This window comes from Lolium rigidum, chromosome 3, assembly GCF_022539505.1.
Source record: "Lolium rigidum isolate FL_2022 chromosome 3, APGP_CSIRO_Lrig_0.1, whole genome shotgun sequence".
Lineage (NCBI taxonomy): Eukaryota > Viridiplantae > Streptophyta > Magnoliopsida > Poales > Poaceae > Lolium > Lolium rigidum.
The window spans coordinates 95,821,320-95,891,798 of record NC_061510.1 but is presented as its reverse complement, the minus strand read 5'-3'; the positions used below and the strand labels follow the sequence as shown (position 1 = coordinate 95,891,798).

Genomic DNA, 70,479 nt, shown 5'->3' with positions numbered 1-70,479 from the left:
ACGGCGCCAATTGACAAGGGATATCAGCTCCTTGTAAATTCCTATTGGTCTGTTTTGGAAGGTATATGGGCGACGCCGTGCAGTCTAGACTTGTACAATTTGTTCTTTTTCTAGAGTTTTCGGTTGTGCTAGTGTTTATTTGGTTGTTTTTTCGTGTAGTTTCTCTTGGTCTGGTTGTTGTAGACTTAGCGGCACCAAGGGTCTTGCTCGGTGACAAGGGATTAACTTGTCAATGCCTACAGATTGTAGACTAGGGTTTAGTTAGATGTAGAGGGCAAGTAGATCTCGAAGGTTTCAGCCGAAAAGTACTCGACGAATACGAAAACTAGGGTTTGTAAACAATGATTCGATGATCTCTGCGTCCCTCGACTCCCCCTTATATAGGAGGCGGAGCCGAGGGATTCGTGCTTTGCACAAGTTATAAAGTCCGGGAAAGTTTCTAACTCATCCCGTAAGATTACAAATAATACTTCCTATTACAACTCTAACTTTCCTTAATACTATCTTTGGGCTTCCGAGTCTTCTTATTCTTCGGTAATGGGCCTTCAATAAACCCCGGGTACTATCTTCGGCAGGCCCATTTGGGATGCCTATGTCACTCGGTTACACGTCTTCGCGAGTGCATGGATGTAAATTATGTTGGTTTCTTTTGGTTTGTTTGGTTGTCGATGTATCTGCGTCTGAGACGCGTATTGTCTTAGATGTGTAGTGAAGATATGCAATTGCGACGACGTCGGTGGTTTGTGTGGTTTCTGTTGGACTTCTTTTTGTCGTCCTGTTTTGTCTAGTTTCGAAAGTGAGAAGCTGCACACATCGTACATGAACTAGTTTTAGGGTTCTCAAGTGCTTTTTCAGTAGGTGGTTTGGTACTTCTGCGTGCTATTGTTTAGTACATGTGTGTCCAGCCATTTCTGGCCGGTACTTGCTGTCCTTTGTGTCTGATACTTGTTCGTGTTTGTCTTTGGTACCTGCATGGCATTTTGTTCTGTACTTGTGTAGCTTAGTCTCCCATACTTGTGCTCTTATATCTCTGGTACTTGTGCACCGACTTGTATTGCAGTTGTGCATTGGTAAATTCCTATTGGTATGTTTTGGAAGGTATATTGGTGGCGCCGTGCATTCTGGGCTTCTTCTTTCGGTTGCGCTAGTGTTTATGTGGTTGCTTTTTCCTGTAGTTTCTCTTTGTCTGTTTGCTGCATACTTAGCGGCGCCCAAAGGCGTCGCTCGGTTGCACGTCTACTCAGGGCATGCATGTAAATTATGTTGGTTTCTCTTGGTTTATTTCTGTCGATGTAACGGCGCCAGAGGCGTGGGTCGTTTAGACGTGTAGTGATGATATGCAATTGCGATAACGTCGGTGGTTTGTGTGGTTTCTCTTGTACTATTTTTTTGTCGTCCTATTTTGTCTAGTTTCGAAAGTGAGAAGCTGCATACATCTTACCTGAACTAGTTTTAGGGTTCTCTAGTGCTTGTTCAGTAGGTGGTTTGGTACTTCTTCGTGCTATAGTTTAGTACCTGTGTGTCCAGTCATTTTCTGGCCAGTACTTGTTGTCCTTTTTGTCTGGTACTTGTTCGTGTTTGTCTTTGGTACTCGCGTCGCAATTTTTCCTGTAGTTGTGCTCCTATATCTCTGGTACTTGTGCACCTACTGGTCTTTTAGTTGCGTACCCATATAATTGTGTAATTTGTGTTAACATGTGGAAAAATATGTCAGATCCAGGTTTCACTCTCGTGCGGATATTCCTGACCATCTTCGTGAAGCAGTTGATCGTCACATCTCAGATATGTTTCCTGGTGAAATGCATAACAATGTAAGCTTTTTGTTATGTTTTTTCATTTTTAATTATTGTGTTATTGTAAATTCATTCTTAATTGTGTTTTTTGTTTACAGTTACGTTCTAAGATCAAAGGAATTTGGAAGACTTTCTTCACTTCCTCAATGATAAGAATGGGGCATGGTCTTGTTGACCATATGCGTGATATGGTTTCTCTTTTGTCAATTAGGTTGAAAAACCAGCCACGTACTTGCAAGGGAAAGGAGCCTGAAACTGAAAATGTTGTTGGAGGTAGTTCTATGGCACAGAAGGATGATGTCAATGCAGACACCGATTCTGATGATTGTCTTGAGCGTTCGGAGCTAATTGTGGAAGAGGATGTCCCGGTAAATCCTGTGTTTAAAATGTTGTTTGCTGATATACTTCAGGCTCCTAGGACTTACATTGAAGGGTAACCGTTGGAATTCATTTTTCTATTTATTTTTCATCTATTTTTTGTAGATAGATGGTTATTCTTGTTGTTTTTAATAATTGCAATAACGAGAAAATACTTGAAGTTGGTGGAAAGTCTGTTAGCTGGCATAGTTTCTACGTTGCTATGAAAGATGGTGGGTTTATGGATCCTTCTGTTATGGATGTTTTTCTGAAGTGCACGGAAAATGGTGTTGATTTCTTATATATTCCAAGTTCTTTAGCGGTACGTCATGTGTATATGTTTTATTTTTATTTTTTTAATTAAATTTTTTTTAGCATTTAGTTTTTTAAACATTTTCTTGTTGTTTTTTTCAGCATATTCTTGATGTGGATGAGGCCGACCCTAATGTTCTTGCTACATGTTTTGATGACCATGATCTGTGGTTCTATAATTTGAATAGGGAAGAGGTATGTTTGTCATGTTTTGTTTGACGCTTATATTTTTTCTATTACAACTATCGTGGATGCTATCATATTTCTCATGGGATTGTTTATTTCAAACATGTCTACATTACTTGTTGCGATTACATCCATTGGTGGGTTATTTTTGTCGACTTCGATTTCAGAAAATTTAGAGTGTCTAGCTCCCTGGAGTTGAGTGAAGCTCAGATGGCTTCTACTGAAAGAATTGTATGGTTTTCATTTTTTTAGCTTATTAAATAATTATTTACACATGACAACAATAACTTTTATTTTTTATTTATTTCAGTGCAAATCATTCAAGAAACTTTACAGTCATCTTCATGGTGTCGAGGGAATAAATATTTAATCGTTCAAGATAAAAGTTTGCGGCACCCCTTCTTGTTCAAAGTGATCATCTTTTCTTACTGTGAATTATGATTTTATTTAATTTACTGTGTTTGGATTTAGTTGTTTCTTTCTTTTTGACCATAAGGAAAGAGCGAGGCGTGACTGCGGTATCTATGCAATGAGGTTTCTTTGGGTATTCACGGCTGGTTTTTACCCAAAAGTATTCAAGGTAGGTAATATGGTGTGTACATAGTTTTATCCAAGAGTATCCAAGACAGGTTAGAGTATTTAAGGCAGGTTTTTAGTACTTGTTCACTATAGAATAGTACTTGTCAATGGTGTTATTTAGTACTTGTACATCTTGTTGTTTGGCCGTTGTGTACTTTTTCGTTCGGATCTTGTGCATTCTAAATTTCGGTGCACTTTGTTGAAGATAATTAACCATCGTGTTGTTTCAGGTATTTCATGCTGACGTCGAAAGTTTTCAACAGTTCTTCACTGGATACATGCTCACGCATGATTCTGCTGGTCATTTGGCAAGTTTCGTACGCGAATACATTGAAGAATTCGAAAGTAAGTACTCTTTTATAATGTTTATCCTTTTTCTCTAGTGAAGTCAATGAAGTGAACTTGATCGTACAAAAAAATGAAATGAAGTACATAAGAACATTACATATTCATTTCATTATCTGTATCATATTTTCTAAATATTCATGTGGCCTCCTCCTTGTGTGATTCCTACTTTTATTGTTTTCCTTCGATCTCCTTTGTTCATCTCCGACGTCTGCAAATAAATAGTGTTCAAGTTTATGTTTAGCTTGTCAGAAAAGCAGATTATTTGCATCAGTAGGTTTTCAACACTGACAAAGTAAATTCATGGGCACACTTACCTTGTGCATATGTCTTGTGTTCCAAATAATAGATGTTCCAGGTTACATCTTATTCTTCCGTTGTGGTAGTACATACCGTAGGTGTTTCCTGGTTGTCTTGTTCTTTATGTTGTGTTACTATCATTATTTGTGTGTCTGTTTCTTGATTGATCCTGTGATGTATTGCTTGTATATCTTTGTTGTGATGCTGCTGCCTCTGTTCATCACTGCCTATGTTGTGTTCATCACTGACAAAGTAAATTCATGGGCACACTTACCTTGTGCATATGTCTTGTGTTCCAAATAATAGATGTTCCAGGTTACATCTTATTCTTCCGTTGTGGTAGTACATACTGTAGGTGTTTCCTGGTTGTCTTGTTCTTTATGTTGTGTTACTATCATTATTTGTGTGTCTGTTTATTGATTGATCATGTGATGTATTGCTTGTATATCTTTGTTGTGATGTTGCTGCCTCTGTTGCCGCTGCTGCAATTTCTCCTTTCAGTGTTTCACATCCTGTTTTGTTGTGTCCTGTTTCTTTGTAGTGGCCGCATTTTATTTGTCTAGTTTTCTGTCTTTTTTCTTAACCTGGCATCATTATGTCCCCTCTTTTTGTTTCTCTTCTGTCAGATATTGGTGGGTCACGTAATGTTTCGTTGCTACCTATTTCTCCATCGTGTAGTTTTTTAGCTCATTCTCTTCTCTTATTACTGCCAGCACTTTTGTTTCCATATCATGCATACACTGAATCATGACATTATATGCTTTGTCATTTGGGCACGCTTTGTTGCAAAGTTCTGCCATATGGCTCATCACACTAGCAAACTTTAGTGCTTCGTCTCTGCAAGAAGCATCTACGATATTTCCTAATGTTGTGCGTTCCATGTCTATGTCTTTTCTCCATCTTTGAATCACAAAACTCTCTGGCAAATCACTGATCTCCATGTGAATCATTGCTTTTATTACATGACAACAATGTATACCATCCCTCTGCATCTTCTTGCAGGAACACATGAAGTTCTTTTTTCATCGTCAAATGTGACGTCAAATAACCCCCTTTTGAATTTCATGTGGTCGTAGAATTTCACTATTTTTTGTGTCGCGGGTGGCGACCAGGTTCAAGTGATCCATCTACCTTGAATGCCGATCTCTGGAACTTTTGGAATATGTCATGTGTGAATTGTTCAAGAGCTTGCTTCTCAAACAGATGTATTGTTACTGTTTTTGTTGTTTTCAGTGATGATGTGAGCTTCTTCTTGTCCAGGGCAGATAACACTGCAAGAAATATGGTGACTTGCGACCCTCCATATTGGTCACTGAAAGGTCATTGTGCGCCATCTATGATCACGTCATCACCAATAACTGTTAGTCGCCAGTTGAGCGTCACTGACGGCGCACAACGACCTTTTTATTTAAATGTTCATAGAGACTATGATCATAATTTATGGTCATAGATTCTATGACCAAAATATTGGTCACCGGCTATTTGGCCTATCCACGTCAGATCCTACGTAGCAAATATGTGACTAAATCAAATGGTCGTGAATGAAATCAGCCCAATCCAGCCTGCCATCTACATGGGCCAAGCCCATAAAACAAGCCTTTTCTTTTCCTCATCTCAGCCTTTTACAAGACGTTTCCTTTGGGCCATTGACGTTTTACTATTTTAAGCCTTGGCCTGTGTACAGTCCACTTCTTTTAGCGCCTTTGCCATTTTTATTCTTTTTCGTTTTGGGCACCGCTTTTCTACAATCATTTCTTATTTGAGCCTCGACCATTTTTAATAGATCAGTATCACTCTTCAGGTTCTTATTTCTCACAGTTTACCAACGACAAAATTTTCAAGCAGAATAAGAGCACATACAAAATTCTTGAAACAATAATTCTTGAAAAGACAAAATTACCATAGTAGACTTTTACAGTGTTCATAGAACCAGATTTGCTTACTAAAGTATAACTGACACTATTATAAGTAGCTACTCTTTACTTTGTGGGGCTTCAGACTTCATCTTTCTTCGACCTGGAGCTGACATGGAACTCCTATAAGAGCATCTCCAGTCGCGTCCCTCAAAAAACGTCCGGCACAAATGATTTGGGGGACGTTTAGGACCGCGCCGGACAAAAAGAGACTAAAAATTTGTACAAAAAAGAGACCCTTTCCAGTCGCGTCCCTCAAACAGCGTCCGGATGCATGCATTTTAATAGAAGGGACCACCCCATGTGGGAAAAGTAGGTGAGAGAAAGTGTGGGAAAAGAGAATGACATGTGGGGAGTAGGGACTGCATGCATGCGTCCGGACGCTATTTTTGTGTCCGGCGTCCCCGGTAGAGACTCTGTGCATAGAGTCTCTACCGGGGACGCCGGACATAAAATGAGGCTCTAATTAGCTTTGGGGGACGCGAGTGGTACGCGTTTTTCTTCATTTCTTGTCCGCTGTCATTTGGGGGACGCGACTGGAGATGCTCTAAAAGAGAGAAAATGCCACACTTATAGAGCTTGATGAACATAATATTTACTAACATGCGTATGATTAATTTAGCAAGGCAAAGATGGCAAGAATTACGGACACTTAATCCAGATACAAGATACAGACACTTGCATGTAGTAAAAGCGAAACCAACCTGAGGCAACTTCAAAGTAATTTAGCCAGTAGGTAAAGTGGCCCCATGTCTAGTGCACAAGTCTGATGATAGAGTGCAGCGAAGTAAATCCATATCTGCACAAGCAAATAAGGGCCTGCGCCGCTAACTCTCAAGCTTTTTTTCCTAGGAAGAAAGTAAAACCTACCAAATCATGTGGTCAATTAACACGGAAACAGGAGGACAATCATGGCAGAACAAGATAGAAAAATTAGTGATGAAAAGTGCTACCCATTTGTATCATCAGCAACCATTATTAAAAACATTGAGTATTACTGTTACAATAATTTTCAGAAGAAAATAGGACCTTTGTATATTCAGTTTGTATAAATGATTCTACCAGAAGATAATAGGATTGAAACACAAGTCAGGGAACAGGCAAACAGTGCAGGAATAGGGAACAATCAAATAGCAACTCGACCAAAGAAACTTGCGGAGAACTACATTACCCAGTGAGATATTTCATTGCACATCAACTCTTCTGCAAAGGGATAAAGATACCCCTCGTACTTAGCAACAGAAACAACGACAGTCAGATAAGAGTTCGTCTGGGAAGCCAAAGCGAAGTAGTCTGTTGTATTCACAATATCAATGTTGTGCAGATATGTGGACCTCTTCGCACATCAGTGTAAGACTGCAAAGCAATATGCCACGATGTTAACTGGGATACTAGTGCAGCTCGATTATAATCATACAAGGGTGCCAATACGGTATCTCAAATATTTTATCAGAATATGGGTGAGACCATGTGGGGAACGCAACAGGCTGGCCACATTGCAATTGATGCCAGAAAAATGAACATCATATGTACACGAAGGTGGTATTGGGGATTATTCTGTTATGTACCTTTACTATAACAGGAATTACACGAGGTAAGCTAGAAGGCAGCAGCAACCTTCTCCGAGCAAGTTCAGCCAAAGCCAAGAAGCCTCCATGCCAGGAACCATCGCCCTTCAGTATCGCTGCTGTCCATTTCTTCATCACTGTCTTACTTGATAGCAAAGACATAAAAGTAACCAGGTGATGTGTACTTCTACAGAAGCACAAACGGCCAGCAAATCACGAAGATGCATATTTATGCTCAGTTCTTTTGGCGGCTTCTCCGAGAAGCTGCCCTCCCCCCAGCTTCCTGGGGAAGCCGCCCCCAAAATTTTTAAAGGCTTCCGAAATGGTCTAGGATAGACTAGTCCGGAAGCCTCCCTAAATTTTTGGTGCGGCTTCTCCAGGAAGCTGGGGGGAGGGCAGCTTCTCGGAGAAGCCTCCAAAAGAACTGAGCCTAGTCACTCCAACGAATAAGCTGAAAGTGCACTTGGCAAGCATACATGAGCGTGTGTACACCAATTCATGCACCTTTTTCGATAAAGGATGCTTTATTACTTTTGGGAAAGCAATTACATCCAGCCTCTGCATAACCAGGATGCACACAGCCGTTCAAAATGTCTGGATTCAAAAATATATAAAACTAGGCGGAATACATATCGGAACGATGAATCATATAACGCCTAGGGTGTGGGTGGTGCTTCAATCCGTAGACTATGCTGCCACCCATGTAGGGAAAAAGTATCCCTCGCCGTAGCCTCCAACCGTGTACAGACCTCCGTAAATAGGTCTCGGTTCTCCATCCGTCGAAGAGGTAACCACAAACGGAGAATACCTGTACATCTGTAGATGACCTGCAACAAAGAACAATTTTTATCGTTAAAAATCTTGTCATTTCTACTTAGCCGAGTGCCCCGATAATCGCTAGCGCCCCCACCCTAAGAAGCAGCTTAAACCGTGAATCGATACCGTGAAGCCAGTTGCCAAAGACATTGGCTACACTAGTCGGGGGATACAGGGGTAGATGCGACTTGGATGACTGACCAAATAGATCTCGCAAAATGGCACTTGGAAAAAAAGGTGTTTAATAGTTTCATCATGGTGACAAAAAACACACCTAGAACTTCCATGCCAATTCCGCTTGACAAGATTATCTTTGGTAAGAATAACTCCATGACGAAGATACCATCCAAAATTTTTAATTTTTAATGGTATTTTCATCTTCCATATTTTCTTATTAGTATCAACCGGTATATCGGAATGAAGAATCGCATTGTATAAAGATTTGATCGAGAAAGTGCCATCTACATGAAGATTCCATCTAAATTCATCCGGTTCGGGTGATAGGTGAATATCTCCCAGCCGTTGAATTAAAGCATTCCATGCCAATAGCCTTTGTCCAAGTAAAACCCGTCCGAACGTCACATTCGGAGGTGAGGTAGCCATTACCGTGGCAATGGTATCACCTTTGCGACGAACAATACTATACAAGGCGGGATACTTGTTCACTTAAGGAAGCATTGTCTAACCAAACATCTTCCCGAACCGTATCTGTTCTCCATTCTTAATAGAGAAAGTACCATGGCGAAAGAATACATTTTTTGTCGCCATGAGACCAGCCCAGAAGTGAGAGTCCCCAGGTTTCCAAACCACTTGGGATAGCGCCTTCGAGCCAATATACTTTCTACGAAGAATAGTTTGCCAAATCCCATCCTCAGTAAGAAGCTTAAAAAGCCATTTACCCAGCAGAGCTGAGTTCTTGACCTCCAGGTCATGAACTCCCGATCCGCCTTGATCTTTGGGACTACAAACTACACTCCATTTAACCGGTCGATATTTCTTTTTCTCGTTGTCCCCTTGCCGGAAGAATCTGGATCGATAATAATCGAGTTTATGCAGAATTCCTTTTGGCAACAGGAAGAATGATAACATATACGAGTACCATATTTGTCGATACTCGAATTAATGAGAACCAATCTTCCTCCGAGGGACAACAATTTACCCTTCCAACTACTAAGCCGTTTTTGTAATCTTTCTTCCACAATTTTCCATTCAGCAATTGTAAGTCTCCGATAATGAATCGGAATACCCAAATAGCGAATAGGAAATTGGCCTTGCCCACAACCAAACAACTCTGTATATAGAGTCATATCATTTTGGGCATCTCCGAAACAGAACAATTCACTTTTATGGAAATTGATTTTCAATCCCGACAACTGCTCAAAAGCCGCCAAAATTAATTTCAGATTGCGAGCTTTTTCGAGATCATGATCCATAAAAAGAATTGTATCGTCGGCATATTGAAGGATAGATAAACCCCCATCAACCAAATGTGGGATCACACCTTCAATCTGACCATCAGACTTGGCCCGCTCTATGAGTATCGCCAACATATCCGCTACAATGTTAAACAACATCGGTGATAACGGATCCCCTTGTCGCAACCCTTTTCGTGTTTGGAAATAGTGGCCGGTGTCATCATTAACCCGGATTGCCACACTACCTCCATACACAAAATCATAAATTAGAGCGCGCCACTCCGGAGAAAAACCTTTCATCCTAAGTGTCCGTCGCTGAGAAAAGACCACTTGACCTTATCATACGCCTTTTCGAAATCTAATTTTAAAATGACCCCATTTAATTTCTTAGAATGCATCTCATGTACCGTCTCGTGCAACACTGCCACTCCATCAAGGATATTCCTTCCTTGCATAAAAGCGGTCTGTGATGGTTGAACAACATGATCGGCAACCGTATTAAGTCTAATGGTGGCCACTTTCGTGAAAATCTTGAAACTGACGTTTAATAGGCAAATAGGTCTATATTGTTGAATCCTTTCTGCCTCATTAACCTTCGGTAACAAAATTACTTCACCAAAATTTAGACGAAATAATTCTAGTTGTCCTGTGTGGAGATCACTGAACAAATCTAGAAGATCCGATTTAATAGTATCCCAAAAAGTTTGATAAAACTCCGCCCGAAAACCATCTGGACCCGGTGCTTTATTGCATTCCATTTGGAAAATTGCCTTCTGAACCTCATCCTCAGAATAAGGTGCGGTTAGTAGGCCATTTTCTTCCATAGAAACTTGGGGTATATCATCCGTTAAGTCCTCGTTAAGAGAAAAAGAGCTTTCCTCCGGAGGACCGAACAGGTCTTTATAATAATTAGTAATGTATGATTTGAGCTGCTCGTGGCCTTCAATCACCCCTTCCTCTTGGATAAGAGAATGAATACGCTTTTTCCGATGTCTGCCATTGGCTAATCCATGGAAATATCGCGTATTCGAATCACCCTCCAAAATGAATTGGGCTTTGGATCTCTGATACCATTTGAGTTCCTCTTCGCGAAGAAGACTCGCCATCTGTGCATTGGATTGATTCTTAAGATCAATCTCTTGCGTGGACAGCGGTCTCACTTCCGCTACGGCCTCAAGATCATCAATCAATTTTGATAAGCGAGCCTTTTCTTTTTTAAGAATACCAGCCATATGAGCAGCCCAACCAGAGAGATGTTTGCGCATAGCCCGCATATTATTATTCCATCTCAATATTGGCGAACTACCCCCGACTGGTCTTTCCCAAACCATCTTAACCATCTCATGAAATCCATCACGATGTAACCAGCCAAGTTCAAATTTGAACGGCCGCTTACAAACAGGTCGAGGATTCCCAGTAGTTAGAAGGATAGGAGCATGGTCAGACAGTTTTTCAATACGTTCTAGTGCACGGACGGACACCATAGGATATTTATGTTCCCATTCGGTATCCATCAACACGCGATCTAGTTTCTCGTATGTGGGTTCAGGCAAGCTGTTGGCCCAAGTAAGCCGTCGACCGGACATGAAAACCTCTCTTAAGTCTAAGCTATCAATGACAGCATTAAACAAGAAAGGCCAATGTCCATCGAAAATGCCTTTGCTTTTCTCATGAGGAAATCTCAGCAAATTGAAATCCCCTCCAATTAAAATCGGGTGCGGATTATCTTTTGCAAGATTTACCAACTCACGTAAAAAGTCAGCCTTAAAAGCGTCTTGGGCAGCACCATACACAGCGACCAGACTCCAAATGAAACCATCTGCTTTGTTCTGAATATCGAGTTTAATGTGATACTCGCCATCGGAACTAGCTAAAACGGTCATGGTGTCTATACGGACGCCAAGTAAAATACCCCCAGATCTGCCACGAGGCGGGCGAGAATACCACTGAAAGTTAATCCCGCCTGATAAACGGTCGAGGAAACTCTGTGAGAATTTTCGCCTACCCGTCTCAGATATAGCAATAAAATCTAAATCATAATCTCTACAACCATCGGCAATGTGAGAATGTTTAGCCAAGTCACCAAGACCTCTGCTATTCCGAAACATGCCATTCATCGAGAAACTATTTTAGATTTAGTATTTTTGCCATATCTACGAGACTTCTTACCAGCGGACGATCGAGAACCACGTGCAGAAGCATTTAGATCATAAACAGAACTAAGCTCTGAGTGTTCTAAATCGACCTCTGTAACACTCCCAACTATAGCCGAGAGAAGCTGACCATCTAGGATGTCATCATCATCATCATCGTCTACAATAGAAGTGGCGAGGCTCAGTGGATCCATTTGAAGCAACCGTTAAACGGTCAAGCTCCGTTTGTCTCAACACATTAGCCGATGCTAAAATCTCATCAGACCGACTACCCAACGAGACCCCTAATTTACATAAATTAGAAGAAATCCGAGTATCCGAAAAAGAGGTAAACGACTTGGCTGTTTGTTTAGTACCTGCCGTGTCGAGGTTCAACTCCGCCTTGCGCCGCATAGCTCTCTGCATCACGTCTTCATCCGTGACCCCCGCGCCATCCTCCGCCACCGCATACCTCCCACTCCTCCTCACCGTCGGCTGAACAACCGGTGGAGGAACCGTGGGCTGAGGCTGCGGTGCGGCAGCAGGCGGAGACGGGCTCAAACGTGGTGAAGCAGGCACCGAGCCCGACAGCGAAGATGTAGTAGACGGTACGGGGGTAGCCGGCGAAGAAGCCCCCGCACCGAGCCCGACCGCGACGCCGCTGCCCCCCGGACGAAGGGGCGTGGAAGATGGGCTGGGGCTCCTCCCCAACCCGGCCTGCACCACCGCCGGAGAGTGCAGCTGGGCCGGCGATGCCCCCGTCATGTCGTCGCTGCGTCCAGGGCGAGCGCATGGCAACTGCTGCATCGCCAGGCCCTGGGCCGGCTCCTGCTGCAACCGCCCCGCCGGTCCAAAGGCCAGCTGCTGCAAAGGCACGGAACCACCGGCCGGCTGCTGCTGCCCCTCTGAACCGACGTCACGCTCCTGCTGCTCCGTCGGAGTAGTCGCGGCCAGCTGCTGCCCCGGGGCCGCCGTGTCCACCGCCGAAGAAGGGGAAGTCCTCGGCTGTACCCTCTCCGTCTGAGCTGAGGTAGAAGACGGAGCGGGAACAACTGAGGGACTACCCACCGGTGTAGACGACGAAGCGGGACGAGTCCTCCCCTGCATAAAAGTCCGGACGCGAGACGGAGAAGACGCCCTGGTCGTAGACGGCGGAGTGGCCACCAAATGCGGCGACACCGTCATGGCTCGAGCCACAATCTCCCGCCCCCTGTCTGTCCTCGGCGAGTGGTTAAACGGGGTCAAAGCCACCTGAGTAACCGGTACCGAAGCTGTGTCAGATGAGGTCCTAGGTGCATGGCCATCGACCTCCATGTGTGAGGACCCTGGTGCCATATCCGCCGCAGGATCATCAAACCCCTCATCCTCAAAACCATGAGACGCATCATCATCATCGTCGCCCTTCCAGAAGAAAGGTCGAAACCGAGGATCCGGCTTATACTCCGGAGCCTCCCGACGAAACCGAAATCTATACCCGTTAAGCTGTAGACGAGCCAGTATGAGGCCATAACATCCGTACCAACACCGACGAACTGACCCGGTTAAAGAACAACCGCGTGCTCAATTCTTAGTTCTGCTCTTTAGCCAAAAGGGTAACGGAATAATTGCGCTGTCTATAGGTGGAGATGAGCTGACTCAAACGAATGGTCATGCCAATGACAAAAAGGACATCCACACTTAAGCTTATTACTCGATTACCAGGACCTCTAAGCATGGTGGCCTGTCTTTAGACTTATCTTTCTCCAAAACAGAAACATTCCTCATGGCCACCTGAATCCGAACTATCCCCTGACTCCGGAGGGTATACAAGTCCACATCAAGAGTACCTATATAGAGTATAGTCAAGATTTAATATGCCAGAAAACTTTCAAGTGTAAACTGAGCTGAATATACCTACATCTCTGAATAACTACCAGGAGTACTAGTCATGTACTCATGTGTACCAGATGCTCATTTCCAGAACTAGCAGGGTTCACTTTCACTACCATTTCAGAACTAGCAGGCTTCACTTTCACCAGTAGGAGTACAGAGCTGGTTACAAGTTCAGATGTGCACCTCAACAAAGCTTTTGTATATGGCAAGATACACCATATGTAAAGTGGGTTGTGGCACATGAGTACGATTTCTCTGAATCCTAAAAGCCTTTGTTTGTTTGATGGTGAATTTCGAATAAAAAGATCCATTTTAACTATTTGCACATGGATGGTCCGCGGTTCAGATTTGCAAGCAGGCAAGGCACGCATGCAACAATCAGACCAGCCCTATACTAACAATAGCAGAATCAAGTATTCCCCTTGGTTCAATTGTGCCAGTGGTCTTAGTCAACCCTGACTCGACTATGTATGCACTGGTACTAAACTTTAGGAAACAATAAACTCCTACATGATGTACATCTGCAGTTAATCAGAGAAACAAAAGTTCTAGAGCATTTGTAAATTGAGAACATACGTTTACTGTAGTTTCAGAGATTAAAAGTAGCAGCTTTCAGTTTCAAAACAAGACCTATTTTCTACTAGTGGATCGAACCCATGGTTCACAATTTCATATAGGAGAAATTCAAACTACTCCCTCAGTACAGAAATGAGTACAAAAATGTATGACGTTTTAGCTATCCTATAGGTTCACTCATTTTTATTTTTATTGAGTTTACTTCAAAAATATCTAAAACATCTTATAAGCGGAGGATGATCTGGACTTGGAAGTCGCGCACAATCGATGGTGTATGTTGGCGACCTGGAGGATTGCACCCTCTGGCTTCTTTCGCAACACGTAGCGCCTATTCTCCGTGGTCAAGTAGGTGCGATTGGACTGGTGGGGTTGGAGTGGCCATGACCCAATCGACGGCGACGAGGAGGGGAACCCAAAACATGGTGACCGCGTACTGCAGTGGCGCCGCCTTGCTGATACGAGAATAGGTAGGACATGAGGCAATAGGAGACCGCTAGGATGAAAAGTTATTTTTAATCCCGGGCATGCTCTCATCATATTAAAAAAATAAAAAAAATCATATTTATGTGTTTAAAAAAATGTACTAATAAAATTCTAAAAGGAGCTGATGATGTATCCCACTAACGTACAAAATCTCAGTTACAAATATTTTGTTTTCTGAGCTACACAAAAATAACACAAAAATAACAGTCTGATTTTTTTTTGGAGATTTAAATCACTATACTCTAATACTCAGATCCACATATTTGTTTTCTAGCTCAAAATACACATTATTTACAAGTTGAAAGTTTACACGTTTATGGGATACAATACTAGCTACATCATAATTTATTGTCAGATTTTTCCAAACTTGAAAATATGATTTTTAATTTTTTTTTCAAAAGAAATCACTGATGTCCTCCACATACACCAAATCTCTCTCCTAATAAATTTTTGTAACTTTCTTAGAGGTAACCGCCAAGATGAGCTCCACGATCGGCGGTTGGCGCCGCAGGAGCTTGAGGCCGGTTACCATTTGACCGCTTGGAACGGATCGTCGGTTGCCGTGGAAGGAGCTGACAGTGCGGATGGGGCTGGTAGTGGTGAGAAGAGAGGCGGCGCGATGGGAGCTGGGGAGGCGGAGCGAATCAGTCGGGGGTCAGTTAGGCGGAGAACGGATCAGTCATGGGTGGGCGATCTGGTCGTCCATTTGATCCTACCGGAACAGAGGCGGTGATCTTTCCTTCCCGAGCAGTTTTCAGTCGTGGAACATATCCCCGTCATTCTTCTTCCCCTCCCGCAAGTAAACACGAGAGGCCAATGGCCGCCAGGATCACGAGACTGCACCAACACCAGCGCCACCACCTCCTCGCCACTGCCGCGGAGATTGCTCACCTTCGCGGCAACCGTACAAGGTAGCACGGTAATGTGAGTACACAATTCTATACCCCCACAAGGTGTTCTACGGAATGCCGACGTCGATCTCGACGCCGTTGTGGTTCCTTCCTGATTTCTTCGGTGTATTCAGAAATTATTCTATATCGTGATGTCTGCTTAGGTCTCCTCAGCTGTCCCAATGGACGTCCAGTGTCAGGTTTTACTGAAGTAGCTGGCTATAGTACCGTTTAGCCGTAGTCTGTATTGCCAATCTAGTGCGTTGTTACTGTTTACGTGTCTACATACAGTCATGAGCAACATTCCTCTTCATTAGTTCATAGAAGCATCATCCGGTTTTCCTGTTCGTTGCATAAATTCAATGTGCCCAGTGAGGTTTTGTAAAAATGAGATTTGGTAGTGCAAGAGAAGAACATCATGAGAAGTAGCAGCATACTCCATAAGACTACATATTACTATTTCTCAAGATACTTTGGAAATTACGCTCGCTGCAGTACAGTATCATAACCAGCCTTATGTTTGCGTTGCCTGGCATAACTAGGTTTGCTCTTATTCATGGCACTTGCAATAGAATCATGCAAATTACAGGTTGGAGGTTAAGTCTTTTGTTTAGGAAATATGTTGTCAGCTTCAGCATAAACATTGATGATCCTGCCTGGTTTACTGAATTTCTTTTGTGCATCAGATTAGATGTTTTGTTGTTTGAACTTTGAACGCCTCAATTTCCTTTGTACAATACATGGTTGTACAATTGCTTTTTTGCTAAATATCCATCTGTGGTTTATTTATCACATATTATTCTGGAAGATGCCGTGTGGTATTTCCAGGAAATCGAGATTGCCTAATGCTGCGTTGTTGTTACCATCCTACAGGTACAAGTTCTGTGGGAAAGCTCTAGCAAGAGTTCAAAGCGATAGACAGCTTTGCGAGAGGTTACAATAAGAGTTGGGTGCCCCATTACTGGTTATGGTAATAAAACCAGAAACAGTGCAGGCCGCCAGGGCATTCCAAACAGGATTTGCACTGATGAAGACGGTGTTGAAAATGTGGAGGTATCATAAATTCATGTCTCTACTACTGTTAGTGCTGTAGTTCTGTTGTCTTACTTGCACATCATTATTAATTAGTGTAGCAAACTTAATAAAAAACATAATTAGCTTAATGTAGGGGGCTGCAATTGATAGTATTTCATTGATAGTAGTTACATATATAGACTGAATACATGTGGCAGTGATCGAGATCCTAGTTAAACAGGATAGATGCGTTGCATGGCCCTAGCTATACACATGGATAAGTACAGACTAAGTCTAGATAACGTATAGCAAGTCCCTTGGTGAATACATCTGCGAACTTTGAGCTCGTAGGAACATGAAGGAGACGGACCTCGCCAACCTGAACTTGGCCCAGGCAGAGTGAATGTCAACCTGCAGTATGCTTCATACAACGGTGTTGTACAAGGCTGGCCGACGGGTATACATTACAACAGAGATGTTGTCACAAGAGATAACAGTGGACATGTCAATCGGCATGCATAATATTTACAAGAAAACTGGTTGTGGAGTGCTTCTGCCCAAAAAACGAGAAGGCATAGAGGCATGGGTTAATAATGTTCGAATGACAACATTTGTAGTCATTTGAGGCGAGGTATAGGGACAAGAGAAACGAAGAATGGTTCCATAGGGTGCTAGAAACATGCGAGTGGGGAGATTGTGGAATTCTTTGTCGTTATCACATTGAATGGTGACAATGACACCATCAAAATGACTACGTACAAAGGCATTAAAGTTAGATAGTGTGACATACACGCTGATTTCAGACGAAGTGGAAACTCGACATAAAATGAGTGAGATCATCAACAACAATAAGATAATATTTCATACCCGAATTGCTAGAGTGTGGAGCAGTCCATAAATCACAATGGATTAATTGAAAGGCAGCAAAAGTATGACTAGTTGATTTTTTAAGGGTAAATGAATGTGTTTGCCAAGCTGGCAAGCTTAACACAATTGATCTAAATTATTACATGGAAAACTTTTATTTAAACTAGATGAAATGCCGGGGTGGCCTAAACGGCGATGCCACATGTCCTTGTGGGGTGATGTAACCGGAAGAGCATAGATTCGTCCTGAAGACACTGTGGGAAAGATGTGGTAGAGCTCACCTCTTCTGTCGCATCTAAGAAGAACTTCCTTGGTCTTGAGATCCTTGATGGAGACGCCGAAGGGATCGAATTCCATGTAAAGGAGATTCTCGGTTGTGAATCGACGTACAGGTAAAAGATCATGAATAATTTGAGGTGCAACAAGGATATTACGAAGATGCAATGGGCGAGAAAAGGAATGTAGTTTTAAGTTGCCGACATGAGTTATGGAAAAAGTACTGTGATTACCACCAAAAACCGGATGAAACGATTTAATAGGTCTATGATGGTTTAGAGTGATTGCGGTGGATATGAATCAGCGATCCATCCTCCCTAGTGTTGTAGGACCATGTCGTTAAGCGCATTGATCAATGCAAACTACTGAAAACAGTTGCCTTGCCTTAGTGCAGTGGTCGTCATGCTGAGCTAGCAGGCCGGAATAGGTGGTCTTGCCGGCGACCAAAAATGCGAGGAATCACGAACTGAGGTGTCGGCGGCGTCATCCTGTACATTGCAACGTTGGCGATAAAGCCTATTATTGGATGGGGTGAAGGCGGTGAAGGGCTGCATAGCGGTGGCGGCCGTGACCCGACGATGCATGGCACCATGCCAGGCCACGTCCGCATGGTGAAGGTAACCGGCCATGCCTGCCATATATCTGTCCATGGATGAGCCGACGTGTTGTTATTGTACCCACCGTGGTTGTTGTAGCGCTTGTGCTTTTGGTTCCCCTAGTTAGGAGAGGGGGAGACAGGCCACCTTGGGTGACCAGTAGGGCGGGCGGACGGTTGAAGGAGAGCAACGCCTAGGTGGGGCTCGATTTGTTGACATGGTCCATGCATCTCATCCATGGAGAGTTTGCCGATGGCGGCGGGGCAAGTGATTGCAGCGGCCTCGTTTTGGATCAGCGTGGAGGCTGTAGACAAGTTGGAGGAGAAGGGTGTGGGTTGACAGAGGGTAGCTCATGTTGCACATTGGTGACGTCCTTGAGGCGGCGTGGTAATTGCTGAGAGGCTAATCGAGCTGCTTCGTCAGGTGGAACTCGTCCGTCAGATTCATGGCCTGGGCCATGCTATTGCTGCGGAAGATCGCTTCCAGGGCCGCCGAGATGTCGCGGGCGGAGACGATCGGGGACGACAACATGCCACCGAGCTCGGGCGTGATCGTGGCATAGAGCCACGACTTGACGATGATGTCCATCGGGAACCGCTAGGGATCCTCTAGGTGCGCCACAACGCTCTCGGTGACATGGTCTAGCACATGGAAGATGACGAGAAGCATCTCGCGCTGGAGGTCGAGTGTTTCTTCGACGAGCCCCCTGCTCCCTTAGCCTAATCTAATTTAGTGGATCATCGAAGAAACACTCGACCTCCAGTGTGACTCCTATGGCCTATGGCATGTGCACATCGAGATTCAGCTCGTCACCTTCTGCTGGACCTATATGTCGTGTTGTGGTTTGCCGCGGGAGGACCCTTGGTGGTTTTCCATCGACATCATCGTCAAGTTGTGGCTCTATGCACGATAATGCCCGAGCACGATGGCACGGTGTTGTCCCCGACTGCCTCTGCCCGCGACATCTGGGCGACCGTGGAAGCGATATTCCGTAGAAACTCGATCAGCCTTTCGGCACCTATTGTGCCCGCCTCAAGGCCATCTCCGATGCGCTGCGTGGCGTTGGCTACGCATTGACCACACCCTTCTCTTCCAACCTGTCTATGGCCTCCAAGCCCACCATGAGACGACGGGTAAATCTGATCGAGAACGAGGCCGCTATACAATCACCTTCGCCGCCATCGTCAACAAACTCGCCATGGATGAGATGCAGGTGACCAAGTCCAACACGTTGAGCCCCACCTCGGCGCTGCTCTCCTTTAACCCAGCATGGCTCCCACGATAGCCAAGGCCCGTACAGCTCGCTAGGCTCCCCCTCTCCCAACCAGGGAACCAGAAGCGCAAGTGCTATAGCAAACACGGCTGGTACAATGGTCGGTCACGTTCACTAGTGGCGGCCTAGCATGGCGCCAGGTATCCTCGGGTCACGGCCACCACTCGCTCCCTTCGCCGACTTCACCCCCGTACAATACCACGTTCTACCGCCAACCCTGCAACATATGGGATGCTGTGATGCCCCATATTTTAAGTCGCCTACAACACTAGATATTTCGGCCAGCGAGCCCAGCATGACAGCCACTGCACAGACACACAGACACTGAGCCACACACTGAGCCAGTGCAACAGTTTTCATCATTCTGCACTAATCAATGCGTTCAACGACATGTCGCTACAGCACTAGGGAGGATGGATTACTGATTCAGGCGCTTCTGCTCACTTCAAGTCCACCAAAGGAACTTTCAATAATCTTAGACCTACTAATTCTTTTTGATCCGATTTTAGTAGTCCTTGGAGTACTATCCCCATAACTCATGTCGGCAACTCTAATCCGCATTCCTTTTCTCGTCCATTGCCTCTTTGAAATATCCTTGTTGCACCTCAAATTATTCACGATCTATTCGTACGGGTTGATTCACAAATGAGAATCTCCTTTTCATGGAATTCTACCCCTTCGGCGTCTCCATCGAGGATCTTAGGATCAAGGAAGTTCTTATCATATGCGACAGTAGAGACGACCTCTACCCCATCTTCCCCCATGACGTCTCCACCATAAAGCTACGCTCTTTCGGCTACATCACCCACCAAGGACCTCTGGCATCACCGTTTAGGCCACCCTAGCGTTTCATCTAGTTTCAATAAATGTTTTTTTCCATGTAATAATTTAGATAATTTGTTTCAAGCTTGTTAGCTTGGCAAACACTTTTGTTTACCCTTCAAAAATTCAACTAGTCATACTTTATGGACTGCTCCACTCTCTAGCAATTCGGATAAGAAATATTATCTTATTGTTTTTGATGATTTCACTCATTTTATGTGGAGTTTTTCACTGTCTCAAATGTGACGGTCATATCACACTATCTAACTTTCATTCCTTTGTACGTACTCATTTTGATGGTGTTATTGCCGCCATTCAATGTGACAATGTCAAAGAATTTGGCGATCTCCCCACTCGCATGTTTCTAGCACCCTGTAAAATCATACAGACTACAAATGATGTCATTCAAACATTATCAAACCAAAACCAGCCCTCTATGCCTTCTTGTTTTTGGGCTGAAGCACTCAACACAACCAATTTTCTACTAAATATCCATCCACCAAACTTCTCAATCTTCTCACACCACATGAAGCTCTCTATGACACTCCTCCGTCATATGATCGCTTATGTTGTTACTAGAAAATGTTTTTTTTACTGATTCCAAGATATATCTATCTCGTTACAAAGCTAGATTGGTTGTTTGTGGCTTCTCTCAGGAACATGGCATTGATTACAATGAAACCTGTAGGCCCATCGTTAATTCTAGCACCATTTATATCATCCTCTCTTTCCATTGGCCTATTCATTAACTCGATGTAAAAAACGCTTTGCTTCATGGTCATCTCTCCAAGATGGTTTATTTTAAACAACCCTCTGGTTTTGAAGCTCCATCTTATTCCTCTCCAGTCTTCTCCTAGAGAAATCCCTCAGGGACTCAAACAAGATCATTGTGCTTGGTGTTATAGATCCGCCACTTTTGCTACATCGATCGGTGTTGTGGTTCATTGGTAATAACAGTATACAGGGGTTACATGTATACACTGAATAAATGCGGTAGTGATCGTTAGAGATCCTAACTAAATGGGAGGATAGGGGCGGTCCATGGCCCTAGATATACACATGGATGAGTATAGACTAAGTCTAGATAACATGTAGTCTAGAAATTTGCACTCCGACAGTTTATTAGCGGCATATGGCAATTAACGAAGATCAAGATTGCAAACTATTACACGTGGAGATGAACTACAATGAGAGATGACATATTTTCTTAATTTACCTACATGAGTCTTAAGTCATTGCCAACATTAATACTAACAAGTAAGAAAGAATCAATTTGTGATGGAATGATCTGTTTATAATCTTCTAGAATTCAGATGATAAGTATTCGAAAGAGGATATTGGGGTAACATCTTATATGAACTCATAGAGTTTCAATAGTTGTATTACAAATTTACAAGCCTTAAAACTTGGTTAATGACCAATTGAATCAACATGCATTCAGCATTTCAGGTCAACTTTTATATCTGAGGGCCGCATGGAGCTGGAAAGGTATATTCTGAGATGTTTGTACATTACTTCATGTTCCTTCTTGTTTATTTACATCACCACAGCAGGGTCAAGTATTAGAATCTTACTTACCATCGTAGGATGTAATAGACACCAACTAGCGCTGACAAAATTGTTATATGGTCCATGGTACACCTGTTTAATTATGTCCTATCTCCTATGTGTGTACATCTCTCATATTACATACCCTTCCTTGGATTTCAGAAGTTCTGAATTCTCTCTTCCGCAAAAGCATGGGTAGGACAAAGATGAACTACCAGAGCTGCAGATTGTCTAGCATCCTGCATAGCATAAAAGAGTGCAAGTCCTTCATCTGTCAGGAGTTCCAGTCTCATTTCCTTCGGGTCCTACATTTCAAATTGGTTCAATTTCCTTTAGTCCTAAGGTTCCTTGGAATGTACCAAGAAAAATTCCAGTTTACTCTTTAATTGATCATGTAGCCCAACGAGTTATCCATTATCTCCTAGTGTTGCTTAGGCATATTCATTCAATAAAATATTAGTGCTTAGTGGAAATTTAATCTTGAACCACCGTAGAGTTTGCCAACATTAGGAAAGTTTGTACAAGTTTTCTAAGAGCAGCTACGAGGCCTGTATTGTGAAAGAATAACCTTGTTCTTGTACATGAAAAGTGGTTTTGGACAGTTAATTGTTAGAGCTGTTCAAAAAGAAAATTGCAGCGCCAAAAATATTGGTGAAAGCTTTGAATGTGTGGATGTTCTTGTCGATATTTTCCTTGCATATATTCATCTGTCATCATCTTATATCGTCTAGACGTGGCATGTGCTACCTACGTAAAATTATATGACTATGATTGGAGTAGTTGCAGAACTAAATTATTTTATGTTTCAAGCATGACCCTAGCTGTATGGATAGATTCTTCTTTGACTAATTTAGGACACAACATTTCATTTTCTTTCGGGATGGTGATGGTACTTGTAACTACTACTACTATTTAGTTTGGCATATTGTTTGCCTGCTGGGTTCCCCTTCCGGAGCTTCATGTTCCATCTAGTTAGCGGCTGCTAAGCCATATGAGCGGTGAGTAGTATGAGCCTGGAAGGTCGGCGAGGAGAGCTACACCGTACCGGCAGTATTTTAGCAAAAAGGGTTGTGAAACACGTGGATCACTGGGCATTATCCTAGAGCACCTCTAATGGGGAACATATGATTGATCACCTAAAAAAGTATTATGCTATATTTGTTTCTTTAAAATAACATCTTACTTTGGAGAGGCTTTTCAGGCAAAAGTATCAAATTTCCCATGATCATGCCTGTTACTCTGATCCAACCATCAGGCCACTCGTGGCTCTTACTACAAGGTCTAGGCACATCACAATTCGTACGTGCCATCAACCATCCACAATGAGATCAGGAATCCTAGTGCAGATCCCCTCATTTAGGACTTTCTGGTGCAGGGATGTCAAGACTTTAGAGGTTCAGTCACCTCATGATTCCATCATGTATAATGGACCAGAGCAATTCCCAAACTCCACACACCACACAAGCTGGTGACATGAACCGGGCGACGCATCCTTCCTTGCCTCGCCCTCTTGTCCTCATCCCCGGACCCTGACTGTATCATGGACGTCCCTATTACCTACTCCTACCAAACAGATACTGTCACCAGTCACCACCATGAGGCCTTTGGTTGCTTCAACCTTCAAAGCCTTTGCCGATGTTGCTTTCATCTGTTAGATCAGCGTCCCGGATTAGTAGGCTGCTAGATTCACCTGCCCCCAATAACGCATGAAGTGGATGTATCTTTCAGGTCTGAAACCTAACTATAGATGCATCGTGTTGTCGATTCCCGTCGCTCAAAAATATCTCATCACCGACTGGGAAAGGGGATACACTTTCACCATGCCTGGAGAAGCAATTGGACGAGTCAGCTTCAATTGGCAAGCAAAGGGTAGCAAAGAGAATATTCGTTTTAGTTAACTCTGGCAGATATGAGGTGTTTTCTTTTGTCTGCGATTCAAAAAGGAAAAAACGTTTTAAGGCATGTTGGTATCGCGGTGACTATGACAAGTTGACAATCATTGAGCAGCTATAAAGAATGTATTTCCATTTGGGCATTTCCTTCTAGTACGACCAACACAAGATTGGATTAGAACCGCGTCCTGGCCAGCAAAAGAAACAAGACAAACATCCAAAATATATTGGTTTTTCAATGTTCTATGTGTACTTTAGAGGTCTATTCAAGCATTGCCTTAACAAAATACACCAGCTCTTCTTAGGCCCCGCCTGAGTATATTGTATTTTGAATAGAGCCACCTTACCTAAGGTTGTTGAGTATGGAAACATCGTAAGCTGGCTGTTAATGCTAACAAGAAGTTTAGGCCTACCATACTGTCATGATTTGGGATAGATTAGCCTCCCAGGAATGGTCCAAAAGGGCGTCTTCTCGTAGCAGATATCGACTCGTGAAGGCTGCTCCCACCTACACTGATTGACGTCTACGTATAGCTGGTCCTAAATCGCCCGCCACTGCAGCGTGATGCGCAAAGCAGACTTGGCCAATTAATGGTTTAACTAGAGGAAGCTAGTCGTATATCTTGGCTCTGCTAGCCGACTCTTTCTGATGTTGAAACATTCTCCGTTGTACGGCCCTTGCAAGCAACATGTTTCACAATACATATTCAGTCTCTTTCAGAGACAGGGTCCAATGTTTTCTGGCTTGCTATAGGGTTTCAGATCTCTGTTCCTTCAATGTTAACTCACTGTTGTTGAAGCCTGGGTGAACGGATGATCTATAGGCTGAGAAGTATTCTAAAGCCTGCACATCAGCTGCCATGCCATTGCCAGCCTATATTTATCCATTTTCCTGGTGCATCATCACATGTTTGGCAAGAAGATAAGGAGAGAGCAACAAAGCTTTAGGAGGTTTATTAAACAAGTAAAAGCACTCTTGCACATGATGCATGCCCATGCCCGCCACAATATCCAATTGAGCAGTTGGTCACCTATGGTCTGATCTCCCTTTGAGTATATCAAATACTGTAGCTTCGGCGCTGCCATACAGGACCGGCTGGTTAGGTGTAGAAAATTACATGCAACAGTCGTTTCAACAGAGACATGCAGAGCACAAAGGTTAGACTGGGAGACCACAACTCTGCTTCATCTCGCAAAAGTATCATGGCCTACCTGGCTTTGTGAGTTGTGAGCACCTACCAAATAATTCCAGCAGAGACAAACAAGTCGTAAACAAAGGAGCGCCCAATTCCTGATCGATGGTGGATAAAAGATATGTATCCTGATGATGCCTTTCTTTTTTGTTTTAGATAACGATCATGATCGATGATGCATTGGAAGAATATTAAATGATAACATTCATATTTTCTCCATCTGCCTGTATAAAACCTCTTGGAATCTGAGGAACTAGAGCATCCAACATATAAACCTTTTATTAAGGTCAAGAGCCTTTTTTTCGTTTCATGATTGTTGATGCCTTGGAAGAATCCTAAATGACGCCACCATAATTTCTTCATCTGCCGGTGTAAACCTCTCGGAAAAGCTGGAGAAAGAGCATCCACATGAACCTTTAATAAGCTGAAGAACCAGAAGTTCTATACGTTAACGTGTGCGTCCAAGACGAGGTAGCTAGATGCTAAATTGATAATCATGCATGTTCAATGATGCATGCAAACTAGTCTCTTCTTCTCACCAAATCCCCCAACAAACACTCTGAGAAAATATAAGCTCCCAACAAACTTTAACTACCGCTAACAGCCAGGTACTACGTACACCCAAATGTTGTCTTCCTTGCTGGCCTACCAATGCATTACAAACAAAGTCAAACAATCCTTCCATCCTTCTTCCATCAGCCTGCCTACTCTCCTCTCAACCCAACCACCATGACAGCAAACCATCACCACCATATGACCAAAACACCCTTGTTAGTCTTCTCCAATTATGCGTTGCTACTGTTATCATGACCCTTAAGACCATTGAATAATCATAATGCTGCATACCGTTTCAAAGTTTCAGATGAGGGGCAAGCATGGCAAGTACCCCTCAAAGCCTCCAGTTAAACCTTCCCTATCCGATTCCAACTCCCTCGCTAGTCCCTGCCTCAAGAAGCAACAAGTCCAGCACACCAACATCCATCCAAGGAGAGGGTGAGGAGAGGAGGAGGAAGAGGGTGAGGAGTTGCCTCTGAAAGCAAGCCATCATTAAGGCGACAAATGCGGGAATGCATATTAGCTAACAGGACAAGAAGCCCAAGACGAAGAAGCAGCTAGCTAGCTGGGGATCGGCCGGGCACCACCGTCCCCCGAGAAGAACCAGCTAATTAAGCTAGCTAAGCTCAGAGCCGCGCGCCGCCGAAGGCGCCATGTCGTATGATCAGATGCTGTCGCCGCTTCTGGAGGGCCGGTCGTCGTCGGCGTGGACGTCCTCCTCCCAGCTGCTGGGCCTGGGCGGCGACGCGGTGACGAGGCAGATACTCAAGTGCACGCGGTGGCAGCTGGAGGAGACCACGGACTTCGTCACCTGCCCCTACCACTACTACTGCGACAGCTCCTACCCCGGCGACTACCACTCCGCCGTGGGCGCGCTGGTCGCCGCCTTCGCCGCCTACTGCTTCGCCGCCGCGCTGGCCTTCACGGTCCTGGACCTCGTCCGGAGCGGGGCCGCCGGCGTGAGAGGGATCAAGCGCAAGTACCTGGTCCCCTCGGGCCCGTTCCTGCTCCCGCTGGTGCTCCTGGCGCTGGCCAAGGGTCAGCGCGTGAACGCCGTGTTCCCGCTGGCGCAGCTGGGCCCGGCATTGCTGCTGCTGCTGCAGGCGTCGGCGCTGGCGTTCCGGAACGAGGCGGACGGCGACATCCGGTACGCGGTGCTGGAGGCCTCCACCGTGTCGGGGGTGCTGCACGCCAGCCTCTACCTGGACGCCGTCGTGCTGCCCTACTACACGGGGCTGGAGGCGCTCCGGTGGTCGCGGTTCTCGGGCGAGTGCGCGTCCTGCCTCTGCCGGATGGAGCCGCTGGTGGTGGGCGGCACGGCGATGCGGTACCGGGGGCTGTCCAAGACGGCGCTGGCCATCATCTTCGCGCTCTGCTCCCGGATGGTGTGCCGGATCTACGGCGAGGAGCGGCTCAGCGCGTGGACAAGGTCCGCGCTCGAGGGCGTCGGGTGGGTCTTCGTGGCCGCCGACGCCGTGTACCTCGTCGGGTGGGTGTCGGCAGAGGGCGGCGCCGTCGGGGTGGCGGCCTACGGCATGGTCGCCGGCCTCGTCTTCCTCTGCGTCTTCGGCAAGGTGTACAGATTCTTGGCGTGGGCCGAGTCGCGGCAGTCGCAGTGGAAATCCAGCCTCTGCTGCCACAGCAGCAATGTTTGATCCATCGGTATTTTTTCCAGACAAAAAAAAATTGTAGAAAAAAAAGAAGAGAAAGTGCAACAGTATTTCTTAGCTCACCTTTTGCTTGATTGATGTACAAATTTACAATGCAAAACAACGACGGGAATGCAAAAAATTTATTGCAAAGTTCCCCCCTGAAGCTAGCCACTCTGTTTTTTGTCGAAGAATCTTCAGAGAAAGAACATTCTCTATATTCTCAGCAGCTTTCTCTGACCCTGTTGATCACATTGCACATTCTGCCACCAGAATTTCCGTTCAGAAAGAATCTGTACTGCAATGTTTAGCTTGCAGTTTCAGTTTCGCATTACTGCATGAACGGTCGATCGTCGGCTGGAGTTAATGGCGTCAGCATTCGGTGGGACGGGGCTGGGTTTGTTGAGAAAAGCGGAGAGGACAAAGCAGCAACAACAATGTACTATGTTCGCTTGTGTCCATAGTGATCAAGCAGTGACCTAATCATCGTCTGCTTCTCCAAGCCGGTACTTGGAGGCTTCCCTGGATCTCTGACAGTTGTTGGATTCAGTTCTCTCCTTGTACGCTGTCCGGTTGTCGTCATCAGTAAATCCTTCCCCCAGTTTCAGTTCAACTGGTTGGAGCATTCACCTGGTGTCTCGCCTGGTTGGGTAATGAAGCCAAGAATTTCTTCGGCCGCGTGCGATCTGCGGAGTCGCCGAGGAAGGACTGTAACTTCCGTTTAAAGAATCTGCTCATGGCAGAAAAGGGTGACAGAATGAGTGAAAAATAACAGTATATGTACTTGTCACATAGTAACCAGAGTGTTTGACTTGGTTGCATTGGATAGATGTTTCTTTAAAAGAAAAAAAGTTATCTTCTCCTCATCATGCGAATTGCTGGAAAGAAAAAGTCAGGTGCATGCAGCCTTCCTCTTGGAGATCGATCGAGGATGATTTGGGTTTGGCAGGGGCGATCAGACATCCGGACCACCCAGCAAGCCGGAACGGGTCTCCGGTCAAGTTCGTTGCCCAAATCAACTACGAGCCATCCGTGCGTTGGACGCAATGTTGAGGATAGCACATCCCCGTCACTTTCCGGAGCCAAGTCCGTCCAATCGTGCAGGTCGCATCCTTGTCCTCCAGCCTCCCCCATGGCTCTTTTCAGCATGTGCAGATAAAGCATTCAACTGTTGAGCGTTGATGCTGCCTTGCCGTTGCGTGGGTTGTGTCTTGTAAAGTGCAAGGTTCATAATGCTCGCAATCAGGGGAGAAGAGCACTGGATTCAGTAGCACTGCAGCGGACCCAAATCTCTACGAACCATCTGCACCATAAGATCTGACAGATAATTGCTGAACCCCAGTGCCCCGTAGCTGGCTGGCTGGCTGGCTCAGTAAACTTGGATAGCTTAGGCGGGATTATATATACCTCGGCTGACTTACATGCTCCCTTGGAAGCTGATCGGATTGCGAACTGGTAAAGCTGACTTCGGTCGGCTGATCCATTGGAGCCAAGGATGTGCGGAGCTGAGACGAGCCTGTCATTGTCGTCTCGGACCTGCGTGCACGCCATAGTTTAGCTTATGAATCACGTCGTAGTACTGATTATCTGTCGCTGTTCATGCTGCATGCGTACACATAACCTTGTGCCTTGTCCCTACTGCACATCCAACAATCCAAGACTTATTTATATGATATAGTAATATCTTGGAGAAAGACTAAGCGCGTTTTGGCCGGCTCTTCACGCCGGTAGACGACCGACGATGGGCGGCCGTACCATTGAAGGGGGACGTATATACTGACCACATTTGCTATGTGGTTGGTCAATCAGAGTTCATGATATTTTGGACGGGGTACTAAGAAAACTTGGATTCTCAAGTTCGTTTTAATCTGAGGGTTGGATTCCGATTTCCGAATCTCGCAGGACGCTGCAGCAGTGCAGCCCACATCTTTCGCATCAGCTTAGATCGATCGGGTTTGAAGCGAGGACATTTCGTTGGATGCTCCGGAGCTAACGGTATGCGTGGCGGATCCGAGGGACAACCAACCAAGGTGCCAACTGCGACGTCGATGGAACTCCTGTAGCTCGTGAAGCTAAAGGTGGGTGGGCCACCTCTAACCGTGGGCCGTATTTCAGAGAGCGAAAGTATCCGGAACGATTTGTTTGCGCCGGCCCGTGTCCTTTTGCGGTTGCCAGCTGCCTCAATGGCGCACCGCATTTAGTCCATGGCCTCGCAAATTTAGATAATTTTATGTTCACATAGCAAACGTTAAATAATTCTAGTTAAATCATCATCATCATCTTCTCGGTCAATGGGGTCGCCATGAGTTTGGCCTGCTCGGTGAGAAGTGAGCCTGTTGTGGGCATGGGTGTTGATCTCTTCAAGGGCGAGCTTCTTGTCTTCACGGCCTAGTGTCTTTAACATCTCCATGACCGCTTGTGAGAAGGCATCGCGCTTGGCCTCCGTCTTATAATTTGTCCGTCCCCTCGGCCTCTTTGATATGACCAATTACACATTGCCATGTCCATAGCAACCCTGTACCATTAAAAATGTCATGCAAGTTAATGTCTCATTGCCCTGGCAAGAGAGCATAAATAATTACCCTAGACTATAATTACCAATCCCCATTGAAGCAAGTCTATTTATCCCATCTCATGTCAACTATTCAACATAAGGATGTAGACACAGAGGAAGATGCTATCCTCCTTCAGAAAAGTACAAGACTGTCATGGAAGAAGACCTCGAAGATTTGCTTGTGTTTTTTTAGACTTTAATTATTATTTTTGTAATCGTTGAAGACCGCTCGTGTATCTCTACCATATACTATTAGTTACTATGAATATATTTGGTGTTGATTGCCAAAGAAAACATGCCATACTCTTGACCAGGGTCAACAATTAGAAAAATAACAATAGGAAGTACATATGCTTAATTATAAATAAAAAATGATTTATACATATTAAAATAATAACATGTCTACGCCTTGAGTTAGCTCTGGTTGAGGAACGGGATTAGCCAAGCCACATTATATTTACATCAAGATAGTGTTAAGTCAGCTCTATCTTGAGAGTCTTCACCATCTCTATCCACGAAAGCCAACACGCGGTTGTCATTTTTATGTGGTGTCACCGAATTCTAATCTATTATGTAGTGTTATCGATGTGGCATTATAGTCACACTTCATAAAACAATTTTACTTAAAAATATATATACTCCCTATTGTAATAACCTAAACAGAACAATCACATCACAATAGCGTACACTGAATTATCTAAACATAATAATCTAAACAGTACATAATTGATTAACACAAAATTTTCTGACCAAAACATTCAGAATAAACTCAAACTAAATGTAACAATAACTAGTTGGATGAGTATGCATGCATAATTCATCATAAAAAATAAACCTATGAAAACACCTACTTCCTCCGATTTATAGTATTTGATGCTAATATAGATGTATCTAGATATATTTCAGTTATACATGAATCTATTTTAATATTAAATAATATAGATCGGATGGAGTAGAGTAAGCTTAGCTAAATCCTAGTTCATCGGCACCACGACCAGTCAAAAAGCAGCCTGCACTAGCTGCTTCACCGTTTCGGTTGGGCTGCAAGCAGGTTGGCCCGGCCCGTTCTGCAGGGGATGAATTGGTTTGTTTGGTCAGCCGTTCTCGTTCTGCAGGGCTGTGGCGAGCGTCAGGATCGTCGAAGGTCGAGGTCGGGCGGCGCTATTGCTGGACGAGGAGGTTGGGGTAGAGTGGCTGGTGCTGGTACTCGCGGAGGTGCTCAGGCCTGGTGGCCGGACCTGCAGCTGGAGGAGGAGGTCGGGATCGGGGCAGAGGCGGCCAGAGAGGAGGGAGGCGGCGTCGGGCCCGATTGGATCAGGAAACAAGGGAGGAATAGACGAGGGGTGGGCGGGACCACTAGTTCAGGACTTGAGCAGCGCTTCTCCGTCCCCTCTCCATACCTAGTGGTGCCCCTTCATCCATCACGCTGCGCGCAGGTCGGCTGCGATGGCGGAGGAGGCGGGAAGGAGGAAGCGCGCGGCGGTGGTCGTGCTGGGCGACATCGGCCGCAGCCCGAGGATGCAGTACCACTCCCTCTCCCTCGCCAACCAGGTAGTAACTCCTCTCGCGAAATCGTGGTCTTCTTTTTTGTTTTGATTCGGGCTCGATTAGTTGAGCGTAGTCGCGCTGGCATACGACGTGTGGATTCGATTGCGCGATGACGTTGCAGTGTGGCAGTTATCTATGCACATTTACCAGCAATTCTAGTTTATCAGCATAAGTTTTTGTGTTCTAAGTATCTTAGACTTAGTTGTTCGTTGTTCTTCTTGACAGGCTGGCATGGAAGTGGACATTGTTGCGAACGGAGGTATTCTGTTCTTCTCAATGTCATTGCACCGTTGATTTTTACCCCAAAATTTAATACAGTACGAAGCTATTTGTATTTCTTTCCTAAATAGCAGTACATCTTAAGGAACGAAATACGGGTCAAAACTGCATCAGATTGTGTTATTTTTTGAGGTTTAACCTTATATTCTGTTTAATGTCTATGAGCAGGAAGTGATCCCCATTTATCATTGAGAGAGAATCCATCGATTCATGTCCACGAGATGGTATTGATTGTTTAACCTATTCTATTTTCTCCATTTTCTCCCACTACAATTAACTTCGAAACCTGTATCTTCAGAAATCAGTGCAGTTATCAGGGATTTCTAAGATATCTGGTGCCCTGGCACTGCTTCTTAAAGCTGCCATCCAGTTTATCATGCTGATTTGGTTCCTTGGCTTTAAGATTCCCCGTCCTGATGTCTTTCTTGTTCAGGTAAGATTACATGCAGCTTTCTTATTGGCATTTGTGGTTCAGAATTACATGAATTATATGCCTAATCTCTACCACTATCAGCAACTTTGTTTGTTCTTTGAGATAATCTAGCAGTCTAGAATTCATAGTTCACCCTGCTAAGTAAACTAATAGTCATAGTTGGCTAGTTGGCTTATTGTGCAGCTTAAGTACTCAGTAGTAACTCAAGCTATGCAATGTATACAGCGGCCTATGGTTTCACATTTTGGCATTGCTGGATGTAGTACATTTACAAAGTTGTTTACACTGACCCTCACTTCCTTAGTTACAGATTATGTTCCAGTCTCATGTCTTTAAGTTTTTAACCACTCTACGCCCCTTTTGGTTGCTATATTTGTAATGCTGTAACAATGAGAGACCTTATTTGTGTCATTCGATCATCTTTTGTCCAACAGAATCCACCTTCAGTTCCAACATTGGCTGCTGTAAAACTGGTTAGCTGGCTAAGAGGTTCTAAATTTATTGTGGATTGGCATAACTTTGGATATACGTTGCTCGGATTGTCTCATGGCAGAAGTCATATAATAGTCAAAATCTATTTCTGGTAATCCCTCCAGCCCGTTTCATTTATCTGCTAGACTGGTAGTATATCCTATTGATCATGTGTTCATGTATTCTAGGATCGAGAAGCACTTTGGCCGGATGGCGGATGGTGCCTTTTGTGTTACAAAAGCAATGCAGCATGAGCTTGCTCAAAATTGGGGGATCAAGTAAACAGATTGAACTTCAACTTTTTTTTTTGGGTAAAAGACCGTTCTGCACATGCTGCAGTTTGTTCTAACATCACCACAATTTTCAGAGCAACAGTGCTTTATGATCATTCTCCTGCATTTTTCCATCCCACTTCCTTGACGGAGAAACATGAGGTGAGCATTTGCTGTCAGTTTTCCATCGCTGCTTGCAGTACTCCCTACCAGCATATGTGACCTTAAGACATGAAATAGTTGTTCTGCAGGTTGGGTAATTCCATTTGTAGTGCTATGGGCAGTGTGGATTGCATCTCTGTTGGTATGTTCTCCAGTCAACCAGATTATTTTTCATGGTATAAGCCTGTTCCAGTCTGATTTATTTTATGTGGTTTTCTGTTACAACAAAGAAAAAGAAGTGGAAGACAAAAACACTAGTGTAGTTACTAATAAGATTGACGGTGACATTTCCTTGAAGCCTAATAGACCAGCAGTTGTTGTGAGCAGCACAAGCTGGTATGTTCTCTTGGACTGATTACATGATTATTCAGCGGTTAGTCGAAATGCAGGTAAACTTAGAAATCTGTGGTACGTGCATTCCAGGACACCAGATGAAGATTTCAGCATTCTTCTAGAAGCAGCACTGATGTATGATAGACGTGTTGCTGCAACATTAGGTGAAGAGGATTCAATGGATGAGGGGCAACTTTGGATTGATATCAAGAATGGGAAGCAATTTGATTACCCAAGATTGCTTTTCATTATAACAGGTATCACGCATTCTGCTATATTAGCGTGAATTACTGGTTTTGAACTTGTTCTGATTTTCATAAATTTTGGCACTGAAGGTAAAGGGCCTGACAGAAAGAAATATGAGGAGCGAATAAAAAGGTTGAATCTGAGACGCGTGGCCTTCCGAACTATGTGGCTTGCATCAGAGGACTATCCTCTATTGCTAGGTAAACTGTTGAATTGCCCAAAGAGTTTTACAAAGTAGCATAGATGCTGATTCTCTGAAAAATTTCAGGATCGGCTGATCTAGGTGTATCATTGCATACATCCTCATCGGGGCTTGACCTACCTATGAAGGTTACTCACAACTCACAAGTATCAGATTACGTGAAGGATGTAGGAATTTATATTTTCTGGACTGTAACTTGAATGGTTGTTCTTAGGTGGTTGATATGTTTGGATGTGGATTACCAGTTTGTGCTGCTTCATTCTCTTGGTAATCCATGTTTCTTAGATGTTTGAATTGTTGGCATTAGCCTTTGGGTTGCTCTTTATTATCGGCCTCTCGCTTTCTTTTTATTTCTGCAGCATCGAGGAGCTTGTAAAAGTAAACATAAATGGACTTCTTTTCTCAACATCTTCGGAGCTAGCAGATGAACTTATGGTGAGGACCACTTTAAGTATTTATATCTTTTGTTTCATTTCATGTATGACTATTTGGGTCATTGTTGCAATGCGTTAGTACTCCCTCCGTCTATAAAAGAATGTCGGAGATTTGTCTAAATTAGGACGTATCTATTCACTAGATACATCCAAAATTAGACAAACTTTCGACATCCCTCTATAGACAGAGGTAGTATAGTACTTCTCGCTCTGTCGTTTTTTATCATTAGAAGTGACATTAACTACTGTGATTGACCATGCAGATGCTCTTTAAGGGTTTTCCGGAGGAATGTGACACCTTGATTCCCCTCAAGGAGGGTGCCTTGAGTACAGGGTCATCTTCCAAATGGTCAGCAGAATGGGAAGCTTGTGCGCTTCCTTTGGTAAACCAGGTGAGAGCTCAAACCTGGCTCACTAAAGATGGATTCCCTCCATCCGGGAATACAAGGCCACTTTGTTTTTCGAGGCACACTGTGACTAATAATTTAGTCAACTAAATATGACTTACATGTCATCCAAATATACATGATCAGATGCACATTTCAAAGAGCTTTCCGATGATATACTTTTGAATGACTTATAACTTATTGTTGATTGACTAAATTAGTAGTCAAAGTTTGACATGAAAAACGTAGTGGCCTTGTATCCATGAACGGAGGGAGTACATTGCATTCACCATATTAGCCTTACCTTCTTTCACATTCAATTTGCAGGTCATAGGCTAAAACACATAATAATATTTATCAGATGGGCAAAAGGATGGTTTTGTAGCCGACCTGAATATCTGCCAATTCTGTAGTCTATAGGTTTATCGTGCACTTGAGAAACCAGATATACACGAAGGTTGAGGAGAAAGCATGTTTATATTTCAGTTTGCTTACAGCAGCCGCTTGCTAGGATCAGCTGCTACCGGTGGCATTGCATGATTAGCAGAAGACACACACAAAAAAAGGCGTTGCTGTAACACTGCATTCAGGCAAACTGACAACAGTTTGCACACAGAATTGTACGTGTACTAAAGAAAAATGTATCAGGAGCTCGTAATCCCTTCCTCCATGCCACCATCTTGTGGTTCCGATCTCCAATACTATATTTGAGCTCCAGTGGTCGTTCTATTTTTCTTAAATTCAAAAAATTTGTTTACGATTTTTAGAAATTATATAAAAAATCTGGATGTACCCACTGGTTGTATCCTACGAACATGTAAAATCTAAGCTTAGAACAACTTTGAATTGTCTATATCTGGATTTTTTTAAAAAAAATAAAGGGATACCTGGAGCTTGGAAGCCAAAGATCATTTTTGGAGTATGTGCCATGAATAAATTAGCTCTATGTTGACTTACGAGTAGTAAAGATAAGTGCTGCTACAGGACCTACACACGGGCGGCCCTAGCTAACGCTCCACCGCCAGGTTCTTATTGCACGATCGGTTTCCGACAGCCAATTAGGGAAAAACCGTGTTTCCCTTTCGTGGTAAGAAACGTGCGGGAAGTTGCGCGTTATGGACCACTGAGGTTACGTGCCGTAATATATTTGCTTTCTATCGCACGTGCGATACAATTCCCTTTCCTGGGCGATACAATTTCAGAGTCGTACGTTATTTTGCTTCCGGTAGTACCGTGCAATTCCCTTTATTTCCTTTTTGCGCTAGTGAAATTTTAGGGTTAAAAAAGGGAGGGGAACAGCATAATCCACTTGCAAATGAAATGAACTACGACTTGCAACATGTATGAAAATAACAATTCCCTTCTTCCGCAATTCCCTCTCTTGGTAACTTCAGAACGTAGGTGTTGGTTAAACGTTGAGATACATGTTGATGAAAAGTTAATGGGTGGGTTGATAAAACAATGAGTTACCTGTTGATGAAGAATGAATGGGAGGGTTGATAAATAGGTTCCCTTCTTCCCCTAAGAAAACAAAGGACCAACTTTTCTATAAGAAAAAGAAGGACGTAACAAAAAGAAATGGGTTGGTAAAACATTGGGTTACCCCTTTGATAAAAAGTGAACGGGAGGGTTGATAAATAGGTTCCCTTCTTCCCTTAGTAAAACAAAGAACCAAAATTTCTATAAAAAAATAAGGACGTAACAAGAAAAAGGATTGGTAAAACACAATGAGTTACCTGTTGATAAAAATTGAAAAGGAGGGTTGATAAATATGTTCCCTTTTCCTGTACGAAAGGACCAACTTTTATATTAAAAAAAGAACGTAACAAAAAAAATGGGTTGGTAAAACAATGCGTTACACATTGATAAAAGCGAATGAGAGGGTTGATAAATAGGTTCCCTTCTTCCCTTAAGAAAACAAAGGACCAACTTTTTTATGAGAAAAAGAAGGAAGTAACAAAGAGAAAATGGGTTGGTAAAAACATTGGGTTACCCGTTGATAAAAAGTGAATGGGAGGGTTGATAAGTAGGTTCCCTTGTTCCCTTAGGAAAAGAAAGGACTAAAATTTCTATAATAAAAAAATGAGGTAAAATGGGTTGGCAAAACATTGAGTTGCCTGTTGATGAAGATTGAATGGGAGGGTTGATAAATAGGATACCTTCTTCTCTTAAGGAAAGAAAGGACCAACTTTACTATAAGAAAAGGAGGACGTAACAAAGAGAAAATGGATTGATAAAACATTGGGTTACTTGTTGATGAAGAGTAAATCAGAGGGTTGATAAATATGTTACCTTCTTCCCTTAAGGAAACAAAGGACCAACTTTTCTATAAGAAAGAGAAGGATGTAACAAAGAGAAAATGGGTTGGTAAAACATTGGATTATCTGTTGATGAAGAGTGAATGGGAGGGTTGATAAGTAGGTTCCCTTGTTCCCTTAAGGAAACAAAGGACCAAAAAATTCATATAATAAAAAAAAGATGGATCTAAGAAGGAAAATGAGTTGATAAAACATTGAGTTACCTGTTGATGAATAACGAATGGGTGGATTGATATTTATTGTTTCTCATGTTCCCTTAAAAAAACAAAAGGCCCAAATTTCATATAAATAAAAATAAGGAGGTAACAAAGAAAAAAAGGTTGGTAAAACATTAAGTTACCTGTTGATGAATAGTGAATGGGTGGGTTGATATTTATTGTTTTTCTTGTTCCCTTAAAAAAAGACCCAAATTTCATATAATAAAAAGGAAGGAGGTAACAAAGAAAAAGGGTTGGTAAAACATTGCGTTAGTAGTTGATGAAAAGTGAACGGGAGGGTTGATCGATAGGATCTCTTGTTCCCTTAAGAAAACAAAGCACCAAAATTTTATATAAAATAAAAAAGAAAAGTATGTAACAAGAAAAGGTGTTGGTAAAACATTGGGTTACCTGTTGATAAAAAGTGAATAGGAGGGTTGATAAGTAGGTTTCCTTGTTCCCTTAGAAAAACATAGGACTACAATTTCTATAATAAAAACAAATGAGGTAATAGGAAAAAGGGGTTGGCAAAACATTGAGTTAGCTGTTGATGAAGAGTGAATGGGAAGGTTGATATTTATTGTTTCCCTTGTTCCCTTGAAAAAAAAGAAAGACCCAAATCATATAATAAAAAGGAAGGAGGTAACAAACAAAAAGGGTTGGTAAAACATTGAGTTACTAGTTGATGAAAAGTGAACGGGAGGGTTGATCGATAGGATCTCTTGTTCTCTTAAGAAAACAAAGCACCAAAAATTTATATAAAATAAAAAAGAAAGTATGTAACAAGAAAAGGTGTTGATAAAACATTGGGTTACCTCTTGATAAAAAGTGAATGGGGGGTTGATAAGTAGGTTTCGTTGTTCCCTTAGAAAAACATAGGACTAAAATTTCTATAACTTAAGAAAACAAAGCACCAAAAATTTATATAAAATAAAAAAGAAAGTATGTAACAAGAAAAGGTGTTGGTAAAACAGTGGGTTACCTGTTGATAAAAAGTGAATGGGGGGTTGATAAGTAGGTTTCCTTGTTCCCTTAGAAAAACATATGACTAAAATTTCTATAATAAAAAAAATGAGGTAATAGGAAAAATGGGTTGGCAAAACATTGAGTTACATGTTGATGAAGAGTGAACGGGAGAGTTGATAAATAATTTCCCTTCTTCCCTTAAGGAAACAAAGGACCAACTTTTCTATATGAAAAAAAGGACGTAACAAAGAGAAAATGGGTTGGTAAAAATATTGGGTTACCTGTGGATGAAGAATGAATGGGAGGGTTGATAAGTAGTTTCTCTTGTTCCGTTAAGAAAACAAAGGACCAGATTTCATATAATAAAAAAAGATGGAGCTAAGAAAGAAAATGGGTTGATAAAACATTGAGTTACCTGTTGATGAATAATGAATGTGTGGGTTGATATTTATTGTTTCCCTTGTTCCCTTAAAAAAAGGCTCAAATTTCATATAATAAAAAGGAAGGAGGTGACAAAGAAAAAGGGTTGGTAAAATATTGAGTTACCTGTTGATGAATAGTGAATGGGTGGGTTGATATTTATTGTTTTCCATTGTTCCCTTAAAAAAAGAAAGGCCCAAATTTCATATAATAAAAAGGAAGGAGTGACAAAGAAAAAAGTTTGGTTAAACATTGAGTTACTAGTTGATGAAAATTGAACGGGAGGGTTGATCAATAGGTCCCCTTGTTCCCTTAAGAAAACAAAGCACCAAAAATTTATATAAAAAATGTATGTAACAAGAAAAGTGGTTGGTAAAACATTGAGTTTCCTTTTGATGAAGAGTGAATGGGTGGGTTGATAAGTAGGTTCCCTTGTTACCTTAAAAAACAAAGGACTAAAATTTCTATAATAAAAAAGAATGAGGTAATAAGAAAAAGGGGTTGGCAAAAACATTGAGTTATCTGTTGATGAAGACTGAATGGGAGGGTTGATAAATAGGTTCCCTTCTTCCCTTAATAAAACAAAAGACCACCTTTTCTATAAGAAAAGAAGGACGTAACAAAGAGAAATGAGTTGGTAAAACATTGGTTACCTGTTGATGAAGAGTGAATGAGAGGGTTGATAAGTATGTTCCCTTGTTACCTTAAGAAAACAAAGGACCAAAATTCATATAATAAAAAAAGATGGAGGTACGAAGAAAAATGGGTTGATAAAACATTGAGTTACCTGTTGATCAATAGTGAATGGGTGGATTGATATTTATTGTTTTCCTTGTTCCCTTAAAAAAACAAAAGGCCCAAATTTCATATAATTAAAAAAGAAGGAGGTAACAAATAAAAAAGGGTTGGTAAAACATTGAGTTACCTGTTGATGAATAGTGAATGGGTGGGTTGATATTTATTGTTTCCCTTGTTCCCTTAAAAAAAGAAAGGCCCAAATTTCATATAATAAAAAGGAAGGAGGTGACAACGAAAAAGGGTTGGTAAAACATTGAGTTACCTGTTGATGAATAGTGAATGGGTGGATATATATTTATTGTTTCCCTTTTTCCCTTAAAAAAAGAAAGGCCCAAATTTCATATAATAAAAAGAAGGAGGTGACAAAGAAAAAGGGTTGGTAAAACATTGAGTTACTAGCTGATGAAAATTGAACGGGAGAGTTGATCAATAGGTCCCCTTGTTCCCTTGAGAAAACAAAACACCAAAAATTCATATAAAATAAAAAGAAAGTATGTAACAAGAAAAGTGGTTGGTAAAACATTGAGTTCCCTGTTGATGAAGAGTGAATGGGTGGGTTGATAAGTAGGTTCCCTTAGAAAACAAAGGACTAAAATTTGTATAATAAAAAAGAATGAGGTAATAAGAAAAAGGGGTTGGCTAAACATTGAGTTATCTGTTGATGAAGAGTGAATGGAAGGGTTGATAAATAGGTTCCCTTCTTCCCTTAAGAAAACAAAGGACTACTGATACGTCTCAAACGTATCTATAATTTCTTATGTTCCATGCTACTTTTATGATGATACTCACATGTTTTATACACATTATATGTCATATTTATGCATTTTCCGGCACTAACCTATTGACGAGATGCCGAAGAGCCGATTCTTGTTTTCTCGCCGTTTTTGGTTTCGGAAATCCTAGTAAGGAAATATTCTCGGAATTGGACGAAATCAACGCCCGGGGGCCTATTTTTCCACGAAGCTTCCGGAAGACCGGAGGACTTACGAAGTGGGGCCACGAGGCGATGCCACACTAGGGCGGCGCGGCTCGGGCCTTGGCCGCGCCGGCCTGTTGTGTGGGGCCCTCGTGTGGCCCCCCGACCTGCCCTTCCGCCTACTTAAAGCCTCCGTCGCGAAACCCCCGCACCGAGAGCCACGATACGGAAAACCTTCCGCAGACGCCGCCGCCGCCAATCCCATCTCGGGGGATTCGGAGATCACCTCCGGCACCTCGCCGGAGAGGGAATCATCTCCCGGAGGTCTCTTTATCGCCATGATCGCCTCCGGATCGATGTGTGAGTAGTTCACCCCCGGACTATGGGTCCATAGCGATAGCTAGATGGTTGTCTTCTCCTCATTGTGGTATCATGTTAGATCTTGTGAGCTGCCTATCATGATCAAGATCATCTATTTGTAATCCTACATGTTGTGTTTGTTGGGATCCGATGAATATTGAATACTATGTCAAGTTGATTATCAATCTATCATATATGTTATTTATGTTCTTGCATGCTCTCCGTTGCTAGTAGAGGCTCGGCCAAGTTGATACTTGTGACTCCAAGAGGGAGTATTTATGCTCGATAGTGGGTTCATGCCTCCATTAAATCCGGGACAAGTGACGAGTTCTAAGGTTGTGGATGTGCTCGTTGCCACTAGGGATAAAACATCGATGCTTTGTCTAAGGATATTTGTGTTGATTACATTACGCACCATACTTAATGCAATTGTCTCGTTGTTTGCAACTTAATACTGGAGGGGGTTCGGATGATAACCTCGAAGGTGGACTTTTTAGGCATAGATGCATGCTCGGATAGCGGTCTATGTACTTTGTCGTAATGCCCCGATTAAATCTCATAGTACTCATCATGATATATGTATGTGCATTGTTATGCCTTCTTTATTTAATTGCCCAACTCGTAATTTGTTCACCCAACATCTCGCTTATCTTATGGGAGAGACACCGCTAGTGATCCGTGGACCCCGGTCCTATTCTTTACATCTGAAATACAATCTACCGCAATTGTTCTTTACTTGTTCTTTGCAAACAACCATCATCATCCACACTATACATCTAATCCTTTGTTTACAAGCAAGCCGGTGAGATTGACAACCTCACCGTTACGTTGGGGCAAAGTTCCGTGATTGTGTTGTGCGGGTTCCATGTTGGCGCCTGGAATCCCCGGTGTTGCGCCGCACTACACTCCTCCACCATCAACCTTCAACGTGCTTCTTGGCTCCTCCTGGTTCGATAAACCTTGGTTTCTTTCTGAGGGAAAACTTGCTACTGTACGCATCACACCTTCCTCTTGGGGTTCCCAACGGACGTGTCGACTTCACGCATCAACTACCTTTTCTATAAGAAAAGAAGGACGTAACAAAGAGAAATGGGTTGGTAAAACATTGGTTACCTGTTGATGAAGAGTGAAAGGGAGGGTTGATAAGTATGTTCCCTTGTTACCTTAAGAAAACAAAGGACCAAAATTCATATAATAAAAAAAGATGGAGGTACGAAGGAAAATGGGTTGATAAAACATTGAGTTACCTGTTGATCAATAGTGAATGAGTGGGTTGATATTTATTGTTTTCCTTGTTCCCTTAAAAAAACAAAAGGCCCAAATTTTATATAATTAAAAAAGAAGGTGGTAACAAAGAAAAAAGGGTTGGTAAAATATTGAGTTACCTGTTGATGAATAGTGAATGGGTGGGTTGATATTTATTGTTTCCCTTGTTCCCTTAAAAAAAGGCCCAAATTTCATATAATAAAAAGGAAGGAGGTGACAAAGAAAAATGGTTGGTAAAAGATTGAGTTACATGTTGATGAATAGCTAATGGGTGGGTTGATATTTATTGTTTCCCTTGTTCCCTTAAAAAAAGTCCCAAATTTCATATAATAAAAAGGAAGGAGGTCACAAAGAAAAAGGGTTGGTAAAACATTGAGTTACTAGTTGATGAAAATTGAACGGGAGGGTTGATCAATAGGTCCCCTTGTTCCCTTAAGAAAAACAAAGCACCAAAAATTTATATAAAATAAAAAGAAAGTATGTAACAAGAAAAGTGGTTGGTAAAACATTGAGTTTCCTGTTGATGAAGAGTGAATGGATGGGTTGATAAGTAGGTTCCCTTGTTACCTTAAAAAACAAAGGACTAAAATTTGTATAATAAAAAAGAATGAGGTAATAAGAAAAAGGGGTTGGCAAAACATTAAGTTATCTGTTGATGAAGAGTGAATGGAAGGGTTGATAAATAGGTTCCCTTCTTCATCCTGAGTCATCTCTGACAGCATTGTGAACACACTAGTAATCTCTGGCGTGCTGCTATGGCCCGGAAATAACAAAGGACCTAGACGAGCCTCTATGCCAGAATCCATTGCATACACGATAGGAATATCCCCCCGCGGAAGACCGAGTGTGCGGTAAATGGAATCGGCATTAAGAGGGATTCTACCACGCCCAAGTATGACAAACTCTAGAGAATGACTATCATACAAAGGAGCAAGCCAACTTATCAAAGGATTGTGAAGAACATGGCACTTGATGTCAAGCATTGAACCAAGATCCATATCCTCAATCGATTTCTTCTGATCAGAACTTAGATGTCCATATAACCTGACAACAGGAAAAGGAGAGGCCCGATTCCTAGCACGCTCACTAGCATTCGACATTTTGCGAACACCTAGCTGATCACCACCATGTTTCTTAGTGCCCGCCATGGAAACAACAACACTGCAAAATACAACAAGTGCCATGATAATGAGAAAAATTCTTTGTGACATCAATGATAACAAGTCGAAAATCAAAAATAACAAGGGCTTGGTTACTATATCAAGCCTAACCAAAATCCCCACTGTAAAGGTAGAAATCAGCACCAGCAACAAACAAAAAAACATATGCAGGAGTACAAATATGTTCATCATTCCCTTAGCCTAGAAAATGAGGTGGGTAACTTCAGAACGTATGTGTTGGTTAAACGTTGAGATACTTGTTGATGAAAAATGAATGAGTGAGTTGATAAAACAACCCCCATAACAGAGATTTGTGAACCATAGAAACAAGTCCCATAATCTCTGCTATCTGCTGCTACAAAACCCTAGAAATTGTGCACGAACTGCAGTGCAACGGGCCAAATCATAACTACGATGAACATGGAACAGAGATAACACAATTTACAGCCGCCCCATAACAGAGATTTGTGAACCGAGCGACGGAGCAGGAACCTAGGCGGAGAAATCCGCCCAAACAAACCCTCGCCGGACAAACAAAATCCCATCAGCATAATCCACGGTGGAACAATCCCTCGCCGGACAAACAAACTGGCATGCGACACCCAGATCTGCCAACTAGATCCAGTTCGAATACTAACCTTACATCGCCGAAATCGACTGGCCCTTGCTAGTGAACCGAGAGCAGGAGAAATCTAGGTCGCGTGCTCTAGCCACGGAGAATCGGACCCTCGCTGTCGCCATCGCCCTCTCCGTCGGGGCTGAATGGGAGGAGAACAGGGGAGAGAGGAGAACGGGCGGAAGGAAGGGAACACGAAATCGATTCGAATTATTTCCAAAAAGATGGGCCGAAAAGGAAAGCTCGAATAGTTACCAAAAACAGAAAGACACGTGCCGAGCGACGAAAGGGAATTGACTCGCGCTACCGCGCTGACCAAAACTGATCGCTCGAGCCATCGATTGCCAAAGAGGGGATTCGCCTACACACTGTCAAATGAATTTGAACTCAAAACGTTGACCAATGGGGGAATGATCCCTCCCTTGTCTATACGTTGTTAGGTAGGATGAGACTCTCCCAGCAGATGGACGCTAGGATGATAACCCGGTTTAAAGTTCACCCCTCCCTGTGAAATTACCGCGAAATGGGGATTCGAACCCGGATGGCCTGGCTGAGCACTCGCTTGCCTTGCCACTGAGCTAGAACTCAGTTCTCAATGAACTTGACCTCTGAATCTGTTCTGAGTTGGACCCCACATGGCGATAAGTGGTGGCTCAGCTCGCGGTCGTGTTGCGCTGGAGCAATGCCCATCGTACTGACGGACAGGATGCAATAGATCGGCTCCTGTGTATAGTACCATTTTATATCAGCGTGAGATTAATTGTGTGCAGAGCTATAGCCAGCTTTGAATTTTTCTGTTCCAGCCCCACCATTTGTTACGACCGTGACGGTCTCCGTTGATACCTTTCGTGGGCCGAAGCCTATCGAAATACAGAAATCCTTTCCGATGGGCTAGCGCAGGTCTGAACTCACTCCGATACCGCCTCCGATTAGACAACGAGTCAGTCCCCGGTAACCACACGAGCTCGCTTCCTTCGTTCCCCTTTCTTGTTCTTCTGTCTCTGCGCCCGCCCCTGCAGATTCCACACGCTTTTCCCCAAACAAATCGCCGCCGCCATGGAGGAGAAGAAGCTGTCCTTCTCCATCGCCCCCAAGCCCAGGCCGCCCAAGCCGCCCAGCTCCGCCACCAAAGGCAACTCCGCATCCGCATCCGCGACCGCCGCCCCCGCCCAGCAGTTCGTCACCGAGTTCGATCCGTCCCAAACCCTAGCCGCCGGCGCCGCGCCCGCCGTCATCGCGCCGCTCGCCAACTCCGGCCACTTCCTCAACCACCGCTCCCGCAAGCCCTCCTCCCTCCCGACCCCCGAGGAGGAGGCCGCGCTCGCCGCCTCCACCGCCGGCGGGCCCACCTTCGTGCTCGACACCTCCACCAACCCCGACAACCCCTCCTCCCACATAGGCTACGGCCTCACCCTACGCAGCGGCGACGCCGATGCCGAGTCGGGCAAGCCTTCCGCCGCGGAACCGGAGAAGAAGCCGCCCTCTCCGGCCCGAGACGGCTCCAGCGGCGACCTTATGCTGCGGCGGTACAAGGAAGACATGGCCAGCCTCCCCGACCACCGCGGTATAGACGAGTTTGAGGAGGTCCCTGTGGAGGGATTTGGTGCCGCCCTCCTTGCTGGCTATGGCTGGTCGCAAGGTAAAGGCGTCGGTAGGAATAACAAGGGGGATTGCAAAGTTGTTGAGTATCAGCGCCGGGCTGGTACGCTGGGGTTAGGCTATGACCCCTCTGAGGCTGATCCCAAGAAGACCCGTTCCGGCGAATGGGTTATCGGTGGGAAGAAGGGTGCGGAGAATGGAAATGGGAAGAAGGCTGCCGATAATGGGAGTGCGAAGAAGAGAGATAGGGACAGGGAAGATAGAGCTGGGGAGAGGGATTCGAGCACTCGGCAGAAGAGATCTGGTGACCATAGGACAGAGAGGGAGGTTAAGGAGAAAGATAGAAATGCTCGGGATAGCCGAGAAGGCGAGCGGAGTCGTGATGTTACTAACAAAGTGCGGTGGTTACAGAGCAATATCAGGGTTAGAGTGGTTACCAAGAGGCTCAGCAAAAGGTTGTACTTGCAGAAGGGCAGAATTGTCGATGTGGTGGGGCCTACAACATGTGACATACGGATGGATGAGGGGTCAGAGCTGGTGCAGGGGGTGGAGCAGGATATGCTCGAAACAGTCCTGCCGCGGACGAGCGGGCGAGTGCTCGTGCTCTCTGGGAAGCACAAGGGGGTGTATGGGCATCTGGTAGAGAAGAATGCAGAGGCAGAGACTGGCCTGGTGGAGGATGCTGATACAAAAGGCATGGTTCGTGTGAACTATGATCAGATTGCAGAGTATGTTGGGGACCCGGAATTGCTTGGACATTGATCATTTCTTCTTCTTGAGGAGTGGCCATCTTGTATACCAGGAGCTCTTCTACTGTGCTAGGTAACATCTGCTCCTTGTTAGTAATAAACTATCAGTTGCTGTTTGGATGTAAAATGTTGAACACAATGTCAGTCGCTGTATTACTATTGTTTGTTGCTTGGATGTATAAACCGTCAGCAGACTGGCAGCTTTGCTCTAGTAATCTGTTTGTGTAAGTCTGCTGCGTAGTGCTCAAATCTTCGTGTCAACTGATGATTTTAGATGATGAGCTTTCTATTTAAGAGGGGATTTCTGAATGCATGCCCAAAATAAATAAACACCATGAACATTCTGGCATCTTGAAGAGGGGTTGATCCATTGTTATACGGAACCCTTTCTTAAATTCTACTGTACATGCTACTGTAGGCTGCAAAACTTGACTTATACCTCACATGGTTGATTTTGGAGAGAATAGCCACGATACCATTAGTCAAAACCGAACTTGTCAAAATAGCACTGGAAAAACCCAACTTGCTAAAATACCACTACAGTTTCAGTTTCTTGTGCCAAAATACCATTATGCACTAACAGAGACAAACACCCACGCAAAAAGACTTACATGCCCTTGCCTCTTCACACACAGGCAGCAACATTTCAGCACCAGATCATCAGTATTTTCCAGAAGTATTGGACAACAGCAGTTAAATAACATTCAACAAAAAATTAGCACCAGATGACAGCATTCCAGAAGCATTTGAACAACATCAAATTCACATCATTCAGTAACATTTTCAGAAACAACCTGACAGCATTCCAGGAACACTATATTAACAATTTGACAATATTTTCAACAGTTTTCAACAGCAATATAAGAGGAACATCGAGTACGTAACATCACGCAATAGAAGAACATAGAGCATGATAATTTCATGTTCCAATGATCGCCAAAAGGATGACACTAGTAGTTCAATAGATAACTACACATCAAAAGTAGATCTCACAGTCGACTAAACTTGTTTGAGAGGGCTATTTGTAGTACTTTTGCTCCTTGTAAATGCACTAGGAGGTGAAGAAGCATTTTCCATGATTGCTGCCATTGATCTCGTCATTGGGCTTGATGTTGCAAGAGAAGGTTGAGAAACTTGCTTAGTTGGCGTGCATGGATGGGTAGTAGTGGCTGTTGCAGTTTTGTTTATCTTATGCCTACATGAAAACAACAGATTGGTATGCAAGAGATGTGCAAAATAACAATCTATGTATGTGAACCAAAATACCTTTTTGGAAGAGGAGTTGCATCTCGATCGGCATCACTGTCTTTTTCGGCTTCTTTGCATGTTTTCAAAAGATGGCCCGTTGCTCCACATCTTTTGCATACATGCTTCCTACCCGTTCCACCCTCGCTACTGTTCTTGTACCTTCTAGTTCTTGGACGTCCAGCACTCCTTAACAACTTGGGAGGAATCATTTCAAAGTCTGGTTGTGCCTTAGGCCATTGAGATTGGCCCCTAATTGGCATGAGAATTGGCTCATATGCAGCTTTGAACTTGGCTACCGAGAAGCAATCATCAACATATTGATCTACCTTCTCTCCTTTAGAGAATATGAAATGGAGAGCATGTGTGCAAGGCTTAGCACCTATCTGCAAATGTCTACAAGAGCATTCCTTTTTGCCCAAGTCAACTATGTGCCTCCATCCATTTCCAGATATCTCGGCTATGGTTGGTGTTGCCCTGACTTCACCATAGCGCAATCCCTTGCTTTTATGATTCAACTCTTTTACCACACTAGGTAGTATGGTACCTTGCAGCCCATCTGCAACCTTTCTCCTTTTTTCCTTTTTGCTCTCATTTGCATCACCATCTCCCTATATTTGTCTGCAAGCTCCACGATTGCGAGTTGTTTCTTATCTCTGATCCAATTATTGAATACTTCTGCCAAGTTATTACTGACATACTCAACTTTGGTTATTGATGAAAACTTACTTCTAGTCCACAAACGATTATGTTGCTTCTTTAAGTATGCTATTGCTTCTATCTCCGCCATGAGGGACTCATGTTTCTCAGTTTCGTATGTCCAGGCTGCAGGTCACATGTTATCAAGTATGTCACCTTTGAACTTCTTCTTGAAGTTGAGCATGAGATGCATCATGCATTCTCTATGCTCACAGCTTGGGTACACTGCAGTGATGGCATTCTCCAACCCTTTACATGCATCTGTATGTATTGCGAGACCTTCTAGATCACCAATACACAACTTAAGTTGTTGCATGAACCACACCCAATTTTCAGTGTTCTCCTTCTCAAAGATCCCAAATGCAACGGGAAACATCCAGCTATGTCCATCAACACCAATAGCTGCAGCCAGCTGTCCTATGTACTTGCCTGTAAGAAAGGTTGAATCAACCCCCAAATATGGTCTGCAACCTGCCAGAAAACCATCAATGCATGGCTTGAAGGCAACAAACTGCCGATTGAAGTAGTGCACAATGCCACCATTCTTCCGAACTTTCTTGATATCTATTTCACATACACTTCCTGGGTTGGCTGCCAATAATTCTGCCTTAAAGTTCCACAGCAACTAAAAATTCTCTTGATATGTACCATTTAGAGAAGCCAATGCGCAAGCCGACTTGGATTGAGCCGCCGGCGACGTTGGGATTCGGCGGTCGGGCACAGGAGTGGAGCGGATGGAGGGATTCAGATAGGAGAGGGCCACGGCCGGCGCTGAGGTTGGGCGGCCAGGCGCGCCGCCATGGTTGGTCGTGAGAAGGAGATAAAGCTTGGAGAATTTTGGTCTGCTCCGCTCACTTGGTCTGGTCCGGTCGTTTTGTCTAGATGGGGGCAATTTGGTGATTCTAAATAACCTGACAAGCACCACATAGATTGACTAATGTGAAGACTTTGACAACTCACGGTAGTGATATTTTGGCATCAAAAACCTAAACGGCAGTGGTATTTTGGCAAGTTAGATTTTTTCAGTGCTATTTTAGCAAGTTTGGTTTTGACTAATGGTATTGTGGCTATTCTCTCTTGATTTTGTTTTGGAGTTTTCCTGGTACCCACCGAAAGGGACAAATCTGTGCCCAAACCATTTGAAGAAAATCTCAATTAGAAATCTCAAAAGTGAAGATAATAGAAATGTTAACCGCAGGATAAATAGAAAACGCGAACTAGCGTCTTAGCAGGGCTCAAAGTAGGCTGGCAAGCGGGGCGGGATGTGGGACAGCTGTTTTCACTAGTCCTTCTTTAAATCTGTTTTAATCAGTACCTCCATTTGCTCTAATTTTTATTTTGCGGGACAGTTTGCAGGCGCCACCTGCAACCCTAGCTCAAAGCTTGCTGTCCGAATATCTCTGCTTTTGATCTTGAAGTACGGAGCTTTGATCCTCTATTTTTTTTTCATTTATGTTGTGTAGCATTGTAGCCCACTTGTTGGACATTGAATTTGTGGTGTTGGGTGGGGTGGGGTGGGGTGGGGCCGTGGGGGTAGGGGTGAGGGGTGTGGCTTCGATGCAAGCATGGATTGAGCTCTGGACGTTGGCCTCATGTAGGTGCCTTATATTGGTTGCTTAAGCGTTCGGTAACTAGCTTGCACAACTAGTTCATTCTTTAATTACCTTGGTCACCATGACACCACTCACCACTAATTTGTCTTGCTTACCACAATAGTTGCAAATTCTATTTGAGGCCCTACTGTGATGGTTTATGAACCAACACTTTGTGACAATCAAATAAATGTACACTTCAATGACTCTTTTGAGCTATAACTTTGTCTAGTCATAGCAAGACTCCAAGCTAACTAACAAAGTATCTTGTTCAATGTCGTGAACAATTAGTATGCTTTATACATATTAATGTTAATTATTATTCTATGTATATCGATGAACCGAATAAGACGACATTATATAGATAGTAGAAAAAATACATTTTAGGTTAGGGGTATTGTGGAAGCGATCGTAAGCAAGTTGCAAGCTCGATTCTCCATGTGAAGATAAAGAAATAATAGATATTTCTGATTGCTCAACGTTTTTATTGAGAATGATATTGAAGAATAAAACAATTATATTGGCTTTTAAATTTAGGTGCTATTTTGTAGCTGTATGACATAAGATTGCATGGATTGACTTGCCAGATCGCAATTTGTCTTCTCTTATTTTGGCATATGTTAACGCGCCAATGGTATCTTTCTAAAAAAACTAGGTAAATACTATAAAGGAGGTCAGCATCGATGGTTTGAAAGGGGTGGATGCAAGGAGGGTAATATTTAGTAATAGTGGGATATATAGTGATTTACACAACGCCGACATGGATACATGTATTGATATCCGGCCTATACGGATATGTGGATTGAACATTTAGAAAAATGACACAAGGCGTTACTTTAGTATATAATAAAATCATGTCTTAGTAGCAACACTAGATTTCCTTGGGATTACGTTGTTTTGCTGTTTTCCTAAGCATAGTGAAGCAGCTACAGTATATTGACTATTGGACACCACAGTCCATTCTCTTCTTTTTTATATCGCCGGTGCTCACCGAGAACAGTGGAAACGTACGATGAACTGAGCTGAACGCATAGTTGAGTACGTCCTAGGTGATCAGAGTTTTGAGCTTCTAGTTTCGAGGACCTGTCATGGTGGCGCAGCAGCTCGACCTCTCGTGGCCGGAATTGCAGGGAACGCGGACGGCGTCCCGTAGCGGTCTTGGTCGGAACTTCCCTGGATCAGATCGTGTGGCGAGCTGGGGCGGTGGCAGTGCGAGATGGAAAGAGGAGAGAAGGGGCGTCAATTTGGGACTATATAGGAGGAGAGCAGAGTGCTCTACATGACGTGATCAAAGGGACAATGAATACAAGGTAAAGAACGTGAGGTAATGACTCTGTTTCTGCTGCGAGCTGACTGCCCGTGCATGCGGGAAGAACAATGGCAGGGCGGCGCTTCGACGTGCTGGGACTCTGTCCTGTGAGTACGAGTCGAGTGAGTGCTCGGCTAGGCTCCAGGGCTGACTTGGTTCGGCTGGGCTGGATGTGGGCACTTGGAGCAACACAGAACTCCTGCTAGGAAAACAAAAAGAGAGGCCTTGGCTGCTAGCTTGTGGCAATGCATCGCTAGGAGAGATAAGAAACCGGAAGACATGAGAGAGTAGATCGATTGGTGCATGCTTCGGGAGAGGCAGGGCAGGGGGTCAATAGCAACATATGCCCTCAGTGGGCTCTTCGTGTACTGCGCTGTGTCACTTATCAGGGAGGCACCTAAAATGTATCTAAATTAAAATCATTTACTTTTATTGCTATATTCTCTGATACGTAATAGGGGAATGAGACGGGAGTTAGACTTAAATGCATTTTTTGCTTCCTTTAAAGTACAACTAAGGGCTGCTTTATTAGGAGTCCTAAGAAATATTAGAGAACTATCATAGTAAGATAGAAACATTTTAGGTACTACTAACAAAGGAAACTGTCCAGCTAAAAGATAGCTTGCCCAAACTAGTGTGTGAACAGTACCACATAAACAACTTTCATGTAATGTAAATTGCAATGGTCCTCCTGCGAACTATAGGTCCTCTTACATAGCATCATTACTTGTATTGTATGATAGTGAACTGTATTGATATCAGGCCAGCACGGATAAGTGGGTTCAGCATTTAAAGAAAATACCAATAAGGGGATTTTGACTGATGATTTGATAATCACAATGAGTGCATGTATATATGTTTTATCATTATTATATGATATTATCACTAGTGGACCCAACATCCCTGGAGACTGGGCACTTGCCTGGGCATCCAGCCAGACGTGTAGCTCATTTTCATGGCAATTAGAGCGAAAAATAGCATGCTTAGCTTTTGGTTTTATAGATTGCACAGACTTTGAAAACTTCTTGGGACCATCACTGGATATTATGAACATGGTATGGGCCAGGCCCCACACGATATTTGAGCACAGTTTTACACCCTTGCTCAATAGTTGATTTATCATTCTCCCACACGATATTTGAGCACAGTTTTACACCCTTGCTCAGTAGTTGATTTATCATTCTCTTAAACTCCCTCTTCGTTGTACCTTACAGCAATTTCTCTCGGCTTGTTGCATCATTTAGCTGATTTGTCAAACTTCTTTCTTCTGAACATTGTGATCAATGTCTTCTTTATAGGTTGAGGTTCCTATTTCCTATAATGCCTGCTGCTGCTCACAACAGGTGTGGATCTTTGAAACCTGTATTAGAGAGCACCTGGCAACAAGTTTTCAGGGGGCAGATTTATCAAGTGCTCTCCTTTTCTTTGTGATATATGATGTCCTGTTTCTGGTTTGCACATAGCACTGGAAATTTCAAACACTCCACCCACAGATTACATCCTAATTCCTATAACCTATTATATGTGAAGCGTCTTAATCATCTCCAGACTGATAGCTTTGTTTCTTTGTGGTGTCATTACTTGCGTATGTGATAATCTAATGGCATCTGCGGTTCATGCTCTTGCGCAGTATGGATATCTCATGATTGTCTAACAGAAGTTCAGGTTGAGATTATTTTCTTCCCTGAATGGCAATTGGCAAAGTGTTAATGAGGGATACTAATCCTGACATGTTCCATATCCATATTCAAGTGTCATGGGGTGCATTCACTTCATTTTCATGCTTCAGGTTGTAAACAACTGTGCGCTGAAAATTGTAAATTGTTGTGGCTGAGACCAAACAGGATAGGTAGATGAATATTGGGCTCCTATGTGTTTGAATTTACTGGAATTCCAAGAGATTCTTTTTTATGTGTTACCTGCTAATATGTTGCTTGCTATACAATTGCAGTTCGCTCTGGAATCTGCTGTCTCATTTGTGTCCAGTGCGCTGAGAGACTGAGACCTGCTACGAGTAATATTTTTCGAGTGTGCTGATCTCCAAAACCTAGATTCATTTGGTGGCAGATCTCTACCTTCTCGCTCCAGGAAAGTCCCTGAGCTGCAGCTGCGCAACGCGGAGGTGATGAAGGTTGGCCCAGAGAGAGTCTGAGATATAAGTGATGCAAGTGCACACGCGACGGATGTTGGCTAAGAGAGGGTCTGAGATATCAGTGATGCAAGTGCGCTGCCCAAAGCACAGGAGGAGCCGGCTCTGGGCACCTTTTTTTTAAGGGAGCCTTCTATGGGCACTGGCGAGGGGATGTTTGGTTGGACTTATTTTTAACTTTTGAACTCTAGGTAGTATAAACCACAAAAGACTAAACTTACTAGTCTTATTTTCGTTTAGGCCTCGTGATTGTAATGAAGTTGCTCATGCCCTTAATGCAATAGGTGATAGTGGTAATGATTTTAGCCAGAGTGTGGTTGCAAAATGTACTGAACTCGGTAAGATTGTTTGGACAGCGATTTTGCTGAGGAATAAGAATGTTTCATTTTTAATAAAATATAATCAAACGCCACCTCAGTCGAGTAGACAGTAGCACTTCTATTTCGAACAGCCCATCTTTGTCTCAGCAAGACGAGCCAACAATTCTTCACGCCAGCTCTACATATCTTTATAGCGAGTCGTAGGTTTTAGTCGCCCACAGTTTCTCTCAGCTTTGGCCGGCCCATTTGGCGCCCCCTTTTCCTTTCCTTATTTTTTTCTTTTCACGTGTTTTATGTTTCCTTTTTGTTTCTGTTTCTTTTTATCTCTAATTTTTATTTTTATTATTTATTTATTATTTGGTTTCTTTTTGCTGTTTCTCTCCGCTTATGTTTTTCTCTTCTCTTTTTCATGTTCTCCTTTTTTGTTTCTTTTTTCCTTTTTTCTTCTATTTCCTAGTTTCTATTTCCTTTTTCGTTTTTTCTATTGCTTGTTTCTTATTTGTTGATTTTTTAGTTATATACATTAACACTTTTTTTATAAACCGTGAACATATTTATGAACCCATGAATCTATACCTAATAATAAAGGAGCTAAGGTTTCTGCCAAAATTTTCGTCCAACAATTTTTAGGACCGTTTTGCCCTCCCACCAAATCTGTATTTACTAACTTCTGCCACCGGTAAGTGAAAACGGTTCGCCTGTGTCTATTCCTATATCCCTCGATGGCTGGGGTTCACGCTTGTCCGTCGGCCGTTCTCTTATGGGCCGTTAGCCCATTAGGCTGGCCAGGCCGAGTATACGGAGGTTTTCTTTATCTTTATTTGGAAATAGAGAGGATGCATTGATGTTTATCGTTGAGATAGTCCCACATCGCTTCCATCAAACAACACCCACCAGTTTATATGCACAAGTTTCTTGGTTAAACCGAGCGGAGTTGGAACAACAGAAAAGTTGAATATGCTGGATGGCTAACATGGAAGGAAATTACACGCTCGTGGCAAGAGGACGGAATCGATAAGATAAATTTGGGAACGGATTAAAGGAGGAATTGCAAGCTGGGTGGCACGAGGACGGAATCGATATGAATTCAGGGAAAGCTACATAAACCTACTTGGGTTCACTCCACTCCGGCCGCATGAGCTCGACCTTCCGCGTCGCCAAACGACCACGAGGCCGGCATTAGCCGTGGACGCCTCCTAGGAGGGCTGGCGTCGCCCCGGCTCCCTCCGGCGTGTCCAGCCGGAACAACGCGTTGCCGCCGGGGGGGCGTCGTCCTCATCGACGGCGACGACGACGAGTACTACTGTGAGTAGGGTGGCGCACCGGTGGCCACCGCGTCCCAAACCCTTGTGTAGGGTTTCCTCCTCTCTCTTTTTTTAGTTAAAGCCCATATAGGGCTTTTCTTTAGTGTAAAAATTGGCCAAAAAATGAACTTTAATTTAAATTCAATTTGTTTTTATTTATTTATTTTTGTTATATTTCACATTTGGGATGCGTCCGCGCGTTGGGGGTAGTGCTCGACCCAAACGACCGACAGCTAGGTCCGCGTGTCCGTGCGGCCACCCAAACGGTCCCATCCAAACTGGCCAACACGTCCAATTTAGGTCGCCGCATTGGAGATGCCCTAAATGAATAAACTCCATTTATGTATAGTACAATCCTCTCCTTCTGTCGCCAAGGAAAACCGTCAAACCGTGGCCTTATTTGATGTGTTTGTTTGCATTGGAAAACAAACAGTCAGATTTTCTAAAAAGAGAATCCGAATCAGATTGCAAAAAGGTCGCTAAAATGTAAAAGACCCACCCATCAGCCACCTTCTGAACTGTTGGAACAATTTAAGCGTGTGAATTTTGCGCGTCCGATCGTGGTAAAAAAAAACGGTGCATGTGTTACATCGGTTTTCAACATTTTTCATTTAGTCATTAGAAAGTGGTACAAAAATGCCCAAATGTATCAATTTTCTCTGTGTATGTAACAGTTTTAAAAATACGACATTGTTATATAACATTTCACAACTCCTCCCTGGTTTGGACAAAATAACTACTATTCCGTTATTTTCCTTGTTCGTCCCGTATAAACTGCCAAGAAACCCGGCTAACCCACAAACCCACGACTCCTGCTTGGTGTTGATAAAAGTGGCCAACACGACGAATCAATCGACATCGTGTACGGCTGAGGAAAAACAGGCTGACCGACAAACTTCGAAGTTCCATATATGGAATAGATGAACCGATCCACGTCCTGTATTAGAAAAGCTGAAGTGCTGAACCAATCCATGTTATGCACGGCAAGTTGGAATAGATTCAACGATCTCGTCAAGAGAAAAAGGAGGCGGGGGCGGACAAGCTGTTCGACTGCGGGGACGTAGAATCTTCGCAGCCATCCAGAGGTCATGGGCGTGCACGCCGGACGCCGTCCATCCCGGCGCCCCAGCCCGATGTACTCCATCCTCATTGCCAGCCCAGAATACAAGACGTCTGTCGTAGTATCGTCAGAGCGGAAGGTGGCGGGCGGAAAACCATGGCAGCGGCGCCGTGGTGATTTGATACCGACCTTGTCAACACCCGGTGCAGTTACGTCCAGGTGCCTGTTATGCCATACATCGCAATCCCATGAATATTGTTGTTGCGAGACATAACAGTTGAATATCATAAGTCATCATTCATTACATATCATAGTCGTCTTACAAATAGATCACATGATCCAATATTACAATAATAGTTGAACTACTGTTTCAACACACATCACAAATACATAGCGGAAGCGTAGATCGAAGGGGGACTCTATAGTCCACAGGCCAACGCTTGACGTCAGGAGTGGTCCTAGTTGTCGTAGACGTCCTGCTGTCCTTCTTCCGGGTTCTGGTACTCCTCTTCATAGTGCTGCTCCTCTTCATAGTCTGGCCATTTGAATAGCCAGGGACACAGCCGTGAGTACTTTAAAGTACTCGCAAACTAATACTAATGTAAGTACGAGCATTTCTGGTAAAAGGGTGCTAAGCCCTAGTTTCTTTTGCATGAAGCCAATTTTTGTTCGCAAGTATTTGAAATCAAAACCTTTCATGTGCTAACTAACTCAAGTGGGAACATTAGTGTCATTCCCACAACATTTGTTGTAATTCAAGTCGAAATCAACATTCCCCTTTCCAATGCAAAAATCACAAGTCATATGTCACATTTTGGTGAAAATGGTCTGATGACGGAACAGTATGGCCTTTCCAACCGTCCTTAACCGTGGACGCGGCTATTCGAATAGGTTTACACTCTGCAGAGGTTGTACGCTTGTGCCACAACTTTTGATTACATCCGTCAGGGGTAACCCTGAATAATCGTAACTCAGTACGCGGATCATCAACCAAAACCTTTCACTTACATTTCCTAGTATAGGTACCTCTCCCCATGAGCTTGGCCTCCCAGTGAAGACCAACTGTCAACCCGGGAACCGCACGAGGCTTGGGCCGGACATTCACCTCATCTTTAACGTCGTTTCTTTTGTGGTGGAGGCAGCTTTCGGCATAACCCCGATGACGCTTGTTTAGAGGGAACCCATACTAAGACACATAAACTTCCAGTTAAGCCCTACCCATAATCAGGTATTGTGGGGGTACTTGTAAATTGGAATGGTATCGCATCCGAACCCAACCATCAGTTTTCGTAAAATTCACCAAGTCCTTCTCAAGTCCTATTCACCTTCAAAATCTTTCAATAGAATGAATCATCATTCCAAGGTTTTCAAAGTCGTTTTATTGCACATATTCCCATCTAGAGTAGTCAAATTTATTTGTTAGCACTAGCAACTAGTCATGAGGGGTGCTAACTAGCTTATAGCTTTCTAGGCTAAGTTTGATACTCTTGTAGTAATCCAATACTAACCAAGTGAATCATGAATCAAAAAGTACTTTGATAAAACAAAAGCAAATAAAGCTTGTAAAGTAAAACTCGGGAAATAGGATTCATAAGCATAAGGTAAAATGGGGTAATGCTTTGCTCATGGTGAGCTTTGCACTTTGCAAGAGTATTATCTTGCATTGGTAAAAGCTTGCAAGAATACTAGCTTGCTTTAGGCTAAATTTGATGCTCTTGTTCTATTCTAGCCTAAGTGAATCATAAATCAAAAGTAAGCTTTGAAAAACAATAAGCAAAATAATTGCAAGGTAAAAACATGGGATAGGTTTATTGGACATAAAAATAAATGGTGATGGTGCCTTGCTCTTGTAGAGCTTTGCACTTGGGACTTTGCAAGAGTGTTAGCTTGCCTTGGTTGGGGTATGGATCAAAATGTTCCTCCTTCTTCTCCGTAGATGTTCTCGTCGTCTCCTTCGTAGCCTTCGGCACTAGCATCTATAAATACGAATACGGGGTATACAATCACCACACAAGTTCAAGAGCTATAAAAAGCACACACATAAATCACACCAACTATTCTAGCATTATCACATTGTCATCCTGTGGGTTGATAGGGTTTTATTCTTAAGAAAAATAATTTCCTCTCATTATATATGTAAATGATAGTTTCCTTTTAATTCTTGAGGAATAATTTCCTCTCATTGAATCTTCTTAAGATTTAATTTCTCAAACCATCACCCATGAATTTATGTTGACCTAAGTCAACCATTCATCCTCATCATTTGAGAAAATGATTTAAATGAGGTAGGGATACCTCATACCATTTAATAATGCCTATTATGATTTAAAATCTCCAAGTATTTCATGTGAGAGTATTTGACCAGGGGTTCAAACTTCATCTGAAAATACTTGGGACAAGATTTAAGTGAAGTGAAACACCTCATATAATTTACACCAGTAACTAGCATTACTCATTACTATTAAGTGGGTAAATGTGTTGTTTTCTTATTTAGGAAAAATAATTTCCTCTCATACTAAATAAGGTATTACTTTTAATTACTTAGAGAAATAATTTCCTCTCATTATCTTATTAAGATTTAATTTCTCTTATGAATAATATATGACCTAGGTTGACCAAAGTCAACCTCTTCATACTTATCATTTAAGAAAATGATTTAAATGAGGTGAACACCTCATACCTTTTAATCCTATCATGGTAAAGATTTAATATCATCAACAATTTATGTGAGACTTAAATGACCAGGGTCTCAACCTCATTTAGATTTATTTGAGACAAAGATTTAAATGAGACCAAAGCATCTCATATGATTTAATAAGTAGTTTTGAACAATTCAAAACTACTATGAAAGGTTTAATATTTTCAAACAAGAACCTATGGGTCATTAATACATGTGTCATCAGCTCTCATTGAATCACTTGGATTAATGATCTAAATGAGGTGCTACACCTCATACAATTTAATTACTATTTTTGAAATAGTTTAAATGAGCTAGAAATGGCCAGATAGCCATTATTTGAGTTTAGCCCATGATCATATGAAACAACTATATTACATAGTAAATTAGACAACATCAAATGTGATTTTTGAGAGGTGGAACCACCTCAAAATAGTTTATGGTTGATTTTTAAGATTTATTTGAAGTTTGAAAAGTTACTGATTTGTTATTTTTACTATTCAAATTCTATAACATATTTTGATTTTAATCCAGTGTGGTTGGATGGGGCCTTTCATGAGCTTTCTAAATATATAAAATTTGTGAAATTTGGCTCAGTAGATTTAGATCTATGAAATTTTGAATCTAGCATCAGATTGTAAAATAAATGAAAAAGATTTAAACCATTTTGAATTTTAAACGGGGGCGGGAAACTAAATGGGCCGGCCCAGCTTCGCTGGCGATGCGGGCGGGCCGCCTGACAGTGGGGTCCACTGTCAGGGCGTTTTAAAACGCCGAACCGGTACGTGGAAAGGGAGCCGTTGGATTAGATGTAGATCGGATGGACCAGAGACAGCGTCGTCTCCGGCGAGAGGGGAGGTCACGGGCGGCGCTGGTAGGAGGTCGACGGCTTACCGGCGGCGCGGCGAGGGTCGGCGAGGCGCGGAGATGACGTTGTCGAGGAAGGGGAGGCAGCCTGTAGCAGTTTCGTCTCCAGGGGTGGCCTGGATCGACGGCGCCCTTCTCAGCACCGCCGCGGCTCCGGTGATCAAATTGACTGGCTATGGTGGTGAATCGAGCAAGAGGTGAGGTCGAGGAGCTTGAGGAGAGGAAGGAGAGCAAGTTTGGTGTGAAGGGTGAAGCACGAGGAGGTCTCCTTTTATAGTGTCTGGAGGTGGCCGAGGTGCTGCGACGGTGGTGGTCATGGTGATGGTGCTACAGCGGTTCTGGGGCTCTGGCGATGACGCTCCTGGCTCGGCGACGTCACGGCGGCGGCACGTGAGGCTTGAAGGCGATGAAAAAGAGGCGGAAACGAGGACGAGCGCGTGCGGTCTCGTCGCGGGTGCCGGCGCACGTCGTCGACGGTGGTGTCACGTACTGGGGTTCCCGCGGCGAGATGGCGTTGTCTGGGAGGTTGCAGGGTCCACGGTGAGTAGACGTGCGCATGGGGAGAGCGAGGGGAGGCGTGAGGCGACGGGGGCCAGCGGCGTCCGGTCGCGTCCAGGGTTGCCAGCGTGCGTGTCCTGGCGCGCGTCCATGCCGATCCTGGCATGTGCTGGGCGCGTCTGGGCGCGCTGGTTCTGGGCAGTGTGGTCACCGTCTCGGTCAAAGGCTTGCAGGGTCAGCCTCAGGAGGGTCAGGGGAGGGCAGATGACATGGTGGAGTGAGATGGATGTGAGAGGAGGGAGTGATGGCATGTGGAGTGTCAAGTGGCCGGCATGGTTTGGGTTTGGTCATGGTGACCAAGAGAGAGGGGTGCAGTGGCTTGGACTGATGATGGGAGGTGTGATGGAGCTCCAGGGCAGCAGGGATGGTCAGGGTTGGACCTGGTCCAAGGTAAAATTGAGGTATGGGCACAAAGTTTACTCCTGCCTGCCATGTGTTTGATTAAATGCCCGCAAGAGAAAAGTTTTCAAAATTTTGAAATTCCTTTGGTGGATCTCATTCATATATTTATAGAAGTGGAATGGTGGTGGTGGTGTTCATTTTGGTGAAGATTTGCAAAGTTTCAAAAAGTGGATCATCTTCTCTTTAATTCAAAGTATCCACTTGTCAACATTATACTGGTCAACCTGGTCAACATTAGGTATGGTGGTCAACATGAAAGTTGTTCACCTTCATAAGGTCTTGGATGACATGGTCATAGTTGACCAAGTTTGGTTGAAGAAAAGTCAAAGCCAGAGGGGTAAAGAGGGGAACATTTTATAAAATGGCCAAATGACCATTATCACATGTATGTGAGTTTTGAATTTTCCTTTGATTTGATTCTTGTTTCTTTTATGCAAATGTGTTTGTTTATCATATAAAAGTATTCTACAAGCAAGAGATCAAGCCATGGTGGCCTTGGTTGAAGATTTGCAAATTGGGCTAAGTGTATGTGAGTGAAATTGGGATTTTCTCCCTATGTGATTTCTCTTTATTTGAATTGACTTTTGTTGACTCAAATGTGACTCTTATTAGTTTAGAAACATTTTCAAACCATTGAATCCATTCCAAAGGGTCTTGATCAAAGATTTGCAAAATTGGCCATAACACATAAGAGGTGAGGTTCAAATTTTATTATTTTTGTAAATTGTTCCCCTTGCTTCACTTGTGCATGTGTTAGGGTCAATTTAGTGTTATATTAGGTTTGGAGATGGTCTCACACCATTTGGTCAAGGTTTAATGTCATAGGGCAAAAATTGGATGTTATGGCTATGTGTCTCATATGCCTCTATGCATATGTTGCATTTGATTTTGGATTTGAGTGTTCTTGGCCCATTTGATGTTGTTGAGTATTGAAAGGGTATATGGAAGTGATCCAACCATTCACCACAAGTCCTAGGGTCAATATTCTTAATTTCCCAAATTTGCTATTTTACTCTCATATGCCTCTATGGCATTTTTAGTTTCTTTTTAATTCTTTTGGAAAACACTAGGATGTGGTTTGATAGGTACTAGATAAGATGTATGAAGATTTTCCAAACCTCTAAGAAAAGTAGAAAAGCTTAGGATAAAGTTTTATAAAAATAGCCATAGGCACATATACCTCATACCATTTAATTTCTTTTTATTTCATTATAATTAATATGGTGAAAAGGAGGGGTGAGGTTTAGGGTTTAGTGAGGTTCACAATGGTTCACCACCATTTAGCATAATTAATAAAGGTAGGGTTCAAGATTTACCTATTAGGGCTATATGCCCACATATGCCTTTTATTTTATTTTGGGTTTTCTCAAAATGGATCCTAATTGATTTAAGGAGAAGATTAGGGTTTGAGGTTTTTCTTATTTGAATTCTTTCTCATTTATTTTATTGGGTTGGTGACACTCAGTTGATCACTTTAGGGTTTTAGGGTTCAGCACATAAACATAATAACACTCATCATGGCAAAACACAAGATTTAAACCAGATCTATATGTATCAATCTTATTTTAATAAAAGTTTTTGTTGGTTCCAAAATTTGGAACTAGGGAAATTCATTTTGTTTGTTTTGAAATTTTTGGGTTGTTACAAACCCTTCCCCTTAAACAAATCTCGTCCCGAGATTTTAAGAAAAGTTAGGTTCCTAAGAAAGATTGAGCGAGTGAGATTAACGGGGGAACATACTTGGCATGGCCTGGGGTGCTTCCTGTGCTTCGGTGGTATTCAAGCGGTAGTAACGACCGTTGCGGTTGTTTGGGTAGTTTGGGGAAAACTTTCTTCCGGTTGCGACACGAGCTGCTTGCTGGGCGAGGTGCAGCGGTATTGAGGGCAATCCTGGCAAGCTTCTTGGGGCATTCATTGGAGTAATGACCCACGGTTCCACATTCATAGCGAGGTTACCGTTGACTTGTCCTTTTGGGCAATGGGTACAGCATTGCTTCCAGTTCTTGGGGCATTGTTGGCGGCTTTCATCGGGCACTTTTTTGAGTAATGACCAGTAACACCACATGCATGGCAAGTCACAGTGGACTTGTCTCTGGGGGCATGGTTGGGTATTGGGATGAGCTGCTCCAGGGTTGCTATCCTCACGCGGAGACGAGCAATGAGGTGGTCCTTCTTGGCGTGCTGATGACGAAGTGCCTTGCGCTCCATTGCAAGGATGTTGATGGTGTCGATCATCTTGGCGTGCTTAATGTGCATACTGGTTGGCTTGGGCACGGGGGTTGTTGCGGTTAGGAGGGGCCATCTGAACAATGAGGTAGATCATAAGATAAAGGGGGAAATTTCTATGGTTTGGTTGAGATAAAATTCGAAAAGTTCCAAACTTGAATAGTGTTGAGGGGGTACAACCAACAACACTTTTTCATTCATACCAAGCATCACACATTACAAATCTAACACACCGTTGGTTTGAAGAACCATTCATCGCTCTACGATACAAGGGGGATCCTGATACAACTCACACCTACTTAAGTCGTCGGGGTGATACTACTCTTCAGGGGTGGATTTCTTCTTCTTCACGGGTGAGGTGCTTGGCGAGAGGCGAGGGCGTTGTCCAAATCCCTGCGAGTTTTGTACTCTGCCTCGAAGTCCTGAGGTGCTTCATAGGGGTTCATCTTTGGTTGTGGTGGGGGCATGGTCATCGGTCTTCCCATGGAGTCATGTCTTGGGTAGTAGATGAAACGAGTGTTCTTGATCTTGTCCTCATTTTGTCCACACAGACGGGAAATTGCTTCTTGCATAGCTTTGTCTAGTCCTTCCTTCCAAGTGTTTTCCGTTACAGAAAACCATATGGTTTCCCATACCGGGGCATCAAGCTTCCTTCGTAGATCAGTAGAAACGTCCCACTGAGGTGGTTCTCCTAACTGAGCTTTGAGGGGTATTCCGAAGAACTCGGGATACGGGTGTCCTAGATAGTCCACTAGTTGCTTCAACTCTTTTTCGAACTTTAGGTCGCCTCCGGAACCAAGCTGATAGGACTCCCATTGGTACTTCATCTCGTGAGTAATTAGGATAAGTAAGTTAAAGAAGTAGTCAAGGGTGCAACATTTTAGGTAGGCTTGTAAAGAAAGTAAAGTATAGATTCCTCATTTTTGCAAAAGATCTCAAGGATAAGAGTGCGAATAAGTTTTTCATAAATATTCACTTCTTTGGTTTTGAAACTAAGTTTTGCGAGACGTCCATTCTAACTAGGGTCTCCTAAGGTCAAACAATGGCTCGATACCAACTTGTCAACACCCGGTGCGATTACGTCCGAGTGCCTGTTATGCCATACATCGCAATCCCAGGAATATTGTTGTTGCGAGACATAACGGTTGAATATCATAAGTCATCATTCATTACATATCATAGTCGTCTTACAAATAGATCACATGATCCAATATTACAATAATAGTTGAACTACTTGTTTCAACACACATCACAAATACATAGCGGAAGCGTAGATCGAAGGGGGACTCTATAGTCCACAGGCCAACGCTTGACGTCCGGAGTGGTCCTAGTTGTCGTAGACGTCCTGCTGTCCTTCTTCCGGGTTCTGGTACTCCTCTTCATAGTGCTGCTCCTCTTCATAGTCTGGCCATTTGAATAGCCAGGGACACAGCCGTGAGTACTTTAAAGTACTCGCAAACTAATACTAATGTAAGTACGAGCATTTCTGGTAAAAGGGTGCTAAGCCCTAGTTTCTTTTGCATGAAGCCAATTTTTGTTCGCAAGTATTTGAAATCAAAACCTTTCATGTGCTAACTAACTCAAGTGGGAACATTAGTGTCATTCCCACAACATTTGTTGTAATTCAAGTCGAAATCAACATTCCCCTTTCCAATGCAAAAATCACAAGTCATATGTCACATTTTGGTGAAAATGGTCTGATGACGGAACAATATGGCCTTTCCAACCGTCCTTAACCGTGGACGCGGCTATTCGAATAGGTTTACACTCTGCAGAGGTTGTACGCTTGTGCCACAACTTTTGATAACATCCGTCAGGGGTAACCCTGAATAATCGTAACTCAGTACGCGGATCATCAACCAAAACCTTTCACTTACATTTCCTAGTATAGGTACCTCTCCCCATGAGCTTGGCCTCCCAGTGAAGACCAACTGTCAACCTGGGAACTGCACAGGGCTTGGGCCGGACATTCACCTCATCTTTAACGTCGTTTCTTTTGTGGTGGAGGCAGCTTTCGGCATAACCCCGATGACGCTTGTTTAGAGGGAACCCATACTAAGACACATAAACTTCCAGTTAAGCCCTACCCATAATCAGGTATTGTGGGGGTACTTGTAAATTGGAATGGTATCGCATCCGAACCCAACCATCGAGTTTTCGTAAAATTCACCAAGTCCTTCTCAAGTCCTATTCACCTTCAAAATCTTTCAATAGAATGAATCATCATTCCAAGGTTTTCAAAGTCGTTTTATTGCACATATTCCCATCTAGAGTAGTCAAATTTATTTGTTAGCACTAGCAACTAGTCATGAGGGGTGCTAACTAGCTTATAGCTTTCTAGGCTAAGTTTGATACTCTTGTAGTAATCCAATACTAACCAAGTGAATCATGAATCAAAAAGTACTTTGATAAAACAAAAGCAAATAAAGCTTGTAAAGTAAAACTGGGAAATAGGATTCATAAGCATAAGGTAAAATGGGGTAATGCTTTGCTCATGGTGAGCTTTGCACTTTGCAAGAGTATTATCTTGCATTGGTAAAAGCTTGTAAGAATACTAGCTTGCTTTAGGCTAAATTTGATGCTCTTGTTCTATTCTAGCCTAAGTGAATCATAAATCAAAAGTAAGCTTTGAAAAACAATAAGCAAAATAATTGCAAGGTAAAAACATGGGATAGGTTTATTGGACATAAAAATAAATGGTGATGGTGCCTTGCTCTTGTAGAGCTTTGCACTTGGGACTTTGCAAGAGTGTTAGCTTGCCTTGGTTGGGGTATGGATCAAAATGTTCCTCCTTCTTCTCCGTAGATGTTCTCGTCGTCTCCTTCGTAGCCTTCGGCACTAGCGTCTATAAATACGAATACGGGGTATACAATCACCACACAAGTTCAAGAGCTATAAAAAGCACACACATAAATCACACCAACTATTCTAGCATTATCACATTGTCATCCTGTGGGTTGATAGGGTTTTATTCTTAAGAAAAATAATTTCCTCTCATTATATATGTAAATGATAGTTTCCTTTTAATTCTTGAGGAATAATTTCCTCTCATTGAATCTTCTTAAGATTTAATTTCTCAAACCATCACCCATGAATTTATGTTGACCTAAGTCAACCATTCATCCTCATCATTTGAGAAAATGATTTAAATGAGGTAGGGATACCTCATACCATTTAATAATGCCTATTATGATTTAAAATCTCCAAGTATTTCATGTGAGAGTATTTGACCAGGGGTTCAAACTTCATCTGAAAATACTTGGGACAAGATTTAAGTGAAGTGAAACACCTCATATAATTTACACCAGTAACTAGCATTACTCATTACTATTAAGTGGGTAAATGTGTTGTTTTCTTATTTAGGAAAAATAATTTCCTCTCATACTAAATAAGGTATTACTTTTAATTACTTAGAGAAATAATTTCCTCTCATTATCTTATTAAGATTTAATTTCTCTTATGAATAATATATGACCTAGGTTGACCAAAGTCAACCTCTTCATACTTATCATTTAAGAAAATGATTTAAATGAGGTGAACACCTCATACCTTTTAATCCTATCATGGTAAAGATTTAATATCATCAACAATTTATGTGAGACTTAAATGACCAGGGTCTCAACCTCATTTAGATTTATTTGAGACAAAGATTTAAATGAGACCAAAGCATCTCATATGATTTAATAAGTAGTTTTGAACAATTCAAAACTACTATGAAAGGTTTAATATTTTCAAACAAGAACCTATGGGTCATTAATACATGTGTCATCAGCTCTCATTGAATCACTTGGATTAATGATCTAAATGAGGTGCTACACCTCATACAATTTAATTACTATTTTTGAAATAGTTTAAATGAGCTAGAAATGGCCAGATAGCCATTATTTGAGTTTAGCCCATGATCATATGAAACAACTATAGTATTTTATTACATAATAAATTAGACAACATCAAATGTGATTTTTGAGAGGTGGAACCACCTCAAAATAGTTTATGGTTGATTTTTAAGATTTATTTGAAGTTTGAAAAGTTACTGATTTGTTATTTTTACTATTCAAATTCTATAACATATTTTGATTTGAATCCAGTGTGGTTGGATGGGGCCTTTCATGAGCTTTCTAAATATATAAAATTTGTGAAATTTGGCTCAGTAGATTTAGATCTATGAAATTTTGAATCTAGCATCAGATTGTAAAATAAATGAAAAAGATTTAAACCATTTTGAATTTTAAACGGGGGCGGGAAACTAAATGGGCCGGCCCAGCTTCGCTGGCGATGCGGGCGGGCCGCCTGACAGTGGGGTCCACTGTCAGGGCGTTTTAAAACGCCGAACCGGTACGTGGAAAGGGAGCCGTTGGATTAGATGTAGATCGGATGGACCAGAGACGGCGTCGTCTCCGGCGAGAGGGAGGTCACGGGCGGCGCCGGTAGGAGGTCGACGGCTTACCGGCGGCGCGGCGAGGGTCGGCGAGGCGCGGAGATGACGTTGTCGAGGAAGGGGAGGCAGCTCAGTAGCGGTTTCGTCTCCGGGGGTGGCCTGGATCGACGGCGCCCTTCTCAGCACCGCCGCGGCTCCGGTGATCAAATTGACTGGCTATGGTGGTGAATCGAGCAAGAGGTGAGGTCGAGGAGCTTGAGGAGAGGAAGGAGAGCAAGTTTGGTGTGAAGGGTGAAGCACGAGGAGGTCTCCTTTTATAGTGTCTGGAGGTGGCCGAGGTGCTGCGACGGTGGTGGTCATGGTGATGGTGCTACAGCGGTTCTGGGGCTCTGGCGATGACGCTCCTGGCTCGGCGACGTCACGGCGGCGACGTGAGGCTTGAAGGCGATGAAAAAGAGGCAGAAACGAGGACGAGCGCGTGCGGTCTCTGTCGCGGGTACTGGCGCACGTCGTCGACGGTGGTGTCACGTACAGGGTTCCCGCGGCGAGATGGCGTTGTCTGGGAGGTTGCAGGGTCCACGGTGAGTAGACGTGCGCATGGGGAGAGCGAGGGGAGGCGTGAGGCGACGGGGGCCAGCGGCGTCCGGTCGCGTCCAGGGTTGCCAGCGTGCGTGTCCTGGCGCGCGTCCATGCCGATCCTGGCATGTGCTGGGCGCGTCTGGGCGCGCTGGTTCTGGGCAGTGTGGTCACCGTCTCGGTCAAAGGCTTGCAGGGTCAGCCTCAGGAGGGTCAGGGGAGGGCAGATGACATGGTGGAGTGAGATGGATGTGAGAGGAGGGAGTGATGGCATGTGGAGTGTCAAGTGGCCGGCATGGTTTGGGTTTGGTCATGGTGACCAAGAGAGAGGGTGCAGTGGCTTGGACTGATGATGGGAGGTGTGATGGAGCTCCAGGGCAGCAGGGATGGTCGGGGTTGGACCTGGTCCAAGGTAAAATTGAGGTATGGGCACAAAGTTTACTCCTCGCTCTGCCATGTGTTTGATTAAATGCCCGCAAGAGAAAAGTTTTCAAAATTTTGAAATTCCTTTGGTGGATCTCATTCATATATTTATAGAAGTGGAATGGTGGTGGTGGTGTTCATTTTGGTGAAGATTTGCAAAGTTTCAAAAAGTGGATCATCTTCTCTTTAATTCAAAGTCTCCACTTGTCAACATTATACTGGTCAACCTGGTCAACATTAGGTATGGTGGTCAACATGAAAGTTGTTCACCTTCGTAAGGTCTTGGATGACATGGTCATAGTTGACCAAGTTTGGTTGAAGAAAAGTCAAAGCCAGAGGGGTAAAGAGGGGAACATTTTATAAAATGGCCAAATGACCATTATCACATGTATGTGAGTTTTGAATTTTCCTTTGATTTGATTCTTGTTTCTTTTATGCAAATGTGTTTGTTTATCATATAAAAGTATTCTACAAGCAAGAGATCAAGCCATGGTGGCCTTGGTTGAAGATTTGCAAATTGGGCTAAGTGTATGTGAGTGAAATTGGGATTTTCTCCCTATGTGATTTCTCTTTATTTGAATTGACTTTTGTTGACTCAAATGTGACTCTTATTAGTTTAGAAACATTTTCAAACCATTGAATCCATTCCAAAGGGTCTTGATCAAAGATTTGCAAAATTGGCCATAACACATAAGAGGTGAGGTTCAAATTTTATTATTTTTGTAAATTGTTCCCCTTGCTTCACTTGTGCATGTGTTAGGGTCAATTTAGTGTTATATTAGGTTTGGAGATGGTCTCACACCATTTGGTCAAGGTTTAATGTCATAGGGCAAAAATTGGATGTTATGGCTATGTGTCTCATATGCCTCTATGCATATGTTGCATTTGATTTTGGATTTGAGTGTTCTTGGCCCATTTGATGTTGTTGAGTATTGAAAGGGTATATGGAAGTGATCCAACCATTCACCACAAGTCCTAGGGTCAATATTCTTAATTTCCCAAATTTGCTATTTTACTCTCATATGCCTCTATGGCATTTTTAGTTTCTTTTTAATTCTTTTGGAAAACACTAGGATGTGGTTTGATAGGTACTAGATAAGATGTATGAAGATTTTCCAAACCTCTAAGAAAAGTAGAAAAGCTTAGGATAAAGTTTTATAAAAATAGCCATAGGCACATATACCTCATACCATTTAATTTCTTTTTATTTCATTATAATTAATATGGTGAAAAGGAGGGGTGAGGTTTAGGGTTTAGTGAGGTTCACAATGGTTCACCACCATTTAGCATAATTAATAAAGGTAGGGTTCAAGATTTACCTATTAGGGCTATATGCCCACATATGCCTTTTATTTTATTTTGGGTTTTCTCAAAATGGATCCTAATTGATTTAAGGAGAAGATTAGGGTTTGAGGTTTTTCTTATTTGAATTCTTTCTCATTTATTTTATTGGGTTGGTGACACTCAGTTGATCACTTTAGGGTTTTAGGGTTCAGCACATAAACATAATAACACTCATCATGGCAAAACACAAGATTTAAACCAGATCTATATGTATCAATCTTATTTTAATAAAAGTTTTTGTTGGTTCCAAAATTTGGAACTAGGGAAATTCATTTTGTTTGTTTTGAAATTTTTGGGTTGTTACAGACCTGTACCTGTATGAGTCGAGCTCGTGGTACAAGGACTCTCCACATTGTACTCTTGCCTCACCATCAGCCCCGCGCAGTCGAGTAACAGGACTCCTGGTGTACGCGCCGCCTTTACCTCCAGCCCTGCAAGGGAGGCGGCCGTCCTCGGCTCGTCCGAGTGGAACGTGTCTGCAGGGAAAGCATGGCGGCGGCGCCGTCGCCATCAGATGACCGCTGGCATGCCTGGGTCGAGCTCGTGATATGAGACATCGCGTTGGCTCGTCGCTCGGCTTTGTACTGTATGTTGCGTCAATGGTATATATGTCTCACAAACGAGCCCCGTCCCGTTCACCTGTTTGGCCCCAGCGCTAAGAAGCCAGATGTTAGCTCTCGCGGAAATCCCACGCGCGCCGCGCTCCCGTGCTCAGATGCCGGTGAAAATAGCTAAACACGCCCTCACAAGCTCCGTGACCTGCGCTGCTCCACCCGGCGGCGCCAAAGCTCCCGTGCTCAGATGCCGGTGAAAATAACTAATCATGCCCTCACAAGCTCTGTCTCCTACTCCTCTCTCGCCTTACGCTGCGATGTTCCGACGGCACAACTTTCGGCAAGTCCAGCGCAGCACCTCGCACGGTCGTGCATCCCCATGCCGAGTGCGACCAGCAGCAAGCGAGATGGCAAGGTACCAAGGCGCTGTTGTTTTGGACATGGATCACGGGGATGCCCAAGAGGGAGAGCTTGGACGCCCACCACGGGAAACCCCAAGGAGCCTAGGAGCAGCCACTGACCGTCGAGCTGCTTTCTCCGGTCATGCCGGTGCAACACCGACACCGATGGCCCATGCGTGTCGCCTATACTAAGCCACCAAGTGGAAGCTGGGATGACGTTCTCCATAGAAAACAAGTTCCACTCCACGACGTCGGCCACTCGCCCAACTGCACCTCGTGGTGGCCAGAACGCGGCCGAGCACGACGCTCATGAACTGAACCATCACATACGCACGTGTCAGATGTCCTCCGACGCCTGTCCGCATCTAAGCTCCTCAGTGTGGGCAAACTGATCTGCAAAGGAACCGAGGCCTTATCATCGGCCACGCGGTTCATATGCGAGCTTGCCAATTGACAGGATACATGACTTAAACACCATCTCTGATCTG

The 70,479-nt window shown here is 43.3% G+C and overlaps 3 protein-coding genes and 1 long non-coding RNA gene across 5 annotated transcripts; all 4 read left to right on the top strand.

Annotated features, from left to right (window-relative positions):
• Positions 1-25,965: 25,965 nt before the first annotated feature.
• On the top strand, positions 25,966-27,295 carry LOC124697715. The gene has a single exon (XM_047230260.1). The coding sequence runs from the start codon at positions 26,227-26,229 to the stop codon at positions 27,226-27,228; it is 1,002 nt and encodes a 333-aa protein (XP_047086216.1). The 5' UTR covers positions 25,966-26,226; the 3' UTR covers positions 27,229-27,295.
• Positions 27,296-31,052: 3,757 nt separating this feature from the next.
• Positions 31,053-35,241, top strand: LOC124697714 (UDP-glycosyltransferase TURAN-like). Of its 2 annotated transcripts, none has more exons than XM_047230259.1 (16): positions 31,053-31,327; positions 31,550-31,583; positions 31,772-31,827; positions 31,902-32,036; positions 32,471-32,619; positions 32,696-32,785; positions 32,875-32,941; positions 33,020-33,083; positions 33,178-33,277; positions 33,365-33,531; positions 33,610-33,720; positions 33,789-33,850; positions 33,937-33,989; positions 34,082-34,157; positions 34,420-34,548; positions 34,870-35,241. In XM_047230259.1, exons 1-16 carry the CDS (start codon positions 31,223-31,225, stop codon positions 34,879-34,881), a joined length of 1,410 nt encoding a protein of 469 aa, XP_047086215.1. In that variant the 5' UTR covers positions 31,053-31,222; the 3' UTR covers positions 34,882-35,241. The 2 variants fall into 2 exon arrangements, with proteins under 2 accessions (XP_047086215.1, XP_047086214.1); XM_047230258.1 differs by having other exon boundaries at positions 31,056-31,327; positions 33,172-33,277.
• Positions 35,242-44,572: 9,331 nt separating this feature from the next.
• On the top strand, positions 44,573-46,096 carry LOC124697713 (protein MOS2-like). The gene has a single exon (XM_047230257.1). The coding sequence runs from the start codon at positions 44,616-44,618 to the stop codon at positions 45,918-45,920; it is 1,305 nt and encodes a 434-aa protein (XP_047086213.1). The 5' UTR covers positions 44,573-44,615; the 3' UTR covers positions 45,921-46,096.
• A 6,261-nt stretch (positions 46,097-52,357) lies between these two features.
• LOC124697710 lies at positions 52,358-53,206 on the top strand. The gene is made up of 2 exons (XR_007000821.1): positions 52,358-52,601; positions 52,704-53,206. It is a non-coding gene; the product is annotated as an uncharacterized LOC124697710 (long non-coding RNA).
• Positions 53,207-70,479: the final 17,273 nt, after the last annotated feature.

Bases quoted from the DNA above. Each gene is read 5' to 3' on its own strand.
- LOC124697715 (XM_047230260.1), top strand. From the start codon at position 26,227: ATGTCGTATGATCAGATGCTGTCGCCGCTTCTGGAGGGCCGGTCGTCG.
- LOC124697714 (XM_047230258.1), top strand. From the start codon at position 31,223: ATGGCGGAGGAGGCGGGAAGGAGGAAGCGCGCGGCGGTGGTCGTGCTG. The intron at 31,584-31,771 runs GTATTCTGTTCT...GTCTATGAGCAG, and splicing joins GGACATTGTTGCGAACGGAG to GAAGTGATCCCCATTTATCA. The intron at 31,828-31,901 runs GTATTGATTGTT...CTGTATCTTCAG, and splicing joins CGATTCATGTCCACGAGATG to AAATCAGTGCAGTTATCAGG.
- LOC124697713 (XM_047230257.1), top strand. From the start codon at position 44,616: ATGGAGGAGAAGAAGCTGTCCTTCTCCATCGCCCCCAAGCCCAGGCCG.